At 40.7% G+C, this 57,782-nt stretch overlaps 1 protein-coding gene across 2 annotated transcripts; it reads left to right on the forward strand.

Annotated features, from left to right (window-relative positions):
- The first annotated feature begins 18,415 nt into the window (after positions 1-18,415).
- Positions 18,416-57,408, forward strand: TRAF6 (TNF receptor associated factor 6). Of its 2 annotated transcripts, XR_011467009.1 has the most exons (10): positions 18,417-18,634; positions 26,024-26,344; positions 30,569-30,719; positions 31,616-31,774; positions 33,149-33,220; positions 37,049-37,126; positions 38,447-40,239; positions 40,858-40,894; positions 54,681-54,901; positions 54,994-57,408. XR_011467009.1 is itself a non-coding variant. In XM_070383542.1 (8 exons), the coding sequence occupies exons 3-8, from the start codon at positions 26,046-26,048 to the stop codon at positions 39,314-39,316; spliced, it is 1,629 nt and encodes a 542-aa protein (XP_070239643.1). In that variant the 5' UTR covers positions 18,416-18,634; positions 25,343-25,417; positions 26,024-26,045; the 3' UTR covers positions 39,317-39,582. The 2 variants fall into 2 exon arrangements, 1 of the variants encoding a protein (XP_070239643.1); XM_070383542.1 differs by lacking the exons at positions 40,858-40,894; positions 54,681-54,901; positions 54,994-57,408 and adding an exon at positions 25,343-25,417 and having other exon boundaries at positions 18,416-18,634; positions 38,447-39,582.
- Positions 57,409-57,782: the final 374 nt, after the last annotated feature.

Raw genomic sequence — 57,782 nt, forward strand, 5'->3', positions numbered from 1 at the left:
AAATTGAAGAACAAAACCTGGATGATAGCACATCTGTTGACAGCATGGTTTACTATCCCAAGCCCACTGAGATCTAATGCTAAGGGAATGGTGAAGGTGGCTATGCTAAACAACAGATTCTCAAGGTAGACAAAACAGTTGCCTTTCACAATATTGCTGCTCATTGACAGTGCTGCTGGTCACCCAAAATCTCCGATGGAAATGCACCATAACTTTAATGTTGTTTTCATGACTGCCATCACACCATCCATCTGAAGTCCGTGGATCAAAGAGTTATTTTCACCTTCAAATCTTATTGGGTAACAAATACATTTCATAAGGCTATAGCTGCCATAGATAGTGATCCCTATGTTGTATCTGGGCAAAGTCAATTGGAAAACCTGGAAAGGATTCACCTTCTGGATACCTTTAACAACATTTGTGTTTCGTGGGGAGAGGTCCAAATATCAACCTTAACAGGAGTTTAGAAGAGTTGATTCTAACACCTATGGATGACTTTAAAAGGCTCAAGACTTCAGTAAAGGAAGTTACTACAGATATGGTAGATATAACAAGAGAATTACAAGTGGAGCCTGAAAATTTGACTGAATTGCTACAAGCTCATAATAAAACAGATGAGGAGTTGCTTTTTATGGATGAGCAAAGAAAGCGGTTTCTTGAGATGGTTTCTACTCCTAGTAAAGATGCTGTGATGATTGTTGAAAGGACAACAAAGGTTTTAGAATATTACATAAAGCTGTTGATAAAGCAGAGACAGGTTTTGAGAGGACTGACTCCAATTTTGAAAGAAATTCTACTGTGGGTAAAACGCTATCATTGCATGCTACGGAGAAATTGTGAAAGGAATAGTCAGGTAATGTGGCAAACTTCACTGTCATTTTATTTTAAAACATTGCCAGAGCCACCCCAATCTTTAGCAACCACCACGCTCGGAAAGCAGCATCAGCATGGAGGCAAAACTCCGCAACAACAAAAAGGGTAGGACTCTCTGAAGAGCCAGATGAAGGTTAGCATTACTTAGCAATAAAATACTTTAAACTGTTTATATTGTTTTTGTAGGCATGCTATTATTGCACACTTAATAAACTACCATATAATGTAAACGTAACCTTTATGTGTACTGGGAAATGAAAAAAAATTATGAGACTCATTTTTTGCAATATTTGCTTTATTATGGCTGTCTGGAACCAAACCTACAGTATCCCAAGGTATACCTACTGAAGTTCTAATACTTTGGCCAACTGATGAAAGAGCCAATTCATTGGAAAAGACCATGATGCTGGGAACGACTAAAGGCAATAGGAGAAGCGGGTGGCAGAGGGTGAGATGGTTAGAATGCATCGCTGACTCAATGGACAAAATTTGAGCAAACTCCAGGATACAGGAGGACAGAGGCGCCTGGCGTGCTGTAGTCCATGAGGCTGCAGAGTTAGACATGACTCAGTAACTGAACCACAACAGCTATATGCCTGTATGTGGTAGACAGGCAGCCTTAAACTCAAGCAGAAATGCAGGTAGCCCCTCGTAGGAAAGTGTGAGGGTTCTGATTGAAATAGACATAAATATTCTTTAACATCAGTTCTATAGAGACTTCTCCTCTTTCTAGGATGAATAATAGAACAAAATCAATACGATATCTATGAAGAAACTCTACAGCATGAAGAAAAGCCTTTGTAAATGACCAAATCATTCAGTGGGAAAAGCTTTTTCTGAAACAGAAGACAAATGGGTAAATATTTATTCACTTATGTTCCTATAAGGAATTGCCTCTGTTGAACAAGCAACCTCCTTGAAGAGAAGATAAACCAAGATAAGAAGGATATGTAATGAAACTAACACGCAGGGAGAAGAAATAAATTGGATACATTGGATGGGATAAAAGACACATTTGCAACTTACTGATCTAGAAGACAAACTGGAAAAAACTCTCAGGTCACACAGGAAGTGAATGCAGAAATGAAAACAATGAGAAAAAAATAGGGATAGATATTATAAAAGAAATAATATAGTGAAATAAAACCCACAGATTGGTGTGTGTTCCCCCCCAAAATAATTGAATCCTGTCAAATCACGTGGAATAAAAGCATTATTGAGGATAGCATTGAAGTCAATTTTCCTGCACTAAACAAAGCTTTAACTCTAGAAGAGTTCATCACTGTGTTCTGAAAAAGGTAATGAATAGAGAGATCTCTTCCAAGGTGCATTGTGTTAAAATGCTAACATTTAAAAATAATAAACATTATGAAAATATCCACTTGTGAAAAAAATTACCTTTGAAAAGCAAAAATTAAGTACAATCAATATAAAATGACCTTCATTGTGCTTGTAGATGTTCTTTCTTTGATTTCCACTATGGTTAAGATACACTTAATGCCTTGCACTGGTTTGCTTTTGTTTTCATTTTTAATTTACCATAGATTGATTATGATGATAGGTAGGTAGGTAGATAGACAGGCTGACTCCATTCTTTTATATATCTATGCTACTTCTCTTTTTAATTTATTTGTTTTTTAATGTACTATAAGATATAGTACATATACAGAAGACTGCATAAAAGCATTCATGTATAAATCACTTCCCCTTGAATTCAGGTAGAACCTATGACTTGACCAAAGCCAGGGAACAAGACACAGGCGATAATCTTGTCTTGACTGTGCTACATCATGTAAGACGCTGTCTTAATAGCCAGAGAGAGAGACTTTTCTCCTCTGCTGCTTGGAAGAAATAAGCTTCCACATTGCAAGAGGGCCTATGGAATATGCTACCAGATGAGGAAAGCCTGAGCTTGAGCCTTAACTTGAAAGCCCCAGGCAAGTGTCTGATGAAATTCAGTTCAGTTCAGTAGCTCAGTCATGTCCGACTCTTTGCAACCCCATGGACTGCAGCATGCCAGGCTTCCATGTCCATCACCAACTCCCAGAGCTTACTCAAACTCATGTTCATTGAGTCAGTGATGCCATCCAACCATCTCATCCTCTGTTGTCCCCTTGTCCTCCCACCTTTAGTCTTTCCCAGCATCAGGGTCTTTGCAAATGAGTCGATTCTTTGCATCAGGTGGCCAAAATGTTGGAGTTTCAGCTTTAGCATCAGTCCTCCCAATGAATATTTAGGACTGATTTCCCTTAGGATGGACTGGTTGGATTTCCTTGCAGTCCAAGGGACTCTCAAGAGTCTTCCCCAAAACCACAGTTCAAAAGCATCAATTCTTCGGTGCTCAGCTGTCTTTATAGTCCAACTCTCACATCCATATATGACTCCTGGAAAAATCATAGCTTTGACTAGATGGACAATTGTTAGCAAAGTAATGTCTCTGCTTTTTACTATGCTGTCTAGGTTGTTCATAGCTTTACTTCCAAAGAGCAACCATTTTTTAATTTCATAGCTGAAGTCACCATCTGCAGTGATTTTGGAGCCCAAAAATATAAAGTCTCTCACTGTTTCCATTGTTTCCCCTTCTATTTGCCATGAAGTGATGGGACCAGAGGCCATGATCTTAGTTTTCTGAATATTGAGCTTTAAGCCAACTTTTTCACTCTCCTCTTTCACTTTCATCAAGGGACTGTTTAGTTCTTTGCTTTCTGACATAAGTGTGGTGTCATGTGCATATCTGAGGTTATTGATATTTCTCCCAGCAATCTTGATTCCAGCTTCTAAGATCAAATTGCCAACATCCACTGGATCATTGAAAAAGCAAGACAGTTCCAGAAAAACATCTATTTCTGCTTTATTGACTATGCCAAATCCTTTGACTGTGTGGATCACAATAAACTGTGGAAAATTCTGAAAGAGATGGGATTACCAGACCACCTGACCTGCCTCTTGAGAAACCTATATGCAGGTCAGGAAGCAACAGTTAGAACTGGACATGGAACAACAGACTGGTTCCAAATAGGAAAAGGAGTATGTCAAAGATACTGTTATTCAGCCTTAAAAAGAAAGGACATTTTGACATATGTTACATCAATGAATCTTGATTCAGTTATGCTAAGTGAAATAAATACACAAAACAAATACAGATTGATTCTACTTATATGAGGTACTCAGAAGTGTTAAAGATGTTAATGAATTAAAGCCCTTAACTCTTTACATTAAAGCCCTTAATATTGTGAATGCTCTTTATCAAGTTGCAAAAGTTCAAAGAGCTGATGAAAGAAATCATAGATGATGTAAACAAATTGAGACATATTATGTTAATTAATTGAAAAACTCAACATAATAAAGATGTCAGTCCTCCCAGAAATTGAAACATAGGTTTCAGACAACTCCTATCAAAATCGTAAGATTTTCTGCAGATAGACAATATTATTCTAAAGCAATATATATGGAAAAGCAAGGGAACTAAAACAGTTAAGTGAAGTGAAATAAAGTCGCTCAGTCGTGTCCGACTCTTTGTGATCCCGTGGACTGTAGCCGACCAGGCTCCTCCATCCATGGGACTCTCCAGGCAAGAATACTGGAGTGGGTTGCCATTTCCTTCTCCAGGGAGAAGTTAAAACAGTTAAAGCAAGTTTTAAAAAGAAATCAAAAGTAGGAGTAGCTCATTTATTTGATTTCATGATATTATATAACTATACAAATCAAGACTCTGTGGTAATATTGAGGAGATAGACATACCAATCAATGGAACAGAATAAAGGAACCAAAAATCGACCCATACAAATATACCCAACTAATTTTTCACAAAGGTGAAAGAAACAATTTAGTGGAGGAGGGCTTTTCAACCAAGTGATGGTGGAGTAATTGGACATCCAAAAGCAAAAAAAAGAAAGTAGCAAGAAAGGGAATGAGGGAAGGAAGGAAACCTAGTTTCAACAAAACTTACATGAAAACTAATTCAAAATGGATCACAGTGAAAAGACTAGCAAATTAGAAAATACCAAAAGACATGAAGAGACATTTTGCCAAAGATAATGTACAGGTGGCAAATAAACACATGGAAAGCTGTTGTATATCATGAGCCATTAAGGGAATGAAAATTAAAAGCACAGTGATATATCACTATACAGCTATCAGCATGGCTAATATAATAAACCTGAATCACTACATTGCTGGTGAGAATGTACAATAATAGAGCCACTCTGGAAAACTATCTAGAGGTTTCTTAAAAAGCTAAAATGCAAATACAATATGACTCAGGGATTGCACTCCTGGACATTGACCCCTAGAAAAAAAACATTTATGTTCACACAAAAATCTGTATAGGAATGTTTATCACCAATTCCAATGCAAAAGTTTCCATGCTAAGTGATCCCATTATTGTAACATTCTTTTTTAAATTTATTTTTATTTTTTAAATCTGTATTTATTTATTTGACTACACCAGGGCTTCCCTAGTAGCTCAACTGGTAAAGCATCTGTCTGCAGTGCAGGAGACCCGGGTTCAATCCCTGGGTTGGGAAGATCCCCTGGAGAAGGAAATGGTCACCCACTCCAGCATTCTTGCCTGGAGAATTCCATGGACAAAGGAGCCTGGAGGGCTATGGTCTTTGGGGTCACAGAGTTGGACACGACTGAGTGGCTAACACGCACACACACTGGGTCTTTGCTGCAGCACACATGATCTTCAGTCTTCATTGTGGGATCTTTAGTTATGGCACGCAGGATCTTTAGTTGTGGTGTGTGGGATCTAGTGCCCCAATCAAGGATCAAACCTGGCCCCCCACACTGAGGGTGTGTAGTCGTAGCCACTGGACCATCAGGGAAGTCCTGTGTGACATTCTTGAAATGGTAAAATTAGAAATGAAGAACAGATTACTCGTGGTCCCCAGGGTTGAAGGAGCGGGGAAGGAGGAGGGAAGTGGGTGTCGCTATAAAAGGGCAACATGGGGGATCCTCGTGGTTATGGAAATATCCAGTATCTTGACCAGATCAATATCAAGATATTGTGATATTGTGCTATGTTTGTTCGAGATATATTACCATTGGTGGAAATTGGGTAAAGGGGAAATGAGATTTCTCTGTATTATATCTTGTAATTGCATAAGAATCTACAATTATCTCAAATTTAAAGTTTAATTTTTTTAAAGGTTCTATAATGACAAGCAAATACAATTGCAAACTTGGGCTGGATCCTAGATGGAAAACCAAACCAAACTAAGAGCTCTAAAGGATTATTTGGAGTAGAATTGGGGAGATTTAAATACGGATGTATGCTAAACAGTAATTATTGCACAAGGTAAATTTTTAAGTGTGATCATAGTGTTATGATTATACAGGAGCCCATATAACTCATTGTTACACTGAATTATTTAGTATAATAAATTATTTAGGGATAACATGTAACAACACCTGCACCTAAATCTCAAGTAATTAGTAAATAAGTTTTTTTAAACTCTCAAATAATTAAGGGGGCTGGGGTGGAAGGAGGGCGAGAGTAAGCAAGCCAAGCGGCCAACATAGAACATTCCTGAAAGATGAACAAATAGACAAGAGTGATGAAACAGCCTCCATAATCAGTAGTTATGAAAGTTATGAACTCTGTCCCGTACTAGGAATCTTTCACTCCCTGCTTGCCTAGACAAACGTTGCCTACTTTTCTATCCCTATAGGTAATGCTATAGACTTTTTATAAAACATTTTACAGATCAGATACTGGAAACGTTTTCAAATGTACATTATCAGTATCTTTAAACAAGTTTTTCAAGTTGGCCAACTTATAGCTGCAAAGTTTACCTTCCCCTCCTGTCCAAATGCCGTGGGGTCTCATCTTCTCCAGTGAAGTGCTAGGCGGTTCCCAGAGGTGACTCGATTGTACTCTCCTCGAAGTGTTGTGACAGTGATAAATGGTCCCCAAGTCCGAGCAATAGACATTCTCCTCCTTCCATAACATAGTCAGATGAGGAGCAAGGCCTTGTTTAAAAATGTTAAGTGAGTCATATTTTTTCCTTCACAGTGGTTTCTTCAGGAAAGTAGAACTGAGTTTCAAAAATGTAAGGAGAAATCTTTTTTTACCTTCTGTAATGAATAATTTATCTTGCATGTGTGTTTTAATTTCTTTTCAAAGTTATAGGGATATGTGATATGTGTTTTGTGTCTCTCTCTGTGTATGTGTTCATGTGTGTTTTAAAATAATACTCTACCCTAGAATCCTAGGGAGAATGAGTAAGAGACATACCAAGAACTCAGTGGAACAAAAATTGACGGTCTTTCAGGGAAGTCATTTGAAACAGTTATAAATATCCATAGCCTCTGACCTGCCAATTTCCATGTAAGGAACCCATCGTAAAGTTATAATTTAAAATGTGGACAAAGATTTATCCACAGAAGTTCACTGACACATTATAAAAGCAAATACTATATGAATAACCTGATGTTCCAATTTAGAGGAATAGTTAACTTATTATACACGCAGGCATTTAGATAGGAAACTGTACATTCTTTACTATTATCTTATAATCAATAAAAGTAAATATTTTAATTACTTTGGAAATGTTTTATATGAGAAATAAAATAAATATAAACTATTTTATGGGCCACAGAACGAAAGCTGATGCATCATTTCCAGTTTCCAATTGTGTTCCAATCTCTCAGACTTTGTTTCCTCTTTGGAGTCTGTTACTTGGCTCTTTCCCAATTTAGCTTTGAGGAATTCCCTATCCGAAAACAATGCCTCTCTGGTCATGGCTGTAATGATATCTTCTTGTTCATTGATTTCTTTTACTGACCCTTATATCCCTAGTTCACTGGCACAGAAAAACAGAAAAGTGTAAATGATACTTAATAAATGCCTTGAGAAGAAATTACCACCACCATCCTCAAGAAACCGTTTTAGAAAAAAGGATATGTACATGTAGAGTTTTGAAAGATCATTATTAGTTTAACAGAATTCTTATATGGTGTATCCCCTACAGAATCTCCTTCAGGAAAGCCTGGAGGATTAGCCATAATTCAGAACATGAAGATTACTCTGTTACAAGAAAGTAACCATTCCCACATTATTCATCAAAGCAATGTTTTACTTAGAAAATCCAGAAATAAATTCATTTTGGTCTGGCAGAAACTGAGGTGAAAGTATGATACTTTTGGTGGATGAAATGCTGAAAGTTCTATTTGAAACTGAAAATTGTTTTGTCTTAACAATCACAGGCATTAATGACAGCACCACATGAAAAAGAAAAACACAAAGGTTTTAGAAGCCCAGAATGTGTCTTACTAGATATGATAAAAAATTTAAAGGAGTGACACCATTACCAACACACACACACACACACCCTTTCCATTCCCTTTTACAGTAAAGCAGCCTTTAATTTACTTGATTTTGTCATTGTGGTAATCCTCATTTAGGCTGTTTCCAAGCTATAAAAAATTGTATATTCTCCCCCAAAGGAATTTTATTGAGCTGTTTCCAACAAACTACACATGTTCTATGAAAACATTGTTAAAATCGGGACTCACTTTCCCCCTCCCCACTTCCACCTCTGTCTGCCCCACGAAAGACAATTTCACTCACACTCGTATCTGAAAAAAAGTTTGCAATGAAAGAGATATAGTTTTGAAAAATAATACTGTTGCATAAAAGACAGATTATCTCAACGTCAATTGTGGACAATCAGGGAAACGAAACATTTATTTAACTGCCTTTTGGGGAAATTATATTATAAAATCTAATGAGGAACACTGGAAATGTATCTCCTGTTCTTCCCACCAAGTTAGCTCAGACCGCAGTTCTGGACACTTCCTCTTTCGTGTCTCAGATTTTGTCTGCTTTCCACTGCAGCTGTGAGAATTTCCACACCTGGCAAGCAGCAGGAACTCACACATAAGAGGCTTTTGAACTTATAGCCTTCCAAACAGCAATCCTCTATTTGTTTCAAAATGTAGATAACCCAAACAACTATACAGTGCCATGATTAGGATTTTTTTAAGGATCCCAATGTCCTGAAAGGTTTAACATTGTTGTATTCAAACATCAACCAACCCTGCAAAAATCTAAGAGATTCATTCAATATGCAAATGTTGGGCAGAAGCAGAGTTAAGCAGGAATGTTGTAATGTTAAAGCATAGTTTTCAAAAACTTCAACATGACTGCCACAGAAATCAAGAATGAACATACTGTAAGATTTTATTCAACCCATTAATTATTGAGAGAATTTTATAGTCAGTCAAAAGAAAGCGGAAATGGATTTACCAGCTTAACAGATACGAATTGGTTAATAGCCTACAGTGCGCTAATCTCTGGGAGTATTTTTTTTTTTTACTAAACAAATCTATGAGTTAATGTTCAACTTCAGTGTCTCATCTCTAATCAAATAGTAAATAGCAAAGTCAAACAGGTGAATTATCAGACACAGATATGTGTTGTGTGCTTAGTCGCTCAGTCGTGTCCATTCTTTGCAACCCCATGGACTGCAGCCCGCCAGGCTCCTCTGTCCATGGGGATTCTCCAGGCAAGGATCCTGGAGTGGGTTGCCATGCCTCCTCCAGGGCAGACATAGATAGTTAAATGTAATAGTTATTATGTGAGCATGGTAAACAATGACACGGTTGCCTTCTTACTGTGTTTCAAATTTTGGATGATCCTTCTTAACAATAATGCCTTCAAAAGAGTTTAGAAGAGAATGTACCAAGAGAAATCATAACGTATTATTTACCTTGGTAATATATTCTGACTCTTAGCTCTTTCAGCTCAAAAACTGATTTTTTTTCCCACGCAGTGTGCCTGTACACTAACTCAGCTCACAGGAAAAACAAATCTACAAATCAAACAAAAATAATCTGTTTACATTAAAAACATAATTCTTGTAGCCTATGGCTGGTACATTCTTCCCTAAGGAAAGCAGTAAAATGGGTCAATTTATCCTCTCAATGGGGCTTCCCTGGTAGCTCAGCTGGTAAAGAATCTGCCTGCAATGTAGGAGACCTGGATTTGATCCCTGGGTTGGGAAGATCCAGTGGAGGAGGGCATGGCGACCCTCTCCAGTATTCTTGCCTGGAGAATCCCCACGAACAGAGGAGCAGCTAAGCATAGCACAGCATCATCTCACTATTGCTTGATGAGGTGTAGTGAAACTAACTAGGAAAATCAGGCTGCAATGCAGTGAAAATGCCCCCTGCCTCCCCATTTTTCCAAATGAAGCCGGGGGGGAGATCATCTCCTTTCTTCAAGAGCAGAAAAAATGAGTATGGCCACAGAATGTCCAGGTTCTTGACCAGCATTTGGGAAGAGGGAAGTGAAGTGAAATGAAAGTCGCTTAGTCGTATCCAATTCTTTGAGACCCCATGAACTGTAAGTCCATGGAATTCTCCAGGCCAGAATACTGGAGAGGGTGACCTATCCCTTCTCCAGGGGATCTTCCTGACCCAGGAATTGAACTGAGGTCTCCTACATTGCAGGTGGATTCTTTACCAACTGAGCTATGAGCAAGACTGGAGAGGGAAGGCAGGTACTTTTACTTCTTGCTAGTGGACAGGTTTTACCAAAGAAAACTCATTGTCAAGGACAGTATTAGGAACTTCCATAATGTCCAAGGCAGTTTCCAAAACTAACCTTCCGCCTCCTGGCTCAGAGTCCTACTCTCAGTCTGAATAGTGAAATGAGCCAAGGGCATAGTCACAAAGCCTGTTATTGTTTGCAGTCTCCCCAGGGGCCTCCCCATACAATCTGCCTGTCCACACACCCCACTCCCTTTACTACTCACCCCCTTCATTCTTCACCACGCATGTCCTCCTCCCTCTGAAAACTGTCCCTTATTTTGGTGGAGTGGTGTGGGAGAGAGGGAGAAACAGTGGAGGCTACCCTGAGACTTACTGTGCTTGGAGTGTATCTCAGGACCAGAGCTCTGTACTGGGTAACCTCCCTCCTGCACTCCTCTGGCTTCCTTTAGCCAGTATTGTGCTTTTGCGTGCTCAGCTGTGTCTGACTTTTTACAACCCATGGACTGTAGCCCACCAGGCTCCTCTGTCCATGGATTCTCCAGGCAAGAATACTGGAGTAGGTTGCTGTTTCCTACTCCAGGGGATCTTCCCAACCAAGGAATCAAACCCACGTCACTTGCATCCCCTACACTGGCGGCAGATTCTTTACCACTGCATCACCTGGGAAGCCCAAATCATCCAATAATTGAATTGCTTTTGCAGCTCAGAAGTCAAGGACATCAAAAAAAAAAAAAAGAAGAAGAAGAAGAAGAAGAAGTTAAGGACATCAAAAAAAAAAAAGAAGAAGAAGAAGTTAAGGACATCAAGACATCTCCAAAATCCTGCCTGCAAAAAAGGATAGCTAGGGGGAGATTATAATCCAGGGCTCTTCCTTCCCCAGACAGAATAAACATGAGAAATGCCACACTGAATCTCTTTGACCTTTTTCTAGGTTTCATCAGATCTAATGCTTCCTCTGATTAACTCAGTCTTTCTTGGTCTGTGATCTTATCCAAGGTTAACATATTTACTTTCTTACTGCTTCTAGTTTGAGAAAGGTTATGATTCTTGGGTTCTTTTGTAAGATGGTATATTCCACCACATGGACTTCCCTGGTGGCTCAGACAGTAAAGAATCTGCCTGCAGTGCAAAAGACCTGGGTTCAATCCCTGTGTCTGGAAGATCCTCTGGAGTAAGAAATGGTAACCCACTCCAGTATTCTTGCCTGGAGAATCCCATGGACAGAGGAACCTGGTGGGCTACAGTCCAAAGGGCCACAATCAGACATGACTGAGTGACTAATACACACACACACGCACACACACACACACATTCCATTGCCAACTCCAGATTGGCATGTGTAAAATTTTTTATGATAAGTTCAAATAATTGCAAAAGATACAATTCTGCCATACTGTTTATCCAGTACCCCACTCATGATACTAGAGAAAAGTGTGAGCATCAACAGAGGCCCTGTACAGCTAAACATAAATAAATAAACAAAACTCTTTAAAAAATCTAATAATATGCATCATGAAGATGATCTCATTTGTGAATTTTAACTTTAAAATAGACATAGAGATCATAGATGGGTAGATAGACAAATGAATGAATAAAAAAAGAGAGAAATGATAGAGCAAGGGGTCTTGTTTTGAATTTGTTATCTAAATAAAGTAAGATGGAATCACTTAGAAAATTTCTCTCTGAATCTGTCCTTTTTCACCAAGAAATTCTCCCTTAGCAGCTATGAATTCTTTAATTGGTTCCTTCCGTATCTTGGAGACTACCTAGTGTAGGAAGTTGCATTCTGTTATTTTCAGAGCATCCCATTGGTTGCAACTTTTGGTGCACTCTGTTCCTGTGGAAGGGGATCACACAAGGGCCTAAATATCATCTTCAAGGTTGATTGCCATACACACATGATGGTTGTTCAATATATATGTTTTCAAGTAAATAATTTTGTTCTACCTTTATAATTTAAGACTTAGAGACCCACCTTATCTCTAAATAACTTAACACTTAGAGACTCTCCCACCCCCATATTGGACAGCCTACAAGGTGAATCATTTCAATTTTCAAATAGAAAGTGAAAAACAGCAACCCAGAAATGATACAGTCATGATATTTTTGCTCACTTCAAATAGTTAAACAGGACACTGGAAAATATTTTAAATTAGCGGTATTTCAGGAAACTTAGGTAGTGTGGTTGCTGTCATATCAGGTAACCCTATTAATCAGAATTTTCAGATCCTTGCACTTGCATAGAGCTTCCAGTTGTAGAAAACATTTTCACATATATGATCTCATTTGCACTCATAAAAGCTCTGAGAAGACAGAATAGATTTTATTCCAACTTTACATATGAGGATACTTGACTGGGTCCCAATTTTACTTTTTTTCTAAACTTTTTTGGCCACGTTTTGTGGCATGCAGGATCTTAGTTCCCCAACCAGAGATCAAACCCTTGCTCCCTGCATTGGGAGCTCTGAGTCTTAACCTCATGTGTGTGTGTGTGTGTGTGTGTGTGTGCGCTGCACGCACGCATGCATTCAGTTGTGTCTGATTCTTTGTGACTCCATGGACTGTAGCCCACCAGGCTCCTCTGTCCATGGAATTTTCCAGGCAATAATACTGGAGTGGGTTGCTATTTCCTACTCCAGGGGATCTTCCTGACTCAGGGATCAAACCCACATTCTTGCATCTCCTGCATTGGCAGCAGGATTCTTTACCACCGTGCCTCTTGGGTAGGTCCCAATTTTAATAAGCATAACCAGGAGTAAAACCTTGTTTTCTGATTCCTATTCCAGGAAGGGTATGAACTATCAGAAAAGACTTTGAGGAGGAACTTGCATAGGATAGGCGGGTTTTGTTACTAGAAAACACAACCCCAACATCTCAATGGCTCAAAACAACAGAGATTTGTCACGTAAGTCCAACGCAGACGGGTTGACTTTTCAAGGCAAATGCCCTCCACACAGCACTTTAGTGATCCACCCTTTTAAAGCTGCCCCATGGTTACCACGTGGGGAAGAGGATCTTTCAATGGAAGTCAAATGCTTTGGTTTTACAACAACATTTGCTGCCTCCCCCGACCCCATAGCCTGTGGGCCAGAACTACTCATAACATGCTATCTGACTGCAAGGTGTCCGTGTGCAGATTGGAAAAGAATTTCCAGACAGGAGGCAGAATGAAAGGAGAATAAAATTTATTAGAATGAGGGAGGAGGGGGGTTGCTGCCAGTACAGCAGGCCAGCTTCCTGATAATCAGGGAGAGCTGACCCCTCACATGGGTGCTTAGTCTGCTTTTATAGCTGGAGAACAAAGGAGCAGGTTAGGGGTCTTGCAAATCATTTGCTGATTGGATGAGGTATGTGTGCATTCCCTATATAGGGGTGAATGAAGGGTAAGACATACCTTTCCTTGTATGGGACAGATAGGGGACAGGCCATGCTACACAGGAGGGCTCAAAAATTCTGCAATGGTTACAGCATGGCGGGAAGGGTTATAAGGGTCTGTTCCTGAACTTCAAGACCTTTCTTGCTCATCTTGTTCTTTTTTTTAATATTTATCATTTTTTAAAATTTTGGCTGCATCAGGTCTTGGGCTTCCCAGGTGGCCCAGTGGTAAAAAATCCACCTGCCAAGCAGGAGATGCAGTTTTGATCCCTGGGTCAGGAAGATCCCCTTTCCGAAGAGGAAATGGCAACCTACTCCATTATGCTTGCCTGAAAAATCCCAGGGACAGAAGAGTCTGGTGGGCTACAGTCCATAGGGTTGCAAAAAAGTCAGACACAACTTAGTGACTGAGCATGCCCACATCAGATCTTAGTTGTGGCACATAGAATCTCAGCTGCTGCTTGTGGACCTCTCTATAGTTGTGGCACTGGGCTTGGTTGCTCTGAGGCATGTGGGCTCTTAGTTCCCTGACCAGGGATCGAATGTGTCACCTGCTTTGCAAGGCAGATTCTTAACCACGGGACAACCAAAGAAGTCCCCTCATCTTGTTCTTTTTTCCTCAGGGCACCATATAAGGGGACAGGGAAGTATACGTTTTCTGTGTTCCAAGGGCATGGGTGAGCACCCACACTCTCCACCATGAATAAATATCGAAGAATAAATAGCATTTGTAGAAGTAGGAGGAGGCCCCTCAAGGACACTAATGAAAACAGTGAAATACACACATAACACCAAACCTTTTTGAAAGCTCAATGCTGGGTTCTCTCACACACATTTTTATTAGTTGATTCTGACAACAATTCGCCTGGAAGGTGAATATTGTTCCTTCTTTTATGGTTTAGGAAACTGAAGTTTATAGATGTGAGAAATGGAATATTTCCTGCCATATCATTAAACAAGGATGTCACAATCATCAGCAATTGCAGCCCTCCAATGTGGGATGGTGAACCCTGAGGGAGCTCAGGAAGGAGAAGAATATCTGCTATCTAGATGCTGGAAAGATTGAAGGCAGGAGGAGAAGGGGATAACAGAGGATGAGATGGTTGGATGGCATCACAGACTTGATGGACATGAGTTTGAGTAGGCTCCGGGAGTTGGTGATGCACAGAGGAAGCCTGGTGTGCTGCAGTCCATGGGGTTGTAAAGAGATGGACATGACTGAGCTGAGCGACTGAACTGAACTGAGCAGCCATCTGACTGTAGCCACTCCCCATGGTGAACCCAGAGGCAAAGAAGCTCAGGAAGTAAAAACAAAGGATACTGGCCACAGATTAACTAAGATGTAGGGCAACGGCAACCCACTCCAGTACTCTTGCCTGGAAAATCCCATGGACAGAGGGGCCTGGTGAGCTGCAGTCCATGGGGTCGCTAAGAGTCCGAAACGACTGAGCGACTTCACTTTCACTTTTCACTTTCATGCATTGGAGAAGGAAATGGCAACCCACTCCAGTGTTCTTGCCTGGAGAATCCCAGGGACGGGGGAGCCTGGTGGGCTGCCATCTATGGGGTCGCACAGAGTCAGATACAACTGAAGCGACTTAGAAGCTTAGCAGCATATCAAAGGAACAAAGCTGGTGGAGGTGATGGAATTCCAGATGGGCTATTTCAAATCCTAAAAGATGATGCTGTGAAAGTGTTGCTGTCAATATGCCAGCAAATTTGGAAAACTCAGCAGTGGCCACAGAACTGGAAAAGGTCAGTTTTCATTCCAGTTCCAAAGAAAGGCAATGCCAAAGAATGCTCAAACTACCACACAATTGTACTTATCTCAAACGCTAACAAAGTAATGCTCAAAATTCTCCACATCAGGCTTCAACAGTATGTGAACCGTGAACTTCCAGGTGTTCAAGCTGGATTTAGAAAAGGCAGAGGAACCAGAGATCAAATTGCCAACATCTGCTGGATCATTGAAAAAACAAGAGTTCCAGAAAAACATTTACTTCTGCTTTACTGACTATGCCAAAGCCTTTGACTGTGTGGATCACAACAAACTGGAAAATTCTTCAAGAGATGGGAATACCAGACCACCTGACCTGCCTCCTGCAAAACCTGGATGCAGGTCAAGAAGCAACAGCTATAACTGGACATGGAACAACAGACTGGTTCCAAATTGGGAAAGGAGTACGTCAAGGCTGTATATTGTCACCCTGCTTATTTAACTTGTATGCAGAGTACATCATGTGAAATGCCAGGCTGGATGACGCACAAGCTGGAATCAAGATTGCTGGGAGAAATATCAATAACCTCAGATACGCAGATGACACCATCCTTATGGCAGAAAGTGAAGAAGAACTAAAGAGCCTCTTGTTGAAAGTGAAAGAGGAGAGTGAAAAAGTTGGCTTAAAGCTCAACATTCAGAAAACTAAGATCATGGCATCCGGTCCCATCACTTCATGGCAAATAGAAGGGGAAACAATGGAAATAGTGAGAGACTTTACTTTTTTTGAGCTTCAAAATCATTTCAGATGGTGACTGTAGCCATGAAATTAAAAGACGCTTGCTCCTTGGAAGAAAAGTTATGACCAACCTAGACAGCATATTAAAAAGCAGAGTCATCACTTTGCTAACAAAGGTCCATCTAGTCAAAGCTATGGTTTTTCCAGTAGTCATGTATGGATGTGAGAGTTGGACTATAAAGAAAGCTGAGCACCGAAGAATTGATGCTTTTGAACTGTTTTTGTTGGAGAAGACTCTTGAGAGTTCCTTGGACAGCAAGGAGATCCAACCAGTCAATCCTTAAGGAAATCAGTCCTTAATATTCATTGGAAAGACTGATGATGAAGCTGAAACTCCAATACTCTGGCCACCTGATGTGAAGAACTGTTTCATTTGAAAAGACCCTGATGCTGGGAAAGATTTAAGGCAGAAGGCGAAGGGGATGACACAGGATGACAGAGGATGAGATGGTTGGATGGCATCACTGACTCGATAGACATGAGTTTGAATAAGCCCCGGGACAGAGAAGTCTGGCATGCTGCAGTCCACAGGGTTGAAAAGAGTTGGACACGATTGAGCGACTGAACTGATACCAAAGGAATGATTTCAATGAGCCCAGAGTCTTGCATCTTCCCATACCTAGAAAAGCGCTAAATTCCTTAACTTGGGACATCTGGTTTCAATTAACAATAATCTTTTGATGTTCAGACTATCTATCCTTTACTGCAAAACTTCTAGATAACCTGGCTCCTTCCCTCACCTTCTTGGAGCATTTCTCTCAGAGTCACTTGAGATGCTGATTCCCAGGCTTGAAGTCCTAAAAATTCCCACTGAGTAAAACATAACTCTCAACTTCTAGGTTGTGAATATTTTTTAAGTTGACAGAAACTACAAAACTTGCCCCAGAGATCATATTAGTAAGTGGAGGAAAGTCTAACTCTCTTGAGCTTCCTTTTCTCCATCTCTCAGCTTCACATAATGATCTCTTCACCATTGCATAAAGGATTTATGTTTATGGAGCCTAGGGAATCACTGGGGAGTGATACAGAAGAGCTGGCAATCCTACTGGCCCTTTAGCAAGCTGGGTGGTGAGCACATAAATGTGTGTCTAATTTCTTTTATATCTTAAATATTTCAAAATACTTTTTTTTAAAAAAAGAGAAGGGGGTAGATAGAATTGAAAACTTGTGACAGTTTCTTAAAGACATAAATATTTTTAAAAAATAGATCAGCAATGAGAAAGCAGGAAATACATTATTGTTAACATTTACGGAGCACATACTACATCCTAGATAGTTTTAAAATTTTTATTTCTGTGTACTAACTTATCTCACTCCAACATGCTACCAATGAGGTAGATATTATCATTATCCTTATTTTAATATGAAATCAAAAACTGAAGAAAGATTCAATACATTATTTAAAGTTCAGTAATTTATAAAACAGAAAAACTAGATTGGAACGAAGCACTCTGGTTTCAGGATGTGTACATATAAAATCCATCACCTGGCAATACCTCCGCTAAAAAGGTGAAGGATGAGTCAGGTTTGCAGCGGTGGGTCAAAATCTTTCAGGCATCTCCTGCGTGTTACATTCTTTACATGTCTGCATGTAGTTCCGCGGGGAATTCAAAACAGCTTTCTTGTGACAGTGACAGAAAAAGAAATGATGTGCTTGGCAGAAGTTTCAAAAAATTTTTTAAATATACGGGTTTGACTCCCCTGGACTGGTTGAAGGGGAAGGTGATAAGAGGGTTCTATTTTTGATGGAAACTTCCTTGGCAAGTCCGCTGGAGTTGGGGAAGGATTCAAGGATTCTCGAAAGTCGAGTGATTTCGTTGAGTTGGGATTTCTCTCCTGCTTGGATAGGTAAGCTATCAGAACAGTGTGGAATTACTGCTATTGCTGCCATACACACACACACCAGTACACACACACACCAGTTCAGGAACACACACACACACACCCCAGTTCACACACACACACACGAGTTCAGGACTGCGGTGTAAAGAACCCAGGTGGGATTCCCACCACCGAGGGACAGAAGCACAGCGGGAGAGCGCTAGACTGACCGCCTCGCGCCTGCGCCACAGCGCGCTCGCGTGGAGGACCGCCGCCAGGGGACGCCCCGCGCGGCTCGGCCCCTCTGTCTCCTCCCCGCCCGCTCCCCGCCCGTCGCTCCTCCTGCGAGCAGAGAAGGCGGAAGTAGGGGTGTCCACCTCTGGGGTTCGGGCTCCGGGCGCCCAAGGGACGCAGCAGTGGCGGCCTTCAAGTTAGGAGACTGGCTTTCCGGCCGCTTCGGCGCGGAGCGCGGCGCCTTCCTCTTCTGGCGCCTTGGCCGAGCGGAGTCGTGCTGCCGGGTGGAGTCGGCGGCCCAGCGAACCCGAACGGTGAGTCTTCTGACGGCTCTTAGAGGTCGCGGCCTCGCTCCGCACGAGCTGGGACGTCTCCTTCTCTCCTCTCGCTTCCCAGGGTTGGGGTCGCTGCCCCTGTCCCCTGGCTTCTGACGGGTTGGGGATGCCGCCCCTGTCCCCTCGCTTCCCAAGGGCTGGGGACGCCGCCTCCTCTCCCCTGGGCTCCTACAGGTTGGGGACCCCGCCCCCTGTCCCCTCTGCTGCGCCGGCCTGCGGGCACCTCCTCTCCGAGTCACTCCAACTCCCAGCGGGAGTCGCGCGCCAGCTTCCTCCGCCCGACCTGCCCCACTCCGCGCATTCCCTTCCCAGAAGAGGAAATCGTCTCCTGGATTTTCCCGTCGCTCGGATGTTAGCAGCTTTAAAAAAAAAAAAAAAAAAAATCCCTCTTAAGTTCGTAGCGACTCCCTCTGTCACTGTCATGGGAAAGCTATTTTGAGGCTCCATGTTGAACTCGGTAGACTTCCCAGGCAGCAAGCTTTTTTTTTTTTTTTATTCAGCTGACACGAATGTTTCCTCCCCCGCGCCTGCACTTGGGAGTTCTAGCGATTGTTCCAGACGCTGGGTTGATAAAGCTGTTCCTAGTATTTGGCTTCAGGGGAACTCCAGCTGAGAGTTAGGACTGTCTTGAGTGAACAGAAAGTACCTACAAGTTTTAGCGGCTTGAACCTGTAATATCTGCGTGTTTTCTCTGGTTTCTCGGGAGAGTAATTTACTACTAAATGCCTTGCTGTACACAGGCATAGAAACAAGAAAAACTTTCTGAGTGTTGGCCTTGAGAATCTGGCCACAGGCGCTTTATCCATCCACTTGTGAATGCTAGGGAAAGAAGAAGGGGCTTTTCTGATCTTAAGGCTGGGGGTGGAGTGAGGACGTTGTGGCCCCTTTCATGACTCAAGGAAGGACTGTGTCTCAGGCACTTGGTGCCCGTGTGAAAATCAGTTTGAACCTGCACGCGCTGCATACAGCACAGTGTTTCAGAATTGTAACTTGAGGGCTTTTCTGTGACAGATTTGAATACCTGATAAATTTGTGGCCTCTTAGATTTTGAAAGAAGTTGTTCAAATCTTTGCCTCCTGGAGGAGAACAAATAGTGCCTAGAAAGGGGAATGCCCCTCAGATTTGTGTTCAAGAATAGGGGATAGCAGTTGACTCCTTTGGCCCGCACTTCTTGGCCATTGCAACACTTTTGCAGGTCTTTGCAATTTTAGGAATATATTTTAAAAACCTAATAAATAGTTCTTGTTTCTAAAGCTAATAGCAAATTAGAGGTGATTTCTCAGTGTTTTGTATTAACACAGTTTTACTTTATGTGAGTTACATGTTTAGCTATGAACGAATTTCCGTTGACTTAAAATTGACCATTTCAAGACATAACGTTGATTTCTTTAGCTTGGTGGGTTTCTCTTCCTAGCATCTGTAGATCTTACAGAAACAAATTTTTGTGCATAACTCTACTCCCCCTCCCACAAGATAATTTAACAGTATACTCTTTAGACTACTATACACACCATGCTAATAGGGGAATGTAAGCTATGATTTCTTATAAGGCTATTTTCAATATTCATTTTGCAGTCAAAATAAGTTGGCAGTGGATACATCCTACAATATTTAATTAATGCAGTGCTTACTAAGTTCACAAAGAGGGAATTAGTCATGAAACTCTTAACCTACTAAGGAACCATGAACTTTGTACTGTCTCTTCTGTTAATTCATGTAGAAAGCCCCATGAATTCTAAATGTTAGAATAGAAAAGAGGCTGTAAGAAATCTTTATTTGCAAGTAAGAATATCTGTTAACTCTATTTTAGCTTATGAAAAGCCAAGCCTACCTCTGTAGCATCTCATGCAGTGGATACCTGAGGCACCATGTGAAAAAAAAAACTAATAGAACATAATATTTTCTAGTTGGTTGCCAGGTCATCTTCCATTCACTTCTGTAGCTGACTGTAAGCACTATTTTTTTCATTGGTGTTAATTAAAACAGTTACTCATTGTAGTTAGGAAAATGATTTTCATTTAAGTCATCACAATCCCGAAAATCAAAGGGAAAAATTGTTTTAACTTGCCAGAAAGAAAGAGTAAACCTAAAAATACTGAATGGCACTTAAAATACTGCTTTAGCTTAATTTTCCCTTTGCAGTATAGTTACATGGGACTGTATCCTGTAGACACAGTGACTACCTAAAATTTATTTGAAAGGTGTAAAGCTTCTGTATTACTTCTTAAAAGCTTGAAAAGTAGTGGCAATTAGATTTTTAAGACATGCTTACTTTCGTGTCTTAACACTGCATTCCCACAGTGGAATTCCTTTTAAGGAATTGTGACTGACTAGACAGGTTTTCTTAGTAACATATTTGCTATAAAAGGTCTCTTTCAACCTAAAGACCTTCAAGTTTTTTGAACTGGACAGCAAGAGGGCAGTATATAAACTATCCAATAAACTAAATTTTAACTGGACATTTGGGCAGAAAAAGTAGACTTGGCTCAATGACTTTTGCTTTTGTCTTCTGGCTAGTACTTTGATATATGCTGTATAACCAAACAAACATTAATTTCTCAAAAGTGATTTTACTTTAAAAAAATGAATAAAGTTTCAAAAAGTAACTATATGTGGAATTATCAAAGGTATATAAAATGTGTTCTCTCATACTTAATCTGCTCTTGGGAGTGGGAATTAGAAAGCCTTTGATATTGTGTATCAAAATGTAGCTCATGTTGGATAACCAGCATCATCTATAAGAAATCATAAAAAGTTATATACCTGAGCTAATAATTCTACTTCTAAGAAATTTACCTAAAGTAGTAATTAAGCACAAAAATGTATATGTGTGTGTGTATTTAGTTGCTAAGTCGTGTCCAGCTCTTGAGACCCCCATGGACTGTAGCCTGCCAGGCTCCTCTGTTCATGGGATTCTCCAGGGAAGAATACTGGAGTGGGTTGCCATTTCCTTCTCCAACAAAAATGTATACGGGAAAATAAAAAAACAAAGGATATAAACCCTAGTATAGCATCACAGTGTCATCTGTCCTCAGATTTGGAGGGTGTAACAGGGGCCTTTCACCCCCTCCTGGAGCACAGGTGTAAAGACTAATTCTGTTCGTTTCCATTATCTTGCCTTTCCTTTCCTTCTCATCTACTTGTACAGCCTTCCCTGGGAATCTGCATTACCTGTAACAAGGATTCTTGAACTGTTTTTAACTCTTTGAAAATATTATATCAAAAGTAAAAAAATGAAACAAAGCATCAGCCTTTCTTTACTGATTTTTTAGAATTCTATCAACCCAACCTGATAATACTGGACAGCTCATGTTTCATTAAACAGCTCATGTTTAATAGAAGCTGTTGTCAGCATCTTAGTCTAGTGTCATAAAAATAATTGGAAAGAGTTTTAATACAGCTTGATAGACAAAGTTGTCAAAATATAGACAACTATAGGCTAGTACAAATTGCACAGGCTCTGGGGTCAGGTGGTCTTGAGTTCTGATCCTAACTGTTTCTTATTAGTTGGTTAATCCTTGGCAAGTTGCTTAGCCTTTTAAAGACTCAGAGTTTTCCCTTTGACAAGGGGGAAAGGGGAACAATGAAATTGTTAAATAAAATAACTCTTATGGAGTCACACAGGATAACTCACTTTACTTCCAAGCACAGTTCTAAGTGTTTTGCACATATTAATACACTTAATCAAAGTCTAAGGTGGATTCTTTTGTTATCCCCATTTACAGATGAGGAAACTGAAGCACAGAAAGGTTATGTAATTTGCCCAGGGCATACACCAAATAATGGAGACAGAAGTTAAACTCACATCATCCAATTCTAGCACCTAAGCTTTTCACCACTTCATGGTATTGCCTCTCCAGCCAGAATATTGTCTCATCCTTTGTAGGCGCTCATCAAATGGTTCTCAGTATTTCTGAGAAGGAAAATAAAGATTTCTATCATGGTAAAAAGATTGAGGATTACTGTCTTAATCCACTGTTTGTCATGGTGGAAGACAGGATTTTTATATAGAAATGAGACAGTGGAAGTGAGAAATAGATTTAAGGGATTAGATCTGATAGAGTGCCTGATGAACTATGGAATGAGGTTTGTGACATTGTACAGGAGACAGGGATCAAGACCATCCCCATGGAAAAGAAATGCGAAAAAGCAAAACGGCTGTCTGGGGAGGCCTTACAAATAGCTGTGAAAAGAAGAGAAGCGAAAAGCAAAGGAGAAAAGGAAAAGATATAAGCATCTGAATGCAGAGTTCCAAAGAATAGCAAGAAGAGATAAGAAAGCCTTCCTCGGCTATCAATGCAAAGAAATAGAGGAAAACAACAGAATGGGAAAGACTAGAGATCTCTTCAAGAAAATTAGAGATACCAAGGGGACGTTTCATGCAAAGATAGGCTCAATAAAGGACAGAAATGGTATCGACCTAACAGAAGCAGAAGATATTAAGAGAAGAACTATACAAAAGATTTTCATGACCCAGACAATCATGATGGTGTGATCACTGACCTAGAGCCAGACATCCTGGAATGTGAAGTCAAGTGGGCCTTAGAAAGCATCATTACGAACACAGCTAGTGGAGGTGATGGAATTCCAGTTGAGCTGTTTCAAATCCTGAAAGATGATGCTGTGAAAGTGCTGCACTCAATATGCCAGCAAATGTGGAAAACTCAGCAGTGGCCACAGGACTGGAAAAGGTCAGTTTTCATTCCAATCCCAAAGAAAGGAAATGCCAAAGAATGCTCAAACTACCGCACAATTGCACTCATCTCACACGCTAGTAAAGTAATGCTCAAAATTCTCCAAGCCAGGCTTCAGCAATACGTGAACCGTGAGCTTCCTGATGTTCAAGCTGGTTTTAGAAAAGGCAGAGGAACCAGAGATCAAATTGCCAACATCCGCGGGATCATGGAAAAAGCAAGAGAGTTCCAGAAAAACATCTATTTCTGCTTTATTGACTATGCCAAAGCCTTTGATTGTGTGGATCACAATAAACTGTGGAAAATTCTGAAAGAGATGGGAATACCAGACCACCTGACCTGCCTCTTGAGAAATCTGTATGCAGGTCAGGAAGCAACAGTTAGAACTGGCCATGGAACAACAGACTGGTTCCAAATAGGAAAAGGAGTACGTCAAGGCTGTATATTGTCACCCTGCTTATTTAACTTATATGCAGAGTCCATCATGAGAAACACTGGACTGGAAGAAACACAAGCTGGAATCAAGATTGCCGGGAGAAATATCAATAACCTCAGATATGCAGATGACACCACCCTTATGGCAGAAAGTGAAGAGGAACTCAAAAGCCTCTTGATGAAAGTGAAAGTGGAGAGTGAAAAAGTTGGCTTAAAGCTCAACATTCAGAAAATGAAGATCATGGCATCTGGTCCTATCACTTTATGGGAAATAGATGGGAAAACAGTGAAAACAGTGTCAGACTTTATTTTTCTGGGCTCCAGAATCACTGCAGATGGTGACTGCAGCCATGAAATTAAAAGACACTTACTCCTTGGAAGGAAAATTATGTCCAACCTAGATAGCATATTCAAAAGCAGAGACATCACTTTGCCAACAAAGGTCCGTCTAGTCAAAGCTAGATGTTTTTCCTGTGGTCATGTATGGATGTGAGAGTTGGACTGTGAAGAAGGCTGAGCGCTGAAGAATTGATGCTTTTGAACTGTGGTATTGGAGAAGACTCTTGAGAGTCCCTTGGCCTGCAAGGAGATCCAACCAGTCCATTCTGAAGGAGATCAGCCCTGGGATTTCTTTGGAAGGAATGATGCTAAAGCTGAAACTCCAGTACTTTGGCCACCTCATGCGAAGAGTTGACTCATTGGAAAAGACTCTGATGCTGGGAGGGATTGGGGGCAGGAGGAGAAGGGGACGACAGAGGATGAGATAGCTGGATGGCATCACTGACTCAGTGGACGTGAGTCTGGGTGAACTCCGGGAGTTGGTGATGGACAGGGAGGCCTGGCGTGCTGCGATTCATGGGGTCACAAAGAGTCGAACAGGACTGAGTGACTGAACTGAACTGAACTGAGACAGGCTGAGGATACATTGTCTACAACATTGGCTGGAGAGTTACATTCTGTTTTCTAGAACTCTGGTTGATACTTGAACACAAGTTTGAACTGCATGAATTCACTTATAGGTGGATTTTTTCCCAATAAATACTACAACATTATGTCATCAGAGGTTGGTTGAATAAGTGGGTATAGACACAGACCATAAAGTTGTATGTGGATTTTTACCTGCGTGGGAGTCAGCACCCCTAACCCGCATGTTGTTCAAGGGTCAGCTGTATATCTGGCACATAGACAGAATTTTCCTTCAGTGTAATTATCTACAGGAGGGACCTGGTTAACTAGGCTGTGAATTGCTTTTATACCTTAACTTGTTAACTTGTAAATTCCAGTAAAGGTTTGAATTTGAAAGCATCCTACCTACCCATGAAAGGCATAGTTTTCCATAGGCAAACAAAACCTCATTTTTTTTTCCAGTCATTAATAATGAAACATAGTCACTTGACTGAGGGCACGGGGACGTAGAAATAATACGCTTTTTTAATTCTGTTCTTCCTGCATAATAGAAATTGCCACACTGAACATTTGGAGGTACAGTTGACCCCTTGAACAACACAGGTTTGAACTGCACAGGTCCACTTATATGCTTTTTTTTTTTCCAGTACAGGATCTGTGGTTGTTGACTTCAAGAATGTGGAACTCTGAGAACAAAGGGCCAACTTGGATATTTTATCGTGTGCAGGTTGGCACCCCTTACACCAAGTTGTTCACGGGTCAGCTGTACCCAAAAGAATTTTAGGTCTAGAGGAGGAAACTGAGATCCAAATGGTTACATCGCCCTAAATCACATAGCTAATAGTTTCTCACGATCCTCTGATCCCACGTGCACTGGTCTTCCTTGCACTGCCTGCCCGTCGTACCGTTGCCTTCCGCTCTGAATACTTGAAGGAACTCGAGCAGCATAACTAAGTTCATTTCAGCTGCTTAATGAACACCTGATGGGTGAAAGAGCTTGTGCTAAGTACTGAGGAAACAAATATTCTTGAAACTCCAGTCATAGAAAACAGACATTTAAACAGATAATTATGCTAATTATTACAACTGAGGTATTTTTCTTCTGTTAACCTTATTCCGGCTTTCTACAAGCTCACGAATTTCTTAACTTATAAAATAGTATGTTTATGAAGCAAAGCTAAAAAAAACTTTGAAAGTTTTCTGTAAATGATATTAGCATAGCTAATGTATTAATATATCCACTAAAAGGTGGCTGGCATAGATAGCTATGATATATACGTGTGTGTGAGAATATATGTTAAGGGATTTTTTTTTTTCCTTGCTGTGTCTACAGAGCAGTTGATGATCACGTTACTATGAGTCTGCTACACTGTGAAAACAGCTGTGGATCCAGCCAGTCCGAGAGCGACTGTTGCGCCGCCATGGCTGCCAGCTCCTGTGGGACTGCAGCAAAAGACGACAGCGTGAGTGGGACGGCCAGCACGGTGACTCTCTCCAGCTCTTTCATGGAGGAGATCCAGGGGTACGACGTGGAATTTGACCCACCCCTGGAAAGCAAATACGAGTGCCCCATTTGCTTGATGGCTTTGCGGGAAGCGGTGCAGACACCTTGCGGCCACAGGTTCTGCAAAGCCTGCATCATCAAATCAATAAGGTGCGTGAGCATAAAGAAAGAATCAGATGCTGTAACAACCAAATGGAACATTATTACACAGAATAATCTTACACATTTATAAAAAGCTGCCTCAGGGAAAAGAACAGTGGACAGAAAACTGAGAAATTTACATTCTTATTCCAGTTCTTACTGTAGCATGAAAGGTAATTACTATCTCCTTCCCTCTTTGACTATTAGATAAATAAACAATAAGTAGCTCCTTCTACTTAAAGCAGTTGTATTATAGTCTGGAGTGTGTCTTGAAGCTTTAAGAAAATAATATAAAAAGTACTTTAAATGATGATGCAGCTAGAATATGATCATCTCAACAGTACAAATAATGCTGACTCTATAAGTAATCATTATTCTCGTTTTAGCCACATTACGTTTTTGTCTGCTACCTGAAGCCTATGGACCACTGTAAAATAACCAGTTCTTTTAAGGTATTGATTGATGGGACTTCCCTGGTGGCTCAGTGATAAAGAATCCATATGCCAATGCGGGGGGCTTCCCTTGTGGTTCAGCTGGTAAAGACTCTACCTGCAATGCGTGAGACCTGGGTTCAATCCCTGGGTTGGGAAGATCCCTTGGAGAAGGGAAAGGCTACCCACTCCACTATTCTGACCTGGAGAATTCCATGGACTGTATAGTCCATGGGGTCACAAAGAGTCGGACGTGACTGAGCAACTTTCACTTTCACCTAAGGTATTGATCAACAGGGCTTCCTTGGTGGCTCAGTGATAAAGAATCTGTATGCCAGTGCAGGAGATACAGGAGACTTGAGTTCGATCCCTAAAATGAGAAGATCCCCTGGAAAAAGAAATGGCAACCCAGTCCCGTATTGTTGGGACAGAAGAGGCTGGCAGGCTGAAGTCCATGGGGTTGCAGAGTCGGATGTGACTTTGTGACTAAGCAACACTGATCGATGGCTCTGCCAACATTCAATGTCTCCTCACTGCCACCACCCTGCTGAATCCCCATCAGCTCTCACAGGCTGCCCTGCTGCTGCCCTTGCCTGCTTCCAGACTGTTCTCGATATAGCAGCCAAAACGAACCTGGTGAGATACATAAGATGATGTTATCTCTGCTCCAAGCATTGCAGCCCGTCATCTGGCAGTACACGCCAGAGCCCTTGTAAGACCTTAGTTCTGTCACTAAGTCATATCTGACCACCTTTCTATTAGATTCCCATTCCCTCTACCTGTTCACTCTTTTCTGTTCCTTGAATTTGCCAAGTATGCTCTTGCCTTGTGTAGTTGGCTATAGCTGTTCTCTCTGCATCTTATCAGCTAAGTGTTTAGTCAATGCACTTTACTCCTGAGTACCTCTCAATCTCACCTTCTTGTAGGTACCCTGGCCTCCTTGTTTATACCACAGCGTGCCTTCCACCTCATCTCCCCATACTCCCTTTCTCCCTTAAGTACTTTTTTTCTTCAGCATTTTTCATCTTTAAAAATGTAGATAATTTGTGTGCTTTTTGTCTGCTTGCCCCCCTGGAAGATAAGCTCCTTGACAGCAGGGATTGAGAACTTTATTTCTTGATATTTCCTAAGTGCTGATACGTAGTAGGTGCTCAGTAAGTCATGACTGCTTCAACTGAATGAAAGTATTTGGGATTTCCACAAAGGAATAAAATTCATCTCCTAAGAAATAGATGTATTTTACTGTTATTCAGAAGTAGATGGGAACATTTTTAGGAATTCTATACAAGACCAAAAAATGGAAGAAGTAGAGGAATTTTAGGTTCTTCAATTAATAAGCATCTACTTATATTGGTGAAATCATTTCTAAGTAGGTTATCTGGCCATTCACTCATCTTGTAAGCTTTTCTTGTGACTTTTAAGTAAATTATTTTTTTCTTGTGGCATCCCTTGTCTGGTTTGGTGTCAGGGTTAACGCTTGGCTTATAAAAGGAGTTTGGAAATGTTCTTTCCTCTTCTGTTTTTTTTTTTGGAAGAATTTGAAAAGGATTGGTATTCTCCTTTAAATGTTTGATGGCATTCACTAGTAAAACCATCTGCTTCTAGACTTTTGTTTGTTGGAAGGTTTTTGATTACTGATTCACTCTCCTTACTGGTAATCTAGTCTGTTCAGATTTTCTGTTTCTTTATGATTCAGTCTTGGAGGTTGTATGTTTCTTGGAATTTATCCATTTCTTTTAGGTTATCAAATTTGCCGCCATATACTTGTTCACATGAATCTCTCTGCATCTGTGGTATCAGTTGTAATGTCTCCTCTTTCATTCTGATTTTATTATTTGAATCCTCTTTTTTCTCTTGTGAGTCTAGCTAGACCTTTCTATAAAATTTGAATTTGTGGTAACCTCATCCGTACTTGGAGAAGGCAATGGCAACCCACTCCAGTACTCTTGCCTGGAGAATCCCATGGACGGAGGAGCCTGGTGGGCTGCAGTCCATGGGGTCGCTAAGAGTCCGAAACAACTGAGCGACTTCACTTTCACTTTTCACTTTCATGCATTGGAGAAGGAAATGGCCACCCACTCCAGTGTTCTTGCCTGGAGAATCCCAGGGACAGGGGAGCCTGGTGGGCTGATGTCTGTGGGGTCGCAAAGAGTTGGACATGGCTGAAGTGACTTAGCAGCAGCAGCATCCATACTTGGGAATTGGCTTAATTTAAATTAAAAGGGAGCATGTGTCTCACTTCAGTTTTGGAGAAAAATTTGTTAACCAGTGGTAAATTGCCAATGTCTCTTTAGGGTTGGTTTTGTCACCCTCCACACTATCAGCAGTCTGAGCCAGATGGTTCTGAGTTGTGGAAGAATGTCCTGGGTGTTATAGGATGCTTAACTGCGTCCTTGACCTCTGCTCACTGGGTGGTGAAAATAGGCCCACTTCTGCAGTTGTGAGAACCGGAGCATCTCCAGACAGTGCCAGATGTCCCTGGGGGCTCAGAGGTGCCCCAGCTGAGACCACTGGTTTAGGGCATACGTGAGACTGTTAAAGGCTTACCTTTTCTTTTTTCTTCTGTTTATAGTGATTTTCAATTTATATTATATTTAGATTGAATCAAGACCACATTGTGAATTGTTGGCTTTTTCTGTAGGTGTACAGTATTTCACCCATGCCCAGGAAGGTAACTAGTCTTTAGCAGGTTTTTAATAGCAAGATATTCATGAAAGTAGTAGAACAGTGATCTGAAAAGGAAGTAAAACCCACAAAAGGAAGTCGAGGTCCTTTTTCTTTTTTTCTATCTCCTAAACTAGAAATGACCACTAACTTTGACTTTAATGTTCTTAAGGAACGGCTCAGGAATTTCTCGTCGGTATAGTCATTCAGAGCATCAAAAGACATCTCAATCAATTCCATATTCTTTTGGAGTGATTGCTTATGCAGTGGGTAATGATTTCCAGTTCACTTTGAAAGATTCTTCTTTCTCTTAAACACCCAATCATCTAGGTTTGGGGAATATATTTCAGTAAATTTGTTTATGTCCCTGCTTCTCAAAAAAATATTTGACAGTGTAATGATAACATCATGCAATGTGAGAGAGGCCCGGTAAACACTCTGTCACACCATTTCTGGTTCTGAGACGTTGGACAGCACAGCTTATTTTCAGCACTTTACCTCCACAGGAACCACCGCTGTTGTTCACACATAGGAAGTGCACCACCAGTGTCTGAGTGAAGGACGCTCTGTGGCCTCCCTGACCTGCCACATTTTGCGAGTGAAGATTGAAACATCCCCAAAAGTGAAAGGGGCATGACAGACACCCAAGCTTCTTGGGGATAGTTTTTCCCATAATTGGATGGAATAAACCATGGGGAAGCAGGACGTAGAGGTCCTTCTAACTCCCAACTGCATTGTACCCATGACACAAAGATACAAGAAACCGGTGTTGTCCATGAGCCAGTGTTGATGACTTTCAGAGTAAACCTTAAAAATGTGGCCTCACGGGGTTACTGCTAATGGGTGTAATTTTTACTTATGACTAATAACTGTAGACATGTTATTAGTGTATTCTGAGCAGCATATATTTAGTTACATCTCCCTAGTATGTTAAATGGCTGCTGTCAGAACACAGGCAAGACTGGTTCATAAACTGTCCGTAAAAGGACAGTTTATTTTGGTGATATTATACAATACAATGTGTTTATTTTCTATAGGAAATAATATATGAAGAATTTATATATGTGATGTATTATTGTTTTGTATTTTCTAAGGTGAATGTTTTAAATCTACTAAATAATGTATTTGTTTCTTTTAGGGATGCAGGTCACAAATGTCCAGTTGACAATGAAATACTGCTGGAAAACCAACTATTTCCTGACAATTTTGCAAAACGAGAGATTCTTTCGCTGATGGTGAAATGTCCAAATGAAGGTTGTTTGCACAAGATGGAACTGAGGCATCTTGAGGTATTAAAGTTATTTTCTAGCCATGTGCGTTTATGCAAGAAGTTCCTGGAGAACAGGGATTTCGCTTTGTCCATCTGGATATTGCCACTGCTTAGCATATAGTGATTGGCTAGTAAATTCTTGCTGAATTAATACCAACCCTTTCATTATTGAGTATAAATATAAGTAGAAACCAGAAATTTCTTTTTCCGTCTACTCTGGCTTTACACCCTGTAATAATAAAAAATAAATCAGTATTCTTCTAAAAGCTTTTTGGGTGAACTTTATCTGCAATGAAACTGAAGAGCGTTTTAAATGTGTCACGTTTTAATCCCATAGCTTCATTTCTGTCATTTTGAAATAAGCAACAAGCCCCAAGTAGTCATCATCTTAGCACCCTCATCATACTTGTTTCTCTGGTTTTCTAAATTATTCATTTTATTTTGAACTAAATGGAGTTCTCCTATAGCTTAAGATGAACTGAAGCCACCAGATAAAAGAATTTGTTTTTAAGTTAATCCTTAGTGTGGTGGTTTTTATGAGAAGTTAAATATCACTTAAGTTCCATTTGAAATTAAGCATTTAAAATATACGTATAACTTACTCCCTTAGCTCCTTTTGAAAGAGTGGCCTTTTGGACACAGCACTAAATTGACGATGAGAAAATCTGCTTCTTTTCATCTCTCTTCCCTAATTAGATAAATGAACCTGAAAAGTAAGTCCTTTGTATAAACTTTCAATTCACAACCATTATTTGAAAAAAATCCATTAAAGCCTTCATATTGTGGTTCTGTGGTGTGTACTACACAAAGCAGGTTCAGTAGCCAAATCTATAGAAGAGAACAGTATATTCTTAGAATATATTTAGAAAATTTCTCAAGGACTGGCAAATACTGCTTATTTCTTTTTCTTCATAGGAGCATCAAGCACACTGTGAGTTTGCTCTTATGAGTTGTCCACAATGCCAGCGTCCCTTCCAGAAATGCCATCTTAATATTCATATTCTCAAGGAGTGTCCAAGGAGACAGGTTCCTTGTGAAAACTGTGCTGTATCAATGGCATTTGAAGATAAAGAGGTATGTACTAAGTTGGATTTGTTGATTCAACTACTGTTTTATTTTTTTAATGTACAGTGGAAGGAGTTAGCAGAGATGAAGATGTTAATCTAGTCCTGAGTCTGTGTTATCAATTGTGAGAAGACTGAGTTTTAAGAAAGTAAGTTAAGTAAACCATTTTAGTAAATGAATGTAGGGTTTATATTTTCGTCTGTTTCTTAGAAAGCATTATTTCTGCTCCTTAACCACTGTAGAAGATATACAAGTAACAAAATCTTCTAGGAAAGTATGTGCTGATCTGTTTCCCTATGTGAATTTTAATAATCAGTTTTGGATTAGAGACAAATAATTACTGTATAAGACTTACATTTTTCTCTTTAAAAAAGAGAATGAATTGTTGAAACTTTGAGGAGATTACATCCACAAAGTATGCTTCTTTGGTGATAATTCATTGAGCTGTACACATAAAATGAATTCACTTTTCTGTACTTATACTTCAATTAAAATGTTTAGTTTTTAAAAGAAACTCCATGGCACCTGACAGCATCATGATGATAGAACATTTTTTCCATTTATAGACAGATTAAGTGATTTTATATGAATGTTATCAATGGGAAGGCCAGCACAGAGATCCTAGATCTGTATCCCCATCCTATGTCCTTTTTACTAAAATGATGTATGTACAATTTATGTTCTTTTTACTATCAAGGTATTTCCTTAGACTTTATTTCTTGCAGGTTCATCTTGGTAATGTCCCTACTTATGAGATCAAGTGTATTACGCTTATTAAGTTGATTAATTATTCAGTGTCAGCTAACTTGCTAAAAACAGTGAAGTCTGAGGCATAATTACAGCCAATTGGTGTGTTCTTAAACTTTAAAAATGGGCCTAACCAGGAGGGTTAGTTATTTCTTAAATTTATTGTATTCTAGAAAACAAGACTCATTTTTCTGGGGCCTTCAAGAACCTAGGCAACCTGCCCCAATTATGCGTCTGTTCTTTACCCTCCTGATAAGAGTTTTAATTAAATCATCTTGCTGCTACTGGAAATTTCTGAAAAGAGGTCTTTGGAGAAGTATAGTATTGATGAATGATGTCCAAACAGTCACAGATGCTCTATGACTTTTAATCAGGTTTTCAAAAAGTGACTTAAAAGATTCTCTTATGCATACTATCATATTCTCTCAAAGAGCTGGAGGGTGAGATGAATCTCATTTCTTCACTGGCGAAGGGAGAGAAAATAACCATTATAGATTATTCTCACATTTTTATTTTACACATACCAGTGTCCCTAATTTATTCATAGTGAAAAATATTTCTTGTTATAAAAATGGGTTGTTTTTACCTTTTCAGATTTTCTCACATTTTTTCTTATATTTCGCCAATAAAATTTAGATTCATGAGCAGAACTGTCCTTTGGCAAATGTCATCTGTGAATACTGCAATACCATGCTCATCAGAGAACAGGTATAGTGATTCTCTTTCATAAACCAATATTTCCATAATTAGATTAAAGAAGTAAATTAGGTCTTTAATTGAAAATTTAAATCAATAAGGCAAAATGAATGCAGATTGGAGAAGAATTAAAACTTTGTGAGTTTTAAATGCAAATCAGAGTCACAATCAGTTGTCCTCTCATACCAGTCTGAATGGCTGTCATTTAAAAGTCTACAAATAATAAATTCTGGAGAGGGTGTAGGGAAAAAGGAACCCTTCTACACTGTTGGTGAGAATGTAAATTGGTGCAACCACTGTGGAAAACAGTATGGAGGTTCCTTAAAAAAATAAAAAGTAGAACTACCATGTGATCTAGTAATCCTACTCATGGGCATATATCCCCCCAAAGATGAAAAGTCTTAATTTGAAAAGGTGCATGGGGAATTCCTGGCAGTCCATTGGTCAGTACTCCACACTTTCACTGCCAAGGGTCTGGATTCAGTTCTTGGCTGGGGGAACTAAGATCCCGCAAGCCACACAGTGGAGCACAAAAAAAGAAAGCAAAGGTTCATGCACCCCAGTGTTCATAGCTACATGATTTACAATAGGCAAGACTTAGAAACAGACTAAATGCCCACGAACAGATTGGTGTAAAAAGATGTGGTATATGTATATAGACGTTAGACTATCACTCAGTCCATGGGGCCGCAAAGAGTCAGATACGACTGAGCGACTGAACCATGACAACAACAGGCATAGAAAAGAATGGAACTGCCATTTGCAGCAGCATGGATGCGCCTAGGGAATAGCCTGCTAAGTGAAGTAAGTCAGACAGAGAAAGACGAATGTTATATGTTACCACTTACATAAGGAATCCAAGAAATGATGCAAGTGAATCTATGTACAAAAAAATAGACCCAGAGATAAAAAAACAAACTTAGGGTTACAGAAGAAGAAAAAAAGCGGGGAAAGATAAATTAGATGTATTGAATTAACAGATACAAACTACTGTACATACAATAGATAAGCAACAGGTATATACACAGCACAGTGGGGAACTATATGCAGTATCTGGTATCTGTTATCTGGTAGCAACCTATAATGGAAAGTAATCCGAAAAATATAAATATATATGTAACTGAATCACTTTGCTATATACTTGAAACTAATATAATATTGTAAATCCACTATATTTCAATTTTTTAGAAAACTTGAGTTTTTTTTTTTTCAGATACATTGATACAGTACTTTCAGAAAGAACAAAGTACTCAGTCATAAGTACTTAAAATTCCTAAATCATTAACATAATACCTGTGTTTATGTATATTCATAAAAGTTCTAAATAAAGCCAAGTAATTTTTAGATAAAAAGAATTAAAAATGCTCATTTAAAGAACAGAAAACTTTATAAGAAATACATCTTTAGATTGTGAAATAAGGATCTTAGGTATCCAGAAACCACTTGAAAAAGAAGGAAACAAGTCTGTAGCAGAACGTTACTTATTGCCATGGCCCCTGAGGCGTGTTGGGAGATTTCCAGGATCTGTAGCCTCTCTGTTCGGTTGTCTGTAGACCCTTGATGGGGCATCATCAGAAGTAGCTGTAATAGAAAACTATTCATTTTTATTATTAATAGAGAAAGGAAAATTCCATCTGGTTGCTATCTTCTGACATTTGAAGAGTTTACCCACAGAATATGAATATTAGTCACTAAATATTTATACACCCATGAAATCTGCAAACCCAGAGATCATAATTGATTACCTTACTAAGTAGGAAAACCAAAACCTGTCCCTCGGCTAAATTTTTCCATTCATCTGTTAACAGAGTCCTTTAGTTTTTTTTCCAACAGGGCCTTAATTTGAAGGTGTTAAACTTGTTTTTGCTTGTGAACTCTCACCTACCTGGTTTTTCTTTTTTGCCTTGTTTTGATGTTTGAAGGAAAGCACATCTAAAACCTAGCAGAAATAAAACTTAATGTAGGAAAAAACGCTAGGTTTAGAGTCAAAAAACCTACATTTTGACTCTGACTGTGCCATTGTCTTGCACGTTGATCTCTGATAAGAAAGTTGACATTCTAAGTTAGGGATTAGTAAACCAGCCCACCAGCTAAATCTGACTGCTACCTGCTTTTTAAAATAAGTTTCATTGGAACACAGCCCTGCCCGTGCGTTTATGTCTTGTATATGGCTGGTTTTGTACTGCAGTGGGAGAGCTGAGTACTGTGACAGAGTCCATGGGGCTTCCTAGATGAAGCTGTAAAGAACCTGCCTCCCAATATAGGAGGCATACGAGACCTGGGCTCGATCCCTGGGTTGGAAAAATTCTCTGGAGGAGGGCATGGCCACCCACTGCAGTATTCTTACCTGGAGAATTGGACAGACAGAGGATCCTGGTGGGCTGCAATCCATAGGGTTGCACAGAGTCAGACACAACTGAAGCGACTTTGTACACACACACATGACAGGCTCCATAGGGCTTACAAGGCTGAAAATATTTATTCCATGACCCTTCAGAGACAATTTTGCTGACCACTGTTACAGATGTTGTTTCTGAAGGGTCATATAGGTTGCCATTTCCTCCTCCAGTTCAAGTCCTCATCATTTTCATTGGAGATTTAGTTACATATTTGGTCATTGCAAGAAACAACAATCTTGTAAAACAGACAAATACAAATAACATAGCAGTATTACTAAAGTCATAAGTGAGAATTAAGCCAAAAACTTCCATTAGGTGTAGCCCAGTATATTCTTAGGTCATCTGAGATTATAGCTAAACTAAATTTTTAGAGGAAATTTCATACCACTTTCAAAAAACATAATTCTGTGTAATGAATCTTAACTTAAAGAATGTGTTTTGGAGTCCCCAGATTAAAAGCTGAGACTTTCTTTAAAACCTAGGTGCTTAAAGTGTCTTCTAACATCCGAATCTCCCCATTGTAGTCAGAGTATGCGCAGGTTAACAGAAGCTAAGAAGCTATGAAAGGTGGTCATGAGGGAAGTACAGGGTGCAGTCAGTGGCTCTGACGTAGACAGTTTACTGGTCCCTCATCACGGGCCTGAGAGTTGGACCATAAAGAAAGCTGAGCGCCAAAGAATTGGTGCCTTTGAGCTCTGGTGTTGGAGAAGACTCTTGAGAGTCCCTTGGACTGCAAGGAGATCAAGCCAGTCAATCCTAAAGGAAATCAACCCTGAATATTCATTGGAAGGACTGATGCTGAAGCTGAAGCTCCAACACTTCGGCCATCTGATGTGAAGAGCTGACTCATTAGAAAAGACCCTGATGCTGGGAAAGATTGAGGGCAGGAGGAGAAGGGGACGACAGAGTACAAGATGGTTGGATGGCATCACCGACTCAATAGACATGAGTTTGAGCAAACTGTGGAAAATAGTGAAGGACAAGGAAGCCTGGTGTGCTCCAGTCCATGGGGTCGCAAAGAGACACGAGTGAGCGACTGAACTGAACTGAATCAGTGGCATGGACCTCAGTGAGAGTTCTAGTTGCATTGTGGATGACATCAGAAGGTGCTTTTTCTTTAAAATGCCGCTAGAGGGTGGCAGTTCCCCAACAATAGGAATAAACTCATGTTCTCGAAATGAATTTTGAGTGATTTGGGGGCACAGTATGAGATGTTGATATTTCCTTTCTCTGTGACTTTTGGAAGTAAATATCATTTTAATCTTTGTGGGCTGACTGGTTTCTGTTTCAGCTGTTCAGCTCAGCCACTGTAACAAAAGCAGCCATAGACAATATAATTTTGTTTAGATGAAGTGTTATTCTTTATTGTGAGTATGCTCTTGTCAAACTAGAATATGAAAGGCAGGGAAGGACGTTTTTCAGCCTCTGCTTTGGTTTTCAGATGCCCAATCACTATGATCTAGACTGCCCTACAGCCCCAGTCCCATGCACGTTCAGTGCTTTTGGTTGCCATGAAAAGGTAAGTTGTTGTTTTTTTAATTCTCAAATATAGATCACGAAAATCAAGTTCTATAGTGTGGTAGAGGATAGCAGTGGACTGGAGGCGGCGGACACGTTGTTTATGTGGTCTTTAGCTCCAAAGAGAAGTGGGGGAAGCAGTTGGTGATGGCAGGGGGAGGTGTGATTGGGGTTGCACGGAGTGTACTGGAAAGAGAAGCAGACCAGGAAAGGAGCCATGAATGAACAGTCTCAGACGCTGGTGAAACAGGCAAGGAGTAAGGATTGTTCTGATCTCTGACGTGAGTTTTAAGACCTGGTGATCAGTTTTGTCAGATACCTGAGAGACAGCGTCGTCTCTCTTTCTGGAGAGCCTGAGTACACTTGGCGCTTCTGCTGTGCCTTTATATCTGAATTTTTTTTTTATCGTAAGTATGCATTTAATAACTTAAAATTAAATGAGCAAATAGTGTATAGTATGATTACACTTGAGGGAAGATCCTCTATTGCTTGTGTTCATAGAGAGAAAGACTTAAAGAAAATGTATCAAAATGTTCATGGTAGGTGAGATAACAGGTAGCTTATTTTCTTTTTGAACATCTACACTTTCTTTCTATAATGTACTTGAATTACCCTCACAGTAGAATTGGTATATTATCTTTTTTTCATATAACAGTTAGACTATTCTTGATGACCTTAGAAAAGTAGGAAGACAGGGAAGATTCCACTTTGCAGTAGATTTGTAAAAATAAGTGTGGGGTTGGAGACAGTGCAGGTGGATGGCTCTTGGTTATAAAAGGAAGAGGAAGAAAATGGTATTAGCTTGAGGGAGATACAAGATCAATAAAGGGGTTGCTCCCCCCACACCCTGGTTTTTTTTAACAGGAAAGACTTTAATAAATCTGTTCTGAGGGGAATGGTTAAGAGGAGAGAATGTTTGAAGATAAAGGAGAAAGGAGATGGCTAAGCAAAACCTCCTGAGGAGGTGAAAAGGGATGGATGCCACTTGGAGCCCAGGTGAAGCATTAAGCTAGGACAAGAGGAGGGTCAGCTCTGAGTCCAAAGAGAAGGACGGGCATAGATCCTGATACTTTTACAAGTGGGAGGGAGGTTTGTCTGAGTGAAACCTGAATGAATATTCAGCAGATAGCCTCTCAGTTTTTCAGGGAATGAAGAGGCAAGATCATTTCTCTGGATGGAGAATCTGATGCAGTCAGAGAAGGTTGTAGGGGACTGAGGAGAGTGATGATGTGACTTCAGAACCTTTTATTTGACTTGGCTAGGTCCCTTTCCTAGTCCTCACATCTCTGTTCCCTACCTGAGGCCTGTGCTTGATTTTCAGATGCAGAGGAATCACTTGGCACGCCACCTGCAAGAGAATACCCAGTCGCATATGAGAATGATGGCCCAGGCTGTTCAGACTTTAAGCCTCGCGGTAGCTCCTGTGCCTCAGTGTACCATGCCTCTGTATGACTCTGTGCCTCCCACCCGGCCTTCCTCTGGGCGTCACTCAGAAGTCCACAATTTCCAAGAAACCATTCAACAGTTAGAGGGTCGCCTTGTAAGACAAGACCATCAAATCCGGGAACTGACTGCAAAAATGGAAACCCAGAGCATGTATGTAAATGAGCTCAAGCGAACTATTCGAACCCTTGAGGACAAAGTTGCTGAAATAGAAGCACAGCAGTGCAATGGGATTTACATCTGGAAGATTGGCAACTTTGGGATGCACTTGAAATCGCAGGAAGAGGAGAAGCCTGTTGTCATTCACAGCCCCGGGTTCTACACAGGCAAACCCGGCTACAAACTGTGCATGCGGCTGCACCTGCAGCTGCCGAGCGCGCAGCGCTGCGCCAACTACATATCGCTCTTTGTCCACACGATGCAAGGGGAGTACGACAGCCACCTGCCGTGGCCCTTCCAGGGGACAATACGCCTTACCATCCTTGACCAGTCTGAAGCAGCTGTGAGGCAAAACCACGAAGAAATAATGGACGCCAAACCAGAGCTCCTGGCCTTTCAGAGACCCACCATCCCCCGGAACCCCAAGGGTTTTGGCTACGTGACTTTTATGCATCTGGAAGCCCTCAGACAAAGAACCTTCATCAAGGATGACACGTTATTAGTACGCTGTGAGGTCTCCACCCGCTTCGACATGGGCAGTCTTCGGAGGGAGGGTTTTCAGCCACGGAGTACTGACTCAGGGATATAGCATCCCCTGATTTGTTCAAGAAACAACAGAAAAAACATCTGCAGCAAACTTACCCTGTTCTCAATAATAATGTACAAACAAAAAACAATGGGAAAGATATAATACTCACCAATGAATTTTATTTGACTTCCTATAGATTTCAGGGGATTTGAGCCATAATCCTTGGGAAGCTTAAGTTCTCATTCACCCTGGTTTTTCCTCCAGAGTGTTATTAAGGATATTCAGGGACTAGTTTAAACCCTAAATATAACCTTACTTATTAAATACTACTGTGTTGTCTGTCACATAATTCTCCTTAAAGTTGTTTCATTTTACCTTGCTTATTATTTCCTTTAGGCTACAAAGTAGCATTTCTCCAGAGTTAGAACTCTGAGAACCATGTGAAAACCAGCTGCTAGGTGTTAGGCTACAAGTCCCTTTTTGTCTTTTCCAGGAAGTGAATTCCACAGCCCCTCCGTGATTCTTTGTTCCCTAGTGCTCTAGAACAAGGGGACACACACACACATAATCACCAACAGAGAAAGTTTAAATTTCTCACCTAGTCAGCCAGTATGGCGGCTCATTGGTGGTGAGAAAAGCCAGTTGAGCCAAGAAATTTTCAGCTCTTTTGAACACTGCTGTTTCTGTGATTGTTGTCCAAAAATAAGTACCTGTCAAGGTACATGTAAAAAAATAAAGTTGTTCTTGTTGCATAGGTGAAAGAAAGCCTGAAGGACAGCTACTACCATTTTTTGATGACTTATTTTCTTCTTTGTGCAGCTTACCCATTTTACATTTTTTTCTACAATAAACATGTCCTTTTCTCAAAGAAAAAAAGTTACATGTTGCCACAAAACATTCAACCCTAACAAAAAAGGAAATAATATTTAAAAGCTTCCTGGTCAAACTTCTATTAAAAGCATGCCTGTGCATTAGGTACTGAGGTGAGTCATTTCCTGCTTTGGTTATGTTATTTTTTTTCTACTAACTTGGGAGCCTTAAATCAAAACAAAATCAGGTTTTTACCTCACTTATCCTAGCTTCAGGTTTCCCTGAAGGAATTGGATTAGATGTTTCTAAGGTCCATGTCAACCATAAAATTTTGTTTTAAGAAATGAAGTTCTAACCAGCAGAATGTTGACAATAATTACAAAAGGATTTTGCCAGTAGAAAAATTGGTCTATTTTTTCCTGACGTAGTACTTCAATTTAGTATCAATTTAGGGTCTCCTTTTAATTTGAACAATTTTTTTAAACTCACAACATTTGGCATTGTGTAATAAACCGGCCACTTATTATGTACTCATCATTCCTTGTGAATGTGGGATAAGAGTAGTGATCAGACTGTCTTTCCACATACGAGGTTTTGTTGACTCCAACTCAGAATCAAAACTTAGCTGGAAAGTGGATCTCTTCCTTTCATTTTTCAATCCTCCAGTTCCACTCTGAAACATGCTGGTTTGGACCCAGCTGACCTACAAGTATCTGTGCTGTGTATCTGTTTTATTACCCCTTTAACATTAATTTTTGGACATTGTTAAAAATAATTTCTTCTTTTCCCAGAGACATCCAGCCCAGTGTTCAATGAAACTTGCCGCAGGTCGTACCCTTTGTTATTAGAAAACAAGTCAGCATGCTGACTGGTAGTTTGGTGTGTGTGTGTGTGTGTGTTTTTAACCTCTCCTTTAGCTGTTGCAGCAATGGCAGTTTCTGGCTATTCTGCAGAATGATAGAGGGGCACTAAATGCATGTTTGTGCAGCTGCTCAGTTGTGGCCAACTCTTTGTGACCCCATGGAGGGTAGTCCACCAGGCTCCTCTGTCCATGGGATTTCCTGGGCAAGAATACTGGAGTGGGTTGCCATTTCCTTCTCCAAGGGATCTTCCTGACTCATTGAACCCAGGTCTTCTGTGTCTACTGCATTGGCAGGTGGATTCTATACCACTGCACTACCTGGGAAGCCCTGAAACAGGATGAAAATTGAGGATTTTTTTCCCCTGATGATGGATTAACACACTGGATGATCTCTAGCAATTAGTTTTTGTGGCAGGTATAGAATTATAAAATTGTCCTTCATTACTGTTTTTATACTGTAAGTCTTAGATAAACTAAAAGCATGCATGTGGGTAGAGTACATCCTCATCAGAGGGGAGCAGTTGCTGTCTGTCTTCCCTTTGCCCAGGGAATCCTCAAGTCTTTGGTGACCAGAAAAATGTTCTTAATTATTAGATTTTTCTAAATTAAGATTTTGAAATATCTTTCCTTAATTCAGTAACCGCTATTCTTGTTTTGCCTCAATTAAATTCTCATTGTTTTGTGAGAAATACCATCAACCCAGTTCCATAAATACCTAAGCAGTGCAGTGCCTTGAGGAAATGAAAAAGAAGCAATAGTTTTGAAGCTTTTTCCTCCTCTCCTCGCAATTCCAGTTGTTATAAAATTTCATAAAATGCAGGAAAGTAATCCTGGATGGGGAACACACGTGTAGAGAGAAGACGTGCTCCTTTCAAGGGGCGTTGGCAGCAGGACGCTGGCCCTGCCTATGGGACAGGAGTGGGGAGGGGCACAGTCCTCTCCTCTCTCAGGGCTGGAGGCTCTGAAGGTCCATGCATTCCACTCCATTTCCTAGGAAGTCTGCAAAGCACATCTGCTGTGCTGTCTCTCAAAGGGAGAACCTTCTCTTCGTAGAGCTTCTTTGTCTCTGCTGACTGATTGCACCTCCCCAACTGTCTCCTAGATTTCAGGATAAAAGCTAAATAGAGCGCCCATGGGAAAAAGGGCAGGTGGATTTCTGTATCCCAGGAAAGAGATGCAATCAGTGGTCCTGAAAGCACATAAGTACTTCCTCTTGAGCCCTGAGGGGCATGTCTAGCGATGAGCAGCAGGGCAAGGTTCTGTCCAAGGCAGAAACCTTAGACTTGACACCCTGCCTGGCACACAGCACACACTCATGATCATGAATGTTGAAGTTCACCATTTTATGGTAGGTGATTTGTCTTGTAATTTTTTCTGGTAAGGCCTAGATATTGGGGAGTTGTTTGGTTGTTTACTTTTTTCCCCCAGCACTTTATTATGAAATTTCTCAAATATGCAGAATTATTGAAAAAATTTTACAGTGATCACTACCTAGAATTCACAAATAGCATTTTGTTACATTGCCTTATCACTTGAGTGCTACTTTTAATAAGACTTGTTCAAGTTTCGTTTCTCTTTTAAAAGTGCGCTGCTAAAATAATTGAACAGCTTTAAGCGAGTTGTTTTAAACTCTGGGGAAATGTGATATTTGCATTATAGCTAGAATTGTAGTCCTTACTTTACACTAGTTTTAAACGTGTAAATCTGTCCTGATGAATTTCAGACTTAATTATTTTGCCTGAAGGAATGTTTTGTTATAATAGAATTATTTTAAAGTCCTTGATCAATTGTACAGAATATTCTGATGTTGTTTTCACAGTTGATAAATTATCTAATTAATTTTTCTGGTGAGAGTGTATGTGGGGCTCATTTTGCTTAAACAAAATTTCAGGATAGTGTTCCCAGAGGGCCTGAAGAGGCAGGGTAATTTAGCATATAAACCACTAAATTAGGAGCTAAGAGATTTAGATTTTATCCCTGACTGACCATGGACAAATCACTTCTCTTTATCTTTGTGTCCATTTATGTACTTGTAAAGTGGGGACTAGAATGTGATATTTAGGTTTTAATAAGTAATGGGTAACATCTACTAATGCTTGGACCAGTTAAGACGTTTTAAAAAAAAAAAAAATACACGATGCATCCAAGGAGGTTCTCATAATTATCTAACTGTGTGACAAGCTTCAGAATGAACTCTGATTTGAAAAATTGAAGGATGGGCCATGGTCAAAAGTATCTTATCAAATACTTAGAACTTGCTGTTGCCACAGAATTTGTGAGTGGTTTCCCTGATCCATCTGGACTGTGAAAATTATGTATTTTGTGAGAGGGTGAATGGGAGGCCATTTCCTCCTCTAGAAAATCTTCCCGACCCAGGGATCAAATCCTTGTCTCCTGTATCGCCTACACTGCTTTTGGATTCTTTACCTGTGATCCATCAGGGAAGCCCTAAAGATGGGAGGAGGCAGACATTAATCACAGCAAGATTGAAAATCAATGTCGAGTTAAAGAACAGGTTGTATGGAAGGGTGGGGCTTAAAGGAATCATCCTGATTCAGTGCCACAACATTCCACTGCTCCCCAATTGACCCACATAACACAACACCAGCCCTGCTCCTGCCAGCCCAACCTCAGGAGGCCTCCGTCAGGTCAATACAATTGAATTACAGGATCGACCAGGAGCTAAGCAGGGTCTCTCTGCTCCATTTAGTAGATGAGTGTACCCTGTTCTTTCTATTAGTAAACCCAGGTAATGAATGTAGATTCACATTTATCTTGCAAAGTCACTTGGAGTTTTTGCCTTAGATCGCATCTTAGTAGTGACTGCAAAATTTGACCAAAACCATGCTCCTTGACTGGCATCCTCAGTCAGTTCAGTTGCTCAGTTGAGTCCAACTCTTTGCTACCCCATGGACTGCAGCATGCCAGGCCTCCTGTCAACTCCCGGAGTTTACTCAAACTCATGTCCATTGAATCAGTAATGCCATCCAACCATCTCATCCCCTGTCATCCCCTTCTTCTCCTGCCTTCAATCTTTCCCAGCATCAGGGTCTTTTCAAATGAGCCAGCTCTTTGCATCAGGTGGCCAAAGTATTGGACTTTCAGCTTCAACATCAGTCCTTCCAATGAATATTCAGGACTGATTTCCTATAGGATGGACTGATTGGATCTTCTTGCAGTCCAAAGGACTCTCAAGAGTCTTTTTCAACACCAGAGTTCAAAAGCATCAATTCTTCGGTGCTCAGCTTGCTTTATACTCCAACTCTCACATTCATTCATGACTACTGGAAAAACCATAGCCTTGACTAGATGGACCTTTGTTGGCAAAGTAATGTCCCTGCTTTTTAATATGCTGTCTAGGTTGGTCATAACTTTTCATCCAAGGAGTAAGCGTCTTTTAATTTCATGGCTGCAGTCACCATCTGCAGTGATTTTGGAGCACAAAAAAATAAAGTCTGCCAGGTTCCACTGTTTCTCCATCTATTTACCATGAAGTGGTGGGACTGGATGCCATGATCTTTGTTTTCTGAATGTTGGGCTTTAAGCCAACTTTTTCACTCTCCACTTTCACTTTCATCAAGAGGCTCTTTAGTTCTTCATTTTCTGCTATAAGGGTGGTATCATCTGCATAGCTGAGGTTATTGATATTTCTCCTGGAAATCTTGATTCCAGCTTGTGCTTCATCTGGCCCAGCGTTTCTCATGATGGACTCTGCATATAAGTTAAATAAGCAGGGTGACAATATATAGCCTTGACATACTCCTTTTCCTATTTGGAACCAGTCTGTTGTTCCATGGCCAGTTCTAACTGTTGCTTCCTGACCTGCATACAGGTTTCTCAAGAGGCAGGTCAGGTGGTCTGGTATTTCCATCTCTTTCAGAATTTTCCAGTTTGTTGTGATCCACGCAGTCAAAGGCTTTGGCATAGTCAATAAAGCAGAAGTAGATGTTTTTCTGGAACTCTCTTGCTTTTTCCATGATCCCGCAGATGTTGGCAATTTGATCTCTGGTTCCTCTGCCTTTTATAAAACCACCTTGAACATCTGGAAGTTCATGGTTCATGTATTTTTGAAACCTGGCTTGGAGAATTTTGAGCATTACTTTGCTAGCGTGTGAGATGAGTGCAACAGTGTGGTAGTTTGGCATCCTATTGAATATTAATTTAGAACAAATGCCAGACTGACACAACTACCCCCTTCTGTCGGTTCTGGATACTCCCTTCAGTTCAGTTCAGTCGCTCAGTCGTGTCCAACTCTTTGCGACCCCATGAATCGCAGCACACCAGGCCTCCCTGTCCATCACCAACTCCCAGAGTTCACCCAGACTCATGTCCATCGAGTCAGTGATGCCATCCAGCCATCTCATCCTCTGTCGTCCCCTTCTCCTCCTGCCCTCAATCCCTCCCAGCATCAGAGTCTTTTCCAATGAGTCAACTCTTCACATGAGGTGGCCAACGTACTGGAGTTTCAGCTTTAGCATCATTCCTTCCAAAGGACACCCAGGGCTGATCTCCTTCAGAATGGACTGGTTGGATTTCCTTGTAGTCGAGGGACTCTCAAGAGTCTTCTCCAACACCACAGTTCAAAAGCATCAATTCTTCGGAGCTTATCCTTCTTCACAGTCCAACTCTCACATCCATACATGACCACAGGAAAAACATCTAGCTTTGACTAGACGGACCTTTGTTGGCAAAGTAATGTCTCTGCTTTTGAATATGCTGTCTAGGTTGGTCATAACTTTCCTTCCAAGGAGTAAGTGTCTTTTAATTTCATGGCTGCAGTCACCGTCTACAGTGATTTTGGAGCCCAAAAAAATAAAGTGTGACACTGTTTCCAGTGTTTCCCCATCTATTTCCCATGAAGTAATGGGACCGGATGCCATGATCTTCGTTTTCTGAATGTTGAGCTTTAAGCCAACTTTTTCACTCTCCACTTTCACTTTCATCAAGAGGTTTTTTAGTTCCTCTTCACTTTCTGCCATAAGGGTGGTGTCATCTGCATATCTAAGATTATTGATATTTCTCCCAGCAATCTTGATTCCAGCTTGTGCTTCTTCCAGCCCAGCGTTTCTCATGATGTACTCTGCATAGAAGTTAAATAAGCAGGGTGACAATATATAGCCTTGACGTCCTCCTTTTCCTATTTGGAACCAGTCTCTTGTTCCATGTCCAGTTCTAACTGTTGCTTCCTGACCTGCATACAAATTTCTCAAGAGGCAGGTCAGGTATTCCCATCTCTTTTAGAATTTTCCATAGTTTATTGTTATCCACACAGTCAAAGGCTTTGGCATAGTCAATAAAGCAGAAGTAGATGTTTTTCTGTAACTCTCTTGCTTTTTCCATGATCCAGTGGATGTTGGCAATTTGATCTCTGGTTCCCCTGCCTTTTCTAAAACCAGCTTGAACATCTGGAAGTTCACAGTTCATGTACTGCTGAAGCCTGGCTTGGAGAATTTTGAGAATTACTTTACTAGCATGTGAGATGAGTGCAATTGTGCAGTAGTTTGAGCATTCTTTGGCATTGCCTTTCTTTGGGATTGGAATGAAAACTGACCTTTTCCAGTCCTGTGGCCCCTGCTGAGTTTTCCAAATTTGCTGGCATATTGAGTGCAGCACTTTCATAGCATCATCTTTCAGGATTTGAAACAGCTCAACTGGAATTCCATCACCTCCACTAGCCTTAGCCTCTATATTACACCAATATCTTTATCCTAAATGTTGCTGTTCATTTGCTTGGCTGTGTCCAGCTCTTTGTGACCCCATGAACTGAAGCACACCAGGCTACTCCGTCTTCCACTATCTTCCGGTGTTTGCTCAAATTCACGTCCATTGAGTTGGTGGTGCTGACTAACCATCTCATCCTCTGCCGCCTTCTTCTGCCCTCGATCTTTCCCAGCATAGAGGTCTTTTTCCAATTAGTCGGTTCTTTGCATCAGGTGGCCAAAATATTGGAGCTTCAGCTTCAGCATCAGTCCTTCCAGTGAATATTCAGGGTTGCTTATTAGGACCCATTAGGATCGACTGGTTTGATCTCCTTGCAGTGCAAGGGACTCCCAAGAGTCTTCTCCAACACCACAGTTCAAAAGCATCAATTCTTCAGCACTCAGCTTTCTTTGTGGTCCAACTCTCACATCCATACATGACTACTGGAAAAACCATAGCTTTTACTATACAGACCTGTGCTGGCAAAGTGATGTCTTTGCTTTTTAATACACTGCCTAGGTTTGTCATAGCTTTCCTTCCAAGGAGTAAGCGTCTTTTAATTTCATGGCGGCAGTCACTGTGCACTGAGATTTTGGAGCCCAAGAAAATGAAATCTGTAACTGCTTCTACTTTTTTCCCTTCTATTTGCCATGAAGTGATGGGACTGGATGCCATGATCTTTGTTTTTTGAATGTTGAATTTCAAGCCAGCTTTTTCACTCTCCTCTTTCACACTCATCAAGAAGATTCTTTAGTTCTCTTCACTCTCTGCCTACCTGAGGTTGTTGTTATTTCTCCCAGCAATCTTGATTCCACCTTGCGATTCATCCAGCCTGTCATTTCATATGATATACTCTGCATATGAGTTAAATAAGCAGGGTGACAATATACAGCCTTGTTGTACTCCTTTCCCAATTTTGAATTAGTCCATTGTTTCATGTCCGATTCTAACTGTTGCTTCTTGACCTGCATACGGGTTTCTCAGGAGAAAACTGAGTACTCTTTAAAAAGTACCCTTAATCAAAATGAAAAATAGATATTCCAAGTATTTTTAATAAAATGACTACTTTGATTTTTGCCTTATCTTTGTTCTGTTTTGGAGACTATGTAACTCACTGTACTGGAAGGAAAGAACCATCCTAGGCACTAGTTTTCACTTGAAATAAAATTAATATCTTGTTCTTTCAGGAAATAGTAAGTGAGGGTTCATTCTAGTTCTTGGTCAGGCTGTGGTCTCGTCCCTGGGGCCTGTAAGACTGCATCTCACAGAATGAAATCAGGCCCAAAGAGAAAGGAACCAAACAGGTGAAAATGTGAAACCAGAAAACCAGTTGAACTTACTCCCAAACAGATACATAAATAAGTCTCTGTTCTCCCCAGTTCTTGGGCAATGGCTACCTTCCTCTCTCCTAGTCTGCAAACTCCCTAGATGAGTTCTATAAGTAATGGTTACCTCTCTTGTGGGGCAGTTAAAATCATTTTTAGTAAATTCTCAATGGGTCTTGTTGTTCAGTTACTCAGTCGTGTCTGCCTCTTTGTGACCCCATGGACTGCAGCACGCCAGGCTTCCCTGTCCTTCGCTATCTCCTGGAGTTTGCTCCAATTCATGTCAATTGAGTCGGTGATGCCATCCAACCATCTCATCCTCTGTCACCTCCTTCTCCTCCTGCCCTCAGTCTTTCCCAGCACCAGGTCTTTCCAGTGAGTCAACTGTTTCCATCAGGTGGCCAGAGTATTGGAGCTTCAGCATCAGCATCAGTCCTTCCAGTGAATATTCAGGATTGATTTTCTTTAGGATTGACTGGTTTGATCTCTTAGCTGTCCAAAGGAAGAGTCTCCTCCAGCATCACAGTTCAAATACATCACTTCTTCGGTGCTCAACCTTCTTTATGGTTCAACTCTTAGTTCAATGGGTCTGTCTCTTCTAAAACAGACTCAGCTACCTTAAGTGGAATATAAACTCTGGTAAGACATGTAGTTGTTTTACAAAACTCCACCTTAATTTTTAAATTAATGTTCCAGAAATTAAATATTGGTATTAGTCCCAGAATAAGCCATAACATTTTTTTTTAAAAAACATTCTGCCTCTATTTTGGGTTACCTTCTTGACACTGTCAAAAGTTCAGGGAAAAAAAACAGAAGTAAAACCAATGAATCATTGAAGTAGTCATTGGTAAAAGTTCATCACACATACCCACAGAAAGCTTGCAAAGTGGGCGCATTCAAACCAAAACATGGAATGAGGCTCAGAGGTATATTGTTATAATGCAATTTATCTAGAGTGGAGATAGTGCTTATTCTGCAGTTATTGGTCACAATATTATAATTTTCTTAAAGAGAGTTGTTTAGTGGTTACTTCATATTAATTTTGGGGAACAATTGAAGTTTCGCTTATGATTTTCAGAGGCATAAGCAAGAAGTGACTCAGGTCAAGTTTGCCTCGCTTGTCTTGCAAAATAAGCTAAATTAAGCTTCGCTTGTATGACCAAACTGGTTTTGTCTGCTCGGAGTTTTCAAGTTTGGTCTTCCTTTGTCTTTAACAATACGTCTCACTCCCAGTCCATCCTCACGGATGTATGTTACACTGTCGTCACAGTTTCAGAATTAACTTTTGTCCACGGGCCAGCAGGATTACAGTGTAAAGTGATGATGGTAGCCTCGTTTTCTTGGTCTGGGTAGGGATTTGTACGTTTTAAAATAAAAGTGGGTCTGCAAGTCTGATCTTCACAGAATTTATACTGCTGAAAGCTAAAGAATAAAACGGCACTGAAAAATAGATCTCACAATCCTGAAAAATAATCCTTATCCATCCCCTGCCTTCCTCTGGCTGCTCTAGCCTGACAGGAGTTGATGTAAAAATAGAGAGCGAGCCTCTGTCTGAGGAGGTCTGGTCTCCTCGTCTCAGTCCCCGTTTCCTTCCCCCGGGCTGGTCATTTCACGTGAGGTGTCTCGCTAAAGTAGATGAAGCCCCACCAAAGGTGCTGAAAGGTGGTAACCAGTCATTCCCTTTCGACTAGTTAGGAACTTGAAAGTAAAATTTTTCCAAACACATCTGAAATTCCTCTGGAGCCAGGGCGAAAGAAAAAGAGGAAAGAAGGAAGGTTTTCTGAATACATCTAGACTAATCGAAATGAAATTGACTGGGTTTTTGTTTTGCTTTTCAGTTGATTAAAGAAGTTGACTTTTTAATGCCTAGAGGGTCAGTGTTTTGCAATCCTTTTTTATCCCTCACTGCCCACAGTAAATTCGATAGAGATGAATGAATAAAGAGTATGCACACCAACTAACCCGACGCGATAGGTTTCTGAAACACTTGTTTTCACAAGCAGCCCCCAGAACACAAATGAACTTTTAAGGATGAGCTTGCCTCTTGAGTCAAGATCTGAGGGTTTTAAATAGCCCAGAAAACTAAAGTTCTTTCACACATACACACAACTACAGCATCAGTTGTCCACTGGGGCTAGTGGGGCTTCCAGGCCATGCCTTGCTCTTGTTCTATCCATCCTGACCCTGGAGCCTCGCCTCTCAGGGCCTGGTCCTGATGCTCCTGCCTCCGTCTCCTTCCCCCAGCCTGAGGTAACCTCATGGCTTTGTAAAAGGAAAGGTCCATCTCCTGTTTCTCCAGGATGTGGGTCCTCTCCTGCTCCCCTGCTCCTCTGAATTCTTCTGTGGACTGATGCTTTAGGAAAACAAAGCCGAGAAAGATTTACAAAGTCCTTCATGGTTTTGTTTCGTTTTGCTTTTGCCCTGTACCTCCCCTGAGGCAGGGCTTTCTCAGTGGCTCAGGCAGTAAAGAATCTGTGTACAATGAAGAAGACTCAGGTTCGATCCTTGGGTTGGAAAGATCCCTTGGAGAAGGAAATGGCAACCCACTCCAGTAGTCTTGCCTGGAGAATCCCATGGACAGAGGAACTTGGTGGGCTACAGTCCATGGGGTTAACCCGCAAAGAGTTGGGCACATCTGAGCAACTAACACTTTCCTCTGAGGCAAAGAGGTGGTATGCTACCTTTATGAGGAAGGTGGGGGATGGGGAGAGGAAGGAGCAGATTTCTTAATACTCAAGAGTTACTAGCAATACTGAGTGTCTTCTTAATCAGAATATGAACTTTCAAGGAAAGGAATCAGAGATCTCTAATATGATCCTGGCCTTTGTTAAAGGATAATTTTCAAGAGTCAACTTATGGATCTCATACAGACCTGCCTCCTAAGAAATCTGTATGCAGGTCAAGAACCAACAGTTAGAAACAGACATGGAACAACAGACTGGTTCCAAATTGGGAAAGGAGTACATCAAGGCTGTATATTGTCACTCTGCTTATTTAACTTATATGCAGAGTACATCATGAGAAATGCTGGACTGGATGAAGCACAAGCTGGAATCAGATTGCTGGGAGACACACCTAGGCATATGCCCTGAGATAACCAAAACTGAAAAAGACACATGTGTTCCATTCATTGCAGCACTATTTACAATAGCTAGAACATGGAAGCAACCTAGATGTCCATCCACAGATGAATGGATAAAGAAGTTGTGGTACATATACACAGTGGAATATTACTCAGCCATAGAAAGGAACACATTTGAGTCAGTTCTAATGAGGAGGACCAAGCTAGAACCTATTATATAAAGTGAAGTAAGTCAGAGAAAGATAAATATTCTAACACATATATACAGAATCTAGAAAAATGGCACTGAAGAATTCATTTATAGGGCAACAATGGAAAAACAGACATAGAGAATAGACATGGGAGATGGGGAGAGGGGAGGAGAGGGTGAGATGTATGGAGAGAATAACATGGAAACTTACATTACCATATGTAAAATCGATAGCCAAAAGGAATTTGCTGTATGGCTCAGGAAACTCAAACAGGGGCTCTGTATTAACCTAGAGGGGTGGGATGGAGAGGGAGATGGGAGGGAGGTTCAGAAGGGAGGGGATATATGTATACCTATGGCTGATTTATGTTGAGGTTTGAGAGAAAACAACAAAATTCTGTAAAGCAATTATCCTTCAATAAATAAATTTAAAAAATAAAATTAAGCTACAAAAAAAAAGATTGCTGGAAGAAATATCAATAACCTCAGATATGCAAATGACACCACCCTTATGGCAGAAAGCAAAGAGGAACTAAAGACCCTCTTGATGAAGGTGAAAGAGGAGAGTGAAAAAGCTGGCTTAAAACTCAACATTCAAAAAACTAAGATCATGGCATCCAGTCCCATCACTTCGTGGCAAATAGATGGGGAAACAATGGAAACAGTGAGAGCCTTTATTTTCTTGGGCTCCAAACACTGCAAATGGTGACTGCAGCCATGAAATTGAAAGATACTTGCTCCTTGGAAAAAAAGCTATGACAAACCTACACACCGTATTAAAAAGCGGAGACATTTTTTTGCCAACAAAGGTCCCTATAGTCAAAGCTATGGTTTTTCCAGTAACCATGTATGGATGTGCAAGTTGGATCATAAAGAAGGCTGAATGCCAAAGAATTGATGCTTTTGAACTGTGGTGTTGGAGAAGACTCTTGAGAGTCCCTTGGACTGCAAGGATATCGAGCCAGTCAATCCTAAAGAAAATCAGTCCTGAATATTCATTAGAAGGACTGATACTGAAGCTGAAAGTCCAGTACTTAGGCCACCTGATGCGAAGAGCCAACTTATTAGAAAACACCTTGATGCTGAGAAAGACTGAAGGCAGGAGAGAAGGGGACAACATAGGAAGAGATGGTTGGATGGCATCACTGATTCAATGGACATGAGTTTGAGCAAGCTCCAGGAGATGGCGAAGGACAGGGAAGCCTGGCATGCTGCAGTCCACGGAGTCGAGAAGAGTTGGACACGACTGAGCAACTGAACAACAACACAGATATCAAATGAGCATGCATTAAAGGTTTTATTTAATTCTTGATGAGGGACCCAGATAATCCATTCAAAGCAGAAACTAAAGAACAGACACACCTAGAGACTGGGAATATCTACATGAATGTCCAGCTTCTCCCTTGGTGGGAGAGGGAAGTCAAGTCAGTCTCTCCCCACAAGACATAATTTGTATTTCTACAAACAAGAATTATTTTGTATTGCTCTCAGTTATCCATAGGGTGGAGCTGTAAAGTAGTTTCCGTAGAATGAGAATCTGATAACCCTGAAGGGTGTGCTCTGGACTAGACAAGGCATAGTGTGCCATCAAAGCACAGAACTTCCCTACCTTCAGCACTAACAAGAATTCATTCCAACTGTGTAATTAAATACTCAGGGGGCCCATTCCTGCCTAGGATTGGACTCCAACAGGTGTGGGATGACAGCTGGTTCTAGTCCCTGCTGCTGCTGCTGCTAAGTCGCTTCAGTCGTGTCCGACTCTGTGCGACCCCATAGACGGAAGTCCACCAGGCTTCTCCATCCCTGGGATTTTCCAGGCAAGAACACTGGAGTGGCTTGCCATTTCCTTCTCCAATGCAGGAAAGTGAAAAGTGACTTCAAACGTGACAGGCCTGAGTCAAGAGAAGCTGTCTGGAGAATCATTTGGCAGCAGGGGGCAGCAAAGCTTCATCCCTAAAGCATGCGACCTTCAGAAAGAAATTTGTACAATAGGAGTAGCCTAAAGTCCTTGCTGAAGAATTGATGCTTTTGAACTGTGGTGTTGGCGAAGACTCTTGAGAGTCCCTTGGACTGCAAGGAGATCCAACCAGTCTATCCTAAAGGAGATCAGTCCTGGGTGTTCATTGGAAGGAATGATGCTAAAGCTGAAACTCCAGTACTTTGGCCACCTCATGTGAAGAGTTGACTCATTGGAAAAGACTCTGATGCTGGGAGGGATTGGGGGCAGGAGGAGAAGGGGACAACAGAGGATGAGATGGCTGGATGGCATCACCGACTCGATGGACATGAGTCTGAGTGAACTCCGGGAGTTGGTGATGAACAGCGAGGCCTGGCATGCTGCAGTTCATGGGGTCGCAAAGGGTCAGACACTACTGAGTGACTGAACTGAACTGAAAGTCCTTGCACTTTCAAGGAGTCCATAAATTCCCCTAGATTTTTTGCAAAAAGTTGTACTTTGTACCTTTCTCTGGGAAGAGAGTCCTTAATTTTTTTTCTTTTTTTGCTTTAAGTCTGATGAAACCTACAAAGCATGTCCCCCGATACTGGAAATTCCATGTCTCAACTATCATATTTACACATTGATTGCCAAAGTAGCTTCACATTAGAAATACCTGAGGAATTATCAGGTCGAACCATACAAAATTGCTGTTTTTGTAAGGTCGATTAAAGAGTTGAGTATAGCAATTTCTCAAGGGTCAACCTACGTAATCAGATTCCTGATTGCCTACACCTGACTCCACCCAGCCCCTGTTTTGATACAGCCAGTAGGTGGATGAGCATTTGAGATCAATTGCTGTCTCCAAGTTGAAGCTTAGGTAAATACACTGTTGGGACTCCAGTCCATCCCAAGTCCTCAGCGTTTAACCCCAGTCATCTCTGTCCTCAGGGTGAGAATCAAGTGGGCATTAGGACTGTCGCCATCATGCAGTTCACTGGAAGACTTTCTGAAGATGCCTGGTCTGTGGACCACCAGCTTCAGAATCTCCTGGGGTGCTTATTAAAAATGCATGTCATTAGGTGCTAGGCAAACTCCCAAAATTAGACTTTTTGAGTGGTGGGCTGGAGAATCTGCACTCTAAATAGGCTCCCCAGGTGACCCTTCATGGGAGATGGGAGGAAAGAGTATCATCTGAGTCTACCAGCTAAATCAAATTATAATCATTCAAATGATAAAATCATGACTCATTCAAATATAAATTATGTCAAAGGTTTTGATCAGCTCATTGATTTAGGATGGAACCATTAGATGGTAAGACTGATTCCAAGAGCATTAGGGTAAAAAAGAGTTTATATAATCCACCAGGAAAAGCATTTCAAAACAAAAAAAAGAATGTTAGAATAAGATTGCTAGGTTACAGAAGAAACTGGTTAATGTGCAAGCTAATAAAGCCATGACCTTTGGGGTTATCTTTCCTATCAAATGGAAAAATACAAATGAACATGTGATTTTACAGGATCTGCGGAGAAGGGAATGGCAACCCATTCCAGTATTCTTGCCTGGAGAATCCCATGGACAGAGGTGCCTGGAGGCTACAGTCCACGGGGTTGCAAAGAGTCAGACAGAACTGAGTGACTAAGGCTTAACACTATGCTTGCAGTATCTGAGCTATGATCAAATAATAAATAGTAAAGCCAAACAGCAATACATTCACCCAGAAAATTAAATAATCTTCAGGTAAGCTTGTTAAATAATTTTGCAATGTGACTTTGAAAGGACATACAGCTCAACTCTTTGCCTTATTAAGTTTGGGGGATTCTTTTTAACAGAGGATAAAGACAGAAGAACTGGGAGCATGTGGATTCCATATATCTGGGTGAAAAAAAGTTCAGGATGCAGAAGATATATTCAAAAACAAGAACCAGTTAATTCAGAAGAAGGAGAAAACTGACTGATTCTCAGAATTCATGGGCCGCTTCCTTGGATTTATTTTAGACACTAGCTACAATCACTTTCTCCTGCTTTTTAAGTAAGTGGTTTGTCATCGTTGTAGTTATTTGGCTTACAAACTAGTCATTCCCTAATCATTCCTCTTAGAAGTTTGTCTTAAATGTTTGCTACCTTTTCAACATTGTTCTTTTGTGTTTCATCTAAAAGTTCTGGTGCTTAGTTTTTAAAAACATCAGAAGTATCCTCTGATTTTTATGAAACACTTGCCCACCTGGGGGATTAAACTTTGTTAAGAGACATGAAGTGAAATAGAAAAACCGCAGGTCCCAACCCGACCTCCATATTTTCTCATGACTTTCTTTTGCTTTTGGAGAGAGAGTTTAGGAATGAATCTCTGTTCTGGATAAACATCTGAGGTTCAGCAGCTTCTTCATTTCAGTTCAGTTCCTTCTACTAATTTCAAGTAAGATTAAAATTTGGTAATTCTTGTAAAATAGTCTTTCATTGGGTATCTTCAAGTGAGATTCAGATTTTTTTTCTTCTTTGTACTTTTCTGTGCTTTTCCTTTATCTAAACCAAGACCATGTCTTTTTCTATTAAATTAATTTTTAAAAATTCACTTCCTTGATCAACTTTATCACTCTCAGTTACTGATATAACAGTTCAGTTCAGTTCAGTCACTCAGTCATGTCCGACTGTTTGTGACCCCATGAATTGCAGCACGCCAGGCCTCCCTGTCCATCACCAACTCCCGGAGTTCACTCAGACTCACGTCCATCGAGTCAGTGATGCCATCCAGCCATCTCATCCTCTGTCGTCCCCTTCTCCTCCTGCCCACAATCCCTCCCAGCATCAGAGTCTTTTCCAATGAGTCAACTCTTCGCATGAGGTGGCCAAAGTACTGGAGTTTCAGCTTTAGCATCAGTCCTTCCAAAGAAATCCCAGGGCTGATCTCCTTCAGAATGCACTGGTTGGATCTCCTTGCAGGCCAAGGGACTCTCAAGAGTCTTCTCCAACACCACAGTTCAAAAGCATCAATTCTTCGGAGCTCAGCCTTCTTCACAGTCCAACTCTCACATCCATACATGACCACTGGAAAAACCATAGCCTTGACTAGTCGGACCTTTGTTGGCAAAGTAATGTCTCTGCTTTTCAATGTGCTATCTAGGTTGGTCATAACTTTCCTTCCAAGGAGTAAGCGTCTTTTAATTTAATGGCTGCAGTCACCATCTGCAGTTATAACAGTATCTATTATTTACTGGCTTTTTAAATTTTGAAAAAAAAGTTTTATTTTTAAAATAATTTTATTTAGATATGTTTTACATAGCATAAACCCACCAATTTCTAGATATTTATACAGCAATATTCAGAGAACTATTATTCACAGTAGTCAAAAGATGTGCTTAGTTGCTCAGTCATTTGCAACCCCATGGACTGCGACTCTTTGCAACCCCATGGACTGCAGCTTGCCAGACTCTGTCCATTGGATTCTCCAGGCAAGAATACTGAAGTGGGTTGCCATGATCCTCCTCCAGGGGATCTTCCCAACCCAGGAATCGAACCCAGGTCTCCTGTATCGCAGGCAGATTCTTTACCATCTGAGCCACCAACAACACAAGTGTCCTTTGAAGGAGGATAAACAAGACGTGGTACATACATACACTGCAATATATCTCATCCTTCAAAAGGGAAGAAATTTTGACACAAGTCACAACGTAGATGAACTCTGAAGACATTATTCGGAGCAAAATCAGTCAGTCACAGAGGGACAAATATTGTATGATTCCACTTAAACAGGGAGCCCAGAATAGTCAAATACAGGAGATAGAAGATAGAGTGGTGGCTGCCAGGGGCTAGAGGAGAGAAATGAGGAATAATAATTGCTTAACTGGGTACAGAGTTTCAGCTGGGGAAGATGAAGATATTTTGGAGATAGATGGTGGTGATGGTTGTACAACAATGTGAGTGTTTACTTACTGCCCCTGATCTATACACCTAAAAAAGATCAAAACAGCAAATTTTATGTATATTTAACCACAATTAAAAAAAAAAGAAAAAAATGCAATGTCAGGTGTACAGTTACATTTTAGTAACTTTCCAGGTGGTACAATCATCATCATAAATCAGTTTTAGGACATATGTATCCCTGTGATAAGACCACTGATGCCCATTTATCGTTAAGCCCCACTCCCATTCCCTGCCCCAGGCAATCACTCATCTGCCTTCTGTCTCTATAAGTGTGTCTTTGTTGGACATTTCATATAAATGAATCATACAATAAACAGTCTCTTGTATCTGGCTTCTTTCACTTAGCCTGACACTTTTTGAAGTCTGCCCAAGATGTAGCCTGTACTTTATTCCTTTTTGTTGCCAAGTAGAACTTCACTGTGTGGGTATATCTCATTTTGTCTCCGCATTCATCAATCTATGGATATTTAGGTTTCCAGTTTTTGGCTATTACACCTAAGGCTTCTAGGAACATCTGTGACTTCCCTAACCCAGAGACAGCCTGAACCTTTTCTATGCCATTTGTATGCATACATGTGTGTGTATGTAAGGAGTATATAGTGTGCACATGTGTGTACACATATATATATATATATATATATATATTATTTTTCTCTAATCTTGCAAGGTAGGCATAATTAGTTGCATTTTGTGGAAGGAA

The sequence above is a fragment of the Bos mutus genome, chromosome 15, assembly GCF_027580195.1.
Source record: "Bos mutus isolate GX-2022 chromosome 15, NWIPB_WYAK_1.1, whole genome shotgun sequence".
NCBI classification, from domain to species: Eukaryota; Metazoa; Chordata; class Mammalia; order Artiodactyla; family Bovidae; genus Bos; species Bos mutus.

Excerpts from the sequence above, each read along its gene's own strand:
- TRAF6 (XM_070383542.1), top strand. The coding sequence starts at position 26,046 with ATGAGTCTGCTACACTGTGAAAACAGCTGTGGATCCAGCCAGTCCGAG. Across the intron at positions 31,775-33,148 it reads TGGCATTTGAAGATAAAGAG|ATTCATGAGCAGAACTGTCC; the intron begins GTATGTACTAAG and ends AATAAAATTTAG. Across the intron at positions 33,221-37,048 it reads CCATGCTCATCAGAGAACAG|ATGCCCAATCACTATGATCT; the intron begins GTATAGTGATTC and ends TTTGGTTTTCAG.